Source organism: Carassius carassius, chromosome 26 (genome assembly GCF_963082965.1).
Source record: "Carassius carassius chromosome 26, fCarCar2.1, whole genome shotgun sequence".
Taxonomy (NCBI): domain Eukaryota; kingdom Metazoa; phylum Chordata; class Actinopteri; order Cypriniformes; family Cyprinidae; genus Carassius; species Carassius carassius.
The window spans coordinates 23,272,101-23,344,189 of NC_081780.1; the positions used below are offsets into that span (position 1 = coordinate 23,272,101).

Genomic DNA, 72,089 nt, shown 5'->3' on the forward strand with positions numbered 1-72,089 from the left:
GTAAAGATGAAACTATCAGCCACCACATTTTTTTCTATCAGCCAGTCCTGTAGTATTCTCCAAAAAGATATAGAAAAGTTACATGAGAAAAATATATGTTCGGTGTCTTCAGAGAGACATTTACATAAATGACAAGGCACATTTTCAAAATTAAATTTTACATTTAGAAACTGGTTGGAAGGATATATGGCATTTAGAATCTTAAAGTGTGTCTCTTTTGCTTTGGGGGGAAGAGGAAATCTTAAATGAGCTGTTCTAAAATATTTTACAGTATCTTTATCAAATGTATGCTCTAATTTGTTTGGTATGGATAACAAGTTGTTTGGTATGGATAATAAAATTTGATATGGATAACAAGATTGGATGATAACTGGTCTTAAGTATTTATTAGTACAAACTTGTTTATTTTCGAATTCAATATCACCAACAAATAGCGAAGGAAGGAATGTCGTAACTTTAGAGTATGATAAGGAACACTTAATTAACATTTTTATACCAGAGGGTATTGCACTAATTACTGTAAAAAACTGTTTTGGATGACAAGCAAATCCGTGTTTTAAAGTGAAGGCATTGTAATCCAATATGTTACCACTCTCGTCTATTACAGACCAGATATTCCTGCTAAACCAATCCTCGTAGAATAGAGACTTGCTTCTATGTAAAATATATCTGTTATTCCACAAAGGAGTATTGTGGGGTGTAAAATTATGCGTGTGTGCCAGTTTCCAAAATAATAAAACTTGTTGGTGGAAAGCTGACAGTTTCACTGGGAGCTTGAGTAAATCAAAGTCGCATTTGAGTAGAAAGTGAATTCCACCCAGTTTACTAAACAAAGCTGAGGGCACGACATACCAAAGGCTATTCATGTTACCTAAAAACATTTGAAGCCACTTAAGCTTTAACAAAGTATTCATACTCTCGAATTCAATTACATTCAGCCCACCCTTTTCATATGATTTGATAATGTCAGATTTTTTTATATAATGGGTTTTGTGCTTCCAAATGAAATCATACATTTTTTTAATACTTGTTTTTATAATAGCTGAAGAGGGAGCCAAAGCAGAGGCAGGATAAATTAATATAGATAAGTACTCAACTTTAGATAGAAAAAATCTTCCAAAAATTGAGAGATCTCTCTGTAACCAGCAATTCAAAATTTTGCTGGCTTTTTGTAATTTAGTTTCAAAATTTTCTTTCATACTAGCCTTCAGGTCTCTTGTAATTGAGATACCTAAATACTTCACAGATTCTTTAACCGGAATATTAAACAAAGAATCAACTTGACTGGGGTGTAGTGCCATAAGCTCACATTTGTTCAAATTCAATTGAAGGCCTGAAGCCTTAGAGAAAGAATTAATTAGAGAAAGAGCCAGGTATTTGGTCTTTGTTTTTTAAAAATAATGTTGTGTCATCTGCTAGCTGACTTATTGCTAAATGTTTTCCGAATACACATAATTTCTTCACTGATAAATCCTGACTTACCAAAGTGGACATCATATCCGTTGCCAAAATGAAAAGAAGAGGGGATAGTGGGCAGCCCTGTCTTATTCCACGACTAATCGGAAATCTTTGTGTAGTACCAAAGGGAAGAGACACTGAGCTATTCATGTCTTTATAAATCATTTTTATAACACTAATCAGCCATTCACCAAAACCAAAAATGCTGTAGGGAATTAAAGAGAAAACTATGTTCTATCATGTCAAAGGCCTTTTTAAAATCTAAAAATAAGATAAATCCATCATCTTCAATCAAGTGACTGTACTCCACCAAGTCCAACACTAATCTAATATTATTATGAATAGATCTTCCTTTAAGAAAGCCTGATTGAGACTCGTTAATTAAATTATTTAATCCCTCTTTTAATCTGTTAACAAATATATGTGAGAAAATTTTATAATCATTGTTTAGCAATGTAATAGGACGCAAGTTATCCACATATCTCATGTCTTTATCTGGTTTAGGGATTAAGGTAATCAAACCTTGATACATAGTGGGGGCTAAAGACTCTTCTTCTATAGATTCAACAAAAGCGTTAAATAATAATAGTTTAATATCATTCCAAAAAAATTTGTAAAAGTTAGCTGTGAGGCCATCAGGGCCCGGAGACTTATTTGTCTTAAGCTTTTGAACAGCTAGATCAAGTTCTTCAATACACAAGTTAGCATCACAGCTCTCTCTCCAATAATTGTCAATATGAGGAATGAAATTTTTTATTTTATCAAAGAAATTACTGCACTCTATTGGGGAGAAGTTGGAATAATACAAATCACTGTAAAATTGATGGATTTCCTTACTTATTAGAGTAGGGTCCGTACTTTCATTACCATTAATCATTAAAGATAGAATTGAGTTTCTTGATTGTCGTCTTTTTTCTAATCTACAAAAGTAAGAGGTACTTTTCTCCCCCTCTTCGATCTATTTTGCTTTGGAACGAATATATGCACCCTTGGCTTTATTAATGTAAAGATTATCTAGTTCTAGTTGTAGCGAGACTAATCTACCTTTTTCGGCATCACTTAGCATACTTTCACTACAGTATTTGTTAATCTTTTGAATAATCGCATACTCCTGCTGTCTCCTTACTTTGGCAAGTATTTTACTATAATTAATAGAAATGTCACATATTTTAAATTTGGGAAACTCACATCTGGCTTTATGAGAACTAAAATTACCATTTTTAATTTCTAAAATTAAGTCTTTTACTTTATCACAAAATCTCTTATTATTAAGTAAATCCGAATTGAATTTCCAATATCCCTTATTTCTTGAAGTGTTACTGTTGGGTTTAACTAGAAGAGAAATGGCACAGTGGTCAGTCAAAGGCGCTGCTGAAATAGCGCAGTCTTTAACAAATAAAAACAAGTTATCTGCAATAAGCCAATAATCAATTCTTGACATGCTGGAAGCATTTGGTCTTAACCAAGAGAACTGTCTGAGATTGGGATGGGTATCTCTCCACACATCTATCAGTTTATGATGGGTGCAAAAGTGGGAAATTAAAGGGTTTGGCCGTGAAGTACTGCTTTTGGGTGGATGTCTATCGTGCGTCTCATCTGGTACCTCATTAAAGTCCCCACCTACGATGATATTATCTGTTGGGTATAATCTCTTTAAATCAGAGATTACAGAAGATACCTCATGTAGTAAATTTTGATTCAGTTTAGAATTATTGTGGCCATATACATTAATTAAAATGAAAAAAATATTTAAAACTACCACTAGCCAGTGTCCACTGAGATCAGTTTTAGAAAACACTATTTTCCCTGGACAATTATTAAATAAAACTGCAACTCCTGCCGAGTGGGAGGATCCATGGCTAAATAAAATTTTATCTCCCCATTGACTAGACCAAAAGGCAACATCAGTTAAAACAGAGTGCGTTTCTTGTAGAAAAATACAGTGAGATCCACTACCTTTACAATATAAAAACATAGCCTTTCTCTTAATCTTGTTTTGAATGCCCCTAACATTTAGTGACATGAACGACAACGGTAACTTCACTGGAAACATTTAAAGCAAAAAAAAGAGAAAAAAAAAACAAAAAAAAAAACTACTTAATAATTACAAAGAGTAAAAGGAAAAAAGTGTGCAAACACTTAATATGTAAGTGAACAAAATTTTCCCCAGGTTGAATAGCCACGAACCACGAATAGTCTCTCCAAACAATCATCTCTTACACCATCCTACCCATAATCAGTTCAAGTACACGATTATGTTGAGTCAATGCGCCGTCCTTCAATGTAACCGAAAGGTCCACGGTAATACGCTTTCTTTCCAGCTTTACGCGCCTGATCGATCAAAGGCCACAGCTCCGCACGTGCCAGCCGGTCCTCTTTCGTAAAATCCTCCATGAATCTGACTCCGCGGTCCCGACTGACTGTCGAGTTCTTAGTTGTTTTCCACAGTTCATCCCTATACTTCCACATGGTGAACTGCACAATCATCTGCCTTGGCTTACCCAGTTCCTTCCTGCCAATTCGGTGTACTGTGTCAACAACCTCCTCTAATTTATGAACGAGATGCGGTGCGATTTCAGCAATAACACCAATCACTTCCCTACGGGGATCCTCCTCAGGTCTTTCTTTCAAGCCGTTGATCCGGAGGTTCCATCTTCTTTTATACCGCTCAAGTTCAGATGTTCTGCTCGCCAGATCTTTGTGTGTTGTTGTTAAACTCAGGAGCAATTTACTCGTCTCTAGGCACTTTTTTTTGTATTCTTTAATTTCAGCGGCATTAAACTCTACAGCCTTGGAAATCTCGGCGATCATGACACTGTTTCTCCGCATTTGCGTCGCCATTTCTTCTAGCTTTTCATCTTGTGCGTCAAACAGAGCGGTCAGTGAAGTGATGGCTTTTAGCAGCGTTGCATTAGAGATCTCTTCTTCGCAGGACCTTAATTTTTTCAAGGTGTTTGCTTTAGTAGGGGTTAAGTGAGACGAGTCACGACGTTTACCTTCAGGGTCGGCCTGTACCTCCATCTCTGAAACGACCGAGACTGGAGCTGGATTCGGGCCAAGAGCAGGAGGGATGATAATCTTCGGGTGAGTAGCTTGCTGAGAAGATTTCCGCATTTTGAGGACAGCAAGCACACGAGGAGTGATTAAATTATATTTTAGGAAGGTGTAAATGAGAATTGTGTACTTTTTTAAAACAGAATGGAGACTAACTAGGCAGCTCGGCAAAAACGCATGTGCTCAGCCCGCCATCTTAGCCGGAAGTCCAGGGTCTGCATCCTTCGGAGTACTCATTTGAAGAATGTTACGTCACAGCGCCGCGACGAAGGCTGTCCAAATTCGTAGGATCCTTCAAATGCAGCCCACAAATACGTCCTCCTTTTCCCCGAATAGGCTCTGTGCACAAACCATAGACTGTATGGCACAAACGTAGTGACAAACTTCCGCTGTCGCCAGAAGTCGGCATATCTGTTTCCGGTGTACTTGCCCGTCGCCGAAAATGTCATTTTTTACTCAATGTCTCCAGGATCTTTCAAGAATAAGCATCAGCGATGTTCATCGCATTGTTGATGCCTGGTCCCCTGCTCCGACAAGCAAAAGGGGACAAGGGCTTTAAACTCTACATATCGAGTTATCTGCACAACTACGAAGGTAAGTACGTTATTTTAGTAATGTGGTGTGCCGGCAGATAGCGCCTTAGCGGCAAAGCTAGTGTTTAATGTAACGTTAGTAGTATAGAAGTTTGTATTTCTTAGTTTTAAATGCAGACTGTTCGTAATTTTTTGTGATAATTGTAATATCAGTTGTATTAACTTGCTCTCCTCTCAGTTTCTAATAAAGTTCAGGGCACAGGTGAAGTCACTGTCAGGGCGTTGTGCTACAGGTCCATGAGGAAAGCAGAGAAACCTCACAGTTTGAGTGTATGGTGAAGTTAGAATTGATAAAACAGCAGTTATAGGCTTGTTACTTTAATAGCCCAGTGTTACTGATGTTCCTGGGGATTTAGCAAAGGTAATTCATGTTTATTAATTTATAACTCTTAAATGAGAAGGTAACGAAAAGAGAGGCTAAAATTGGCAGGTGAGTTGACTTTGCTGGTCCCCATTCGAGTTACTGTATGTTTGTTCATGTTATAAGCTTGTTACTTATTATAACCAAAATGCTGTGTTCCTGATGTTCCTTGGGACTTGGCTAAGGTTATTCATGTTTAATATAACTCGAATCTAATGAAAACAGTTATTGTAGGCGGGTAAGTTTGCCTAGCTGGTCCCCTCCGGGTAAAATGTGTGCTTATTCAAGTCTTCAGCTCATGTCATTCGTTTAAGATGAAATCTTGTGTTATAGGTATTAGGCTATCATGTTTTAAATAAACAATTTTGAGATTTTGATCTAACGCAGTTGGCATATTATACAACAATCTAATCCAATCTAATTTGGACTGTTTATATATATATATATATAACAAGATTATGTCCTAAACAAATGATTAAACAGTGAACAAGCTATGATAAGTAAGTATTTAATATGACATTTTACTTATGCAGGTGGTACTGAAAGATTCGATTCCTGTGGAGCTTATGCAACACAGCTGCACATGTGTTGCTGGAGCAGTATTATGCAACCACTGCGTTGCTTTGCTGTTCCAGTCAGCACATTACTCTGAACTGAATATGCCAGTTGTGCCTCCTGTGCTAGGTTGTACTGAAGGGGAACAGCAGTGGCACAAGCCCAGAACTTTGGTAAGTTTGCACTATAATTATAGACCTGTTGGCTATATTTTCTAACTGTATCCTGAATAACTTGATAGGGTATAAAGCCAGGCCCTGTGGAAAAGATGGCTGTGCTGTCTGCTAAACCAAAGTGTAGAGCAACAACTGAGGGTGTAAGGTAAAGGCTCAAAATTGTAGATTTATTACAATATGTTGCATGTTTGAATTAAAATACCTGTGGTTAAAACTTTCACAAGTTTTATGTTTTACACAGGAGCACACTCTACAAAGGCCTGACTGGAGATTTGCCTGATCTGTCTGTCCTTCAGGTCAGTAGGGATATAACAATAGCAAATTTCACTGTACAGTACGATGTATCAACCAAAATCTATATACCAATAATTCTTGAATTCTGTTCCTTTTAATTATTTATATTAATTAATAATTTATTATTTTTAATTAATTCTGCATCAATTATACAAACATAAATATTCAAAAATATTCTGCTTCAAAGAAAAAAAAACGAAATTGAATTGAAATCAGTGGGATAATGTTCTCATAAGGGTCCTTCATAATGAAATTGTATGCCATGCATAACATACTGTGGATAGAAATTACAGGGGAAGTTACTGGTATGCTAATTGTGGTTATATTATAATTATATTTAGTGTATTGCAAATCAATGTATTGTTACTTTCCAGGTGACAGAGGTTTATAAAGATTTCTCTAAAGCTGAGGCACCGATGATCTGCAGCATGGGCATCAGCTGTGAGATTCCCCTGGTCGATTCTACCCTGGGCAAGGTTCAAGCTGGTAGTCCCTTGTCCTACCAACAACCTGCAATAGCAAAGCGAAACCTGTCCTTCCATGCTACCCCACCACAGCCATCTGTGCCTCTTCAGAATTACCGCCTACAGCCATCCAGTTGCATGTTTGTCTGCACTGAACCACAACAGCTTCACCTTAGGAGTCTGGAGGTCACCTTGGACATGGCACACCAATATGAATGTGCTACTAGAGACCAAAGTTTGTGTACTGAATGGCATCAGCTAAGGAGGCATAGACTGACTGCCTCACAATTCAGAGAGATCTGCCAGGTTAAAGAGAAGACAGAAGAAGGTCTAGCTAACCGGATACTGCAAGGGACCCGTCAGACAGCGGCTATGAAGAGGGGGCTCGAATTAGAGGCAGACGCTATCTGTGATTATTGTCGAATAAAAAGGGTCAACCACTTCCCCTGTGGTTTGGTCATTCACCCTGACGCTCCTTGGCTGGGGGCATCTCCAGACGGGATAATCTTTGACCCTTCAGAGCCATGTCTGTTTGGGCTGATTGAGATGAAATGCCCGAATGTTAAAAGCTACGTTGACTGCCCATATCTGAAAATGGAGTCAGGCAAATTAGAGCTAAAAAAAACCATGCTTACTACTGGCAAATACAGGGGCAGATGCTAATTACGGGAATGGATTGGTGTGATTTTGTAGTTTCAGCCGAGGAAGACATGCTCATCCAAAGAGTTTACAGAGACAATGATGTTTTGGATACAATCAAAGAAAAAATAGACAGGTTTTATTTCTCTGTCTACATACAGAAATGTCTAATGCTTCAGAAGTAGGTGTTAATAGTGTTTCCAGTTAAATTTTGTATGTTCTTCTGTGTTACCATTAAATGTGAAAATTAAACAATTTTTATGATTAAGCACAATAAATGTATTTTGACACTGCACCCCAAGAAAAAGACCAGTCATTTATTACCATTGTACTCGAGAAGGTAGACGTCTCTGGCACTACAAATGTCTCTTTAACAACTGTAAAGTGCAAATTATTACATGACCATGCCTGTGATTTTTAGGTGGTTTTTTTTTTTTATTGTTGCCCCTTTTACAAATTATATCAGAGACAATTTACAAAGTGATAATGTTATTTTTATGAATGTTGTATATTGAACACAAAAATAGTTAATATCGATCTCTTTGGGAGAAGATAGGGCTACAGTTTACAGTATCTAATTTCATAATCTCCATTTCTTGACCAGAGGTCCATTCTGGTAGTTTGAGAGGAGACAGGCGACGGTGAAGATTTGGTTTATGCTCCCGGCAATGGAGAGAGGGATAGTGGTATCAAACAGTTTATTCTCTTTTACTCTTCTGATTAACCTTTCAATGTGCACCCTCAAACGGGCAATGGACTGCGTCTTCAGAACATCCACCTCTGACATTTGGGCCCTCTTGGAGAGGAAGGCAGGACGATGAACAGGCCCAGGTACAAGGTCATCCACCAAGAATCCCTTGTCCACCATTATGGCCATGTCAGGTGTTAAGAGTGATGTAATCCCTGACAGACGAAACACCTCCCTGTCGCTCATGGAACCCTCAAAGAGTGCTGACACAAAAGTCAGTGCTCCATGAGGGGACATGCCCACCATAGCCTTAAAGGTGCAGTGGGACTTGTAGTTTGAAAAAACTTCACTCTGAAGGAAAAGGGAAGAAGGTGTTTGACACCGTAGCTCTGTACAATCAAGCACTACTTGTGTGTCGCTGTAGCTGCCATTGAAGTCGGGTGGAAGACTGGCCTTCACAGCTGCAGGGGACATCCATATACAGACCGAGCCCAGTAAGCTGTAGAGGAAGTTGGCCCAGGTCACAATGATCCGGCTGACTGTTGCTCTGTGGATGTTGAATCTATGACCCAACTCTCTCTGAGTACAGCCAGTGGACAGGTATGTGAGGAAGAGGAAGAACTCATTGATCGGCAGCAGTTTCTGGGGGAAGATGAGTTTAAAGAGTAGGGGTGTACCAATATATCGCAATACAAAAATGCAACAACAATATCTAACATGGACCATGAATACCCGTTTTGTCTATAGTTCACCGAAAATGAAAATTACTGTGAAAAAAAAGTTTTAGTGTCAGTACATTAAACTTCTATCTATCTATCTATATATACATATATACACACACACACACACACACACACATATATATATATATATATATATATACATATATATATATAAATACACAAATATACAAATACTCTGCCATGTGACAGAGTGCAAGCATATTCGTATAAAATAAATCTATATGTATTGAATCATGAAATGAGTGTGTCTTTACACCCTTATTAATGAGTGTCAGTTCAAAACCATCCTTTTCATGCTTTGGTATATCTGTACGTGTGTGAGAGAGAGTAAAGAAAACTTACAGTTGGTCTTGTTGAAGGGCTTTCAATTGTTGTGGTAGTAGCATAGGTATTCTTTGCCCTGGTGACCCTAACGATTTTTGCTGTTGGTGCCTCGATCAGGTTCCAGAAAGCCATCAGATGCTCGTATGAGGGGAATCTAAAATACAGTATTACAATTAAAATTAGTTGACTTGCCATAAGTGCTCAAGAATGATTAAGACAGAGAAAAAATAATTACTTGGTCAGTCATTCAGTAAATATTTATGATTAGATGTTGAACTATCTCACCTGGTGTAAAATTTGATGTCTTCAGGCGACGAGGCAAACCGTTTAAGTCCAAAGGAGTGATGAAGATGAAATGTTTGGAGCTGCTCTCTCAGCGCCTCGATTTCCATCAACGCATTTTCATACCACTCCCGGTCCACACATACAGTACGACTGGCCCCGTAGTCATGGTCCACGACCATCGGGACTATGACGGGTTGCTCGATGTCTTCATCAGGCCCCGGCGAGTCAGGTTCTGGACTTGGTGGTCGAGATCGGCGCTCCCAAACACCGGCCCGTGAAGCCGTAGTGTAGTTATTCCACTCGAATAATGATGGAACTGAACCTACTGCTAAAACCCGTCTACCCTTAGCAGTAGTGTGAATTTCATTCTCGTGGAAATGTCGGCTGCATACCTTAGTATGGGTGGTCACCGAAAATCGCGCCCTCCTTATTTTCTGCAGCCACTGCGCCCGAAGGTTGGTGTCCTTCGGGAAGCAGTGGAAGCTCAAATGGGTGTTATATCGACTTGAAGCAGAGCAAAGTGGCACACAGCAGTGCTCCTTAGATCCACCCACAGTTTTTAGAAACTTAGATGTGTCACGCACATTATATCTCTTTTTTCGTAAAACAGCAGCAGCACTCATCTCGTTTATTTATAGCGGATGCGGGTGAAGTAAACCGGAAACCGATATGCCGACTTCTGACAATAGCGGAAGTTCGCCACTACGCTTGTGCACGTAGCCAATTGGAAGGATGGGTGTGGTGGATCCTTTCCCGTCCTACCTATCCCATAATTCTTTTCGGCAGAACGTAATGGCGGGCGAAGCGAGCGGTAGCGGAGTGGGAGAGGAGTATTATTTTCGATGTAAGTTTTTTAAAAACTGGCTTTCCAAAAAAATACATTTTTCAGTGGTTGTCTAGTTAGGCATTTTGTTTTAGCGTTAAGCATTTTTTTTTTTACATTTGTACGTTTATATGTAAAAAAAAAAAAACATTACTTTCGTAAACTAGCTTCTTCCTTACTGCCTGTGTGAATATCCTCTTACACACAGCTAATTTGTTAGTGATTGAAGCTGTTTTTAACGCTTCTAGGGACGAAAGAACAGACAGAAATGTTTATAAAGCTCCGGGGAGAGAACGATGAGCTCTTCACCGGAGCAAAGAACTCTGCCACTGTGGGATGGAGGTACAGGAATAAATCTGTTTAGAAATCCCATTGTAATATCAAGGCAGTTTTGTTTCTTTTTTTGTTTTGTGCAGTACAGATAACATTTCCTGCAGTCATTAAACAGCTGAAACATTTTCTTACTTCTCTTGTTTTGTCCTTTTGTAGTATAATTCTGTACAGTATTGTTCCACAATTGTCGTTTTGATATCTATGATTAACACAATTACAATATTTTCTCTTTTTCTCCTACATTAGGATAGTTTTGGAGAAGATGGGCCTGTCTGGTAAAGTGACACCAGCCCAAGCTAAGAAAAAGTGGGACAATTTAAAAAAGAAATATAAAGTATGTCCATATATAGAAAATAATATTTTTGTTAGTAACAGTTAAAAAAAATCCTATGTTTAAGCTTACATGTTTTGTGAACAGTTTAGATTTTTAATTGTCTTTATGAATGCAAGTATCCAGGGTCAGGAGAGGGAGTGAGTGGGAAGCCCACTGCTGCTTCTTGGCCCTGGTTTGTCCAAATGGATGAGGTTTTAGGACAAAGGCCTTCAATTTGCCCCCCTGTCCTTATTGCCTCCATCCCTATGGACACTCCAGGGCCAAGTGCAGCAGTGAGTGACCAAGAGGAGAGAGAGGAAGAAGAGAGGGAAGGAGATAGGCAGCCAGCAGCGAAGAAGAGGAGAAGGGACAGTGACCAGGAGCTGTTAGACCTCATCAGGGAGGACATGAGGCAGCAGAGAGAGGCTGAAGAGAGGAGGGCACAGGAGAGCAGGGAGAGGATGGACAGGCTCTTCTCCATTCTGGAGCGTTGGGTCCCCAAATAATTTTTTTTTTTTCTTGGGGTGGGAGGGATTTAATTTTTTCCATTGTTAGCTTCAGTTATTTGAAATAAATTGTTTGAAAGAAATACTTCTCATTCATTGTATTTCTTTTTTATTTTCAATACTTTTCAAAGTAAAATGAACATTTGTAAAGAAAATTAAGTGTATAATTATTTAATAACATTCAGAAAACAAAATTGAGGTAACAAAATTCAAGAACATACAGAAACTATTTACAGAACTATTGACAGGACAACAGATTTTAACAAATCACTGCAGGATTAATCTGATTGATCAGGTATTGGACCATTTTTATGTTTAATTACTACAGGAGTCCCTGGCAGTGTTGCTGGAGCCGCTGAAAGGATGAGAGACATGGATGGAGTGCAGCAGGGATCCGTGGCTGGTCCTCTGGTTGGCGAGTGAAACATCACAGGGTGGTCTGCAGAGAGCTTCAGGATGTCTCCTCCCATTGTCCACTACATCGTCCACCAGCAGGGTTTGCAGAGCGACTCAATCAACGGCTGTCACATCTGTAACATGCATTAATAAATATGTAAACAGGAGAAATTGAATCCAATCCTTTCATGACAAAGTACTTTTTAAATAAGATATTAAAGTTATTGTTTACTTGCTTGTTAAAGGTAGTCATGACCTGGTGGTACAACCTCCAGGGTAGACACCTCAGCACAGAGTTGGTCCCGCCACTGAGCACCGCTGACAGCCTCCATGTCAGCCTCCCCCTCATCTTCCTCCACATCGTCCTCAGGCTCATCCTCAGGTGCCAACACGTCTCCGGCACTGAAGCAGATGTTGTGGAGGATGGTGCATGCTGTAGCATATATAAATTTAGTATATTGTGATATTGAAAAAAAATAATTTAATATAACACTGGCTGGTAACTTACATGAGGAGCAAAGGTGTAGTGCTCCTCCAGCGCTTGCAGGAAGATGGACCGGAACCTTGTCTTCATCATTCCAAAAGCACGCTCTATAATGGAGCGTGCCCTGGAATGATGGCTGTTAAAGCGCTGGGCTCCCACACCTTGCACCTGCCTCTTGTAAGGAGTGATGAGGGGGAGAGGCCGTTGGAGGCATGGATATCCTCCATCGGCCAAGATGAAATGCCCTGGAGGAGGGTAGGATGACTGAGCGTACAGTGGGCTGTGGCGGAGCACCCTGGAGTCGTGCACCGATCCAGGCCAGCCCACGTATGTATCGATGAAGCGGCCCTGATGGTCACAAACAGCCTGAAGGATTATGGATGGAAACAGTTTCCTGTTTCTGTAGCACTGACCATCGGGCCGCTCGGAGGCTTGATGCGGATGTGACAGCCGTCGATGGCACCTGCAGCTTTGATAAAAGCTCTGTGGCGTGCCAGCCCTGCAAACCCGCGGGACACTTCTTCCAGGTGCTCCGGGGTCTTCGGGAGGAAGATGACCTTGTGGCGAATGGCCACCACCTCCTCAGTCACTCGGTGGACAATGTAGTGGATGGTGGACCGGGGCATCCCAAACACTCTTGAGACCACCCTGTAGGATGCACCACAGGCCAACCAGAAGAGAAACACCAAGGTCTCTATTGTAGCACCCCACCCATGTCTTCTAACCTGGTTCAGGAGGTTCTGCAACACTGCCAGAGACTCCCTGCTCAGCCGAAAGTCTGGTCGGGGATCTTCCTGGCTGAAGAAACGGTCCAAAACTGGGACACTCAGGTTAATCCTGCAGTAACGGGGTCTGGTCTGGTTAAGGAAAAGTAGAGAACAAATACATAATATAATTAGTACATTAGAATAAGTGTTTAACAGATAAAAGCATTATTCTACCTTAAGACAAATTTAAATATCAAAACTCAAATTATTTTTTAATACAATGCACATTATACACATGAATACATGAATAATTATATACATATTATTGATGTGTGTATATATATATATATATATATATATATATAATCTATATCTATATCATTATTTAGATAGATAGATAGATAGTTTCTCTGACAAAACAAGCTAAAGTTTATGCTTCGGCTCAATGAATTTGTAGGGGAAATTAGCAGAATACTTAAAAACATAAATAAAAATAGGCTATAATGGCTTACCTGGATATGACTGTCTTGTAGTCTGATATAAAAAACTCTCCGACTACGAGCAAAGAAAGTATTTAATTCATTTAATTGCTTTATTTCTTCCAAAATAATTAAAATGAGGAGAATAAATCTTTGTTTGTCCATTTTCCCGCTTCTTGCTTAGCGCTGTCACGGTTGCTAGGCGACAGGATATGAGCAACGGGTAAGGGAGGGAACTGAAGGGTAGGCTGTCCAAATTCACAAACACCGACTTCCGGGTTTTGCGGTCGTCGGAGGACCCCTCCTCCTTCAACCGGGTAGGAAGGATCCTAAGGAGGATGCAGACCCTGAATTTGGACACAGCCACACACTGCAGGAGAGTTTAGCGCTCCGTGATGCACGTAGACATGACTGTTTTGACTTTTAGGCAGCATTTCACATATTACTTTCATTGTTAGTTATTTTCTGTACATTGTACAACAAATATATGTGTGTGTGTATATAAATATATATTTAACCACTGAATACTATCTGATATGCAAGTATATCTTTGTTTTTTTTTCTGTATGTATATTTCCAGCCACTATACAGGGGGGTATTCCAGAAAGCAGGTTATGTGACATACCTGTGTATGTTTATGGGTAAGTTCGTGGATAACCTCAACGTTCGGTTCCAAAAACAGAGGTAACTTTCTGGGTATGTATGTAACCATAGCAACTGACTCTCTGAAGATAACCTGCTCGAGAGCAGGTTATGTTTCAGTGTAACTTCGTTTCAGAAGGTTGGTGAGCATGGCGTGCCCTTTTGACGAGGATCCTGTGGACGTAGAAGCACAAATTATACGAGGTTTTTTTCGTCGGGAGAGGGTTATAAGACCGCGTATTGATGTGTTTGCATACCCTAATGAAAATTTAAACGAGCGTTATCGTTTTAAAAAAGATTCATTAGTTTATTTAACACGTCTTTTAAAACCGCATATCGCAAATGTGACAAACCGCGGCTCTGCGCTTAGCACAGAAAACAATCTGTGCATAGCACTTAGGTTTTTTGCCTCTGGCCATTTTTTGTACAGTGTGGGCGATTCAAAGCATGTGGGAAAGGCAACTGTGTGTAGAGCCGTTCGTACAGTGTGTCTGGCACTTAAACTGGTGTTACCCACGTTTGTACAGTTCCCTGGCCATAAACCTCTGCTTGTTATTAAAGACGAATTCCACAGAGTGGCAGGTTTGTCCTTTGTAGTAAAATATATGACGCATATTTAATATTTAGTCATATTATTAATATCTATACATGTATTCATTATGCACACACTTCATACTTCCATAACTTTCTGTTTCAGGGTTTCCAAATGTAATTGGGTGCATTGATGGCACTCACATTCCTATTAAAGCTCCATCAATAAATGAGGGAGACTATGTTAATAGGAAATCTATTCATAGTATCAATGTGCAGGTAACTTAAAAACTTAAATTTTTCCCCTTCTTAAAATCAAAGTCATTACTTTTTCCACTAACTATAGGTAATATGTGAGGCAACCTAAATCATCACCAATGTCGAGGCAAAATGGCCAGGATCTGTGCATGATGCCAGAATTTTCCGCGAGTCATCATTATGCCAGACATTTCAGCAGGGTATGATTTGCTTTATACAATTTTTGTTTTTTCGTTTTTTCTATATTTGTGTTGTACACTTCAATCATTACAGTACAGTACAATGGTTACTTGCTGGGGGACAGAGGATACCCTTGTCTGCCCTATTTAATGACACCCTACCCTGAACCTGAGCCTGGACCACAGACACGGTTTAACCTGGCTCACAGCCGAACACGGGCCAAGGTGGAGATGACTGTAGGGATCCTCAAATCTCGGTTTCAGTGTCTGCGTGGGCTTCGGGTTAGTCCAGAGAGGGCATGCGACATTGTGGCTTGTGTTGTGCTTCACAATATAGCCACTATAAGAGGAGAGAGCCACCCTCCTTGTATTGAGGAAGATGGCCCAGAGGAACACCGACAGATTTTAGAGGCCAACAGAGACGGAAGACTTTTGAGAGACAGGATTTGTCAAAATTACTTTTATTAGTTTTTTTTTGCACTGGACTGCCAGGCAGTTTATTTCTTCATTTCCTGAAAAACAATAAAAGTACAATTCATTTAAATGTTTTTTTTTTTTTTATAATTGCTTTACACATACATACATACAGGCTCTCATATCTGTGAAAGACTGCGTAAAAAAATTGTGGAAAACTTTAAAAACAATGTTCCTCAACGTCAAATTGCAAAGGCTTTGCAAATCCCATCATCTACAGTACATAACATCATCAAAAGATTCAGAGAAACTGGAGAAATCTCTGTGCGTAAGGGACAAGGCCGGAGACCTTTATTGGATGCCCGTGGTCTTCGGGCTCTCAGACGACACTGCATCACTCATCTGCATGATTGTGTCAATGACATTACTAAATGGGCCCAGGAATACTTTCAGAAACCACTGTCGGTAAACACAATCCGCCGTGCCATCAGCAGATGCCAACTAAAGCTCTATCATGCAAAAAGGAAGCCATATGTGAACATGGTCCAGAAGCGCCGTCGTGTCCTGTGGGCCAAGGCTCATTTAAAATGGACTATTTCAAAGTGGAATAGTGTTTTATGGTCAGACGAGTCCAAATTTGACATTCTTGTTGGAAATCACGGACGCCGTGTCCTCCGGGCTAAAGAGGAGGGAGACCTTCCAGCATGTTATCAGCGTTCAGTTCAAAAGCCAGCATCTCTGATGGTATGGGGGTGCATAAGTGCATACGGTATGGGCAGCTTGCATGTTTTGGAAGGCTCTGTGAATGCTGAAAGGTATATAAAGGTTTTAGAGCAACATATGCTTCCCTCCAAACAACGTCTATTTCAGGGAAGGCCTTGTTTATTTCAGCAGGACAATGCAAAACCACATACTGCAGCTATAACAACAGCATGGCTTCGTCTTAGAAGAGTCCGGGTGCTAACCTGGCCTACCTGCAGTCCAGATCTTTCACCTATAAAAAAACATTTGGCGCATCATTAAACGAAAAATACGTCAAAGACGACCACGAACTCTTCAGCAGCTGGAAATCTATATAAGGCAAGAATGGGACCAAATTCCAACAGCAAAACTCCAGCAACTCATAGCCTCAATGCCCAGATGTCTTCAAACTGTTTTGAAAAGAAAAGGAGATGCTACACCATGGTAAACATGCCCCGTCCCAACTATTTTGAGACCTGTAGCAGAAATCAAAATAGAAATGAGCTCATGTTGTGCATAAAATTGTAAACTTTCTCAGTTTAAACATTTGCTACGTTATCTGTGTTCTATTGTGAATAAAATATTGGCTCATGTGATTTGAAAGTCTTTTAGTTTTCATTTTATTAAAATTTAAAAAACGTCCCAACTTTTCCGGAATTCGGGTTGTAGATAGATAGATAGATAGATAGATAGATAGATAGATAGATAGAGACAGACACAGACAGACAGACCACTTTTAACATGCAACAGATTAATATTCAGACAAGTTCTCACCTTAAGGCGATTCTCAAGTAATTCTATTTCAAGTGCTGCTTTTTTAATGAGGAGCCTTTTCTCTTCCATTTGAAGCTGTATAAGGTCCATCTCCATGTCACTTTTTCTTATTTGTTTTTGAAGATGGACCTTATACAGCTCCTTTGCTGGCAACTAAGGTGGAAAAATGTAATAAAAGAGATTGTTTGGTCAGACAATAAAATTCAAATATGGACACAAGTTCTTACCCTGCTTAGATTGTGTGCTGAGGCTGAAGGACCCTCATCAGTGGGCAAATCCCTAGGTATGTCCTATGAAAGGACAATGACAGTTTGTTACTCTAATGCAAAAAGGGGCCATACATCATAATGGTATGCATCATACCTCAGTGGATCTACCAGCATTGTCCACTTCTGTCACAGCAGATGTGGTCTCTTCATCGTCATCATCATCTTCATCCTACAAGACAAATATTCAAGTATACATTATTTGGCAAAAAAAAACAAAACCTAAAAGTACCTGACAACAAATCACTTACAACTGTGACAGACTGTGTTCTTTCTGGAGAGTCCAATAATACAATCCATCCATCAGTATCTAGAAGAACACACAACCCGTTAAATTCTCAATATTATCAAAGAAAATAATACATCATATGCAGTTAAATAAAATAAGCCTACATAAAAAATTAATCTTGTTCAAAAAGCCTTTAAGTGACAGAGATAGTAGGTAATTTATCAGGACAAAAAATGAAACCAAATCATAGAGGTAAACTTACATGTCACCCTTTTTTCACCATCACTTGTGGTGCATAGTATGTGTGATGAACTGCCCCCTGGAATACCAGCAACCACTGGTCGCCCTTTATTAAGGGACAGAGCCAGCTCCTCAGATGGGGTGAGGGGAGGTGGTGGTGCCCCCCCGCCAGTTAGACAGGCTTCAGTCTTCTTTCTGTTAGCTGCATGACAGAATGAATATACTAAATCCTGTTATAATAATAGTTCAGTAATTGTGTAATCAAATATAACCTTTTTGCAGAATGTTTTTGTGTTTCATTTTGACTTGGCTTTAAGTTCTTGTGGCTCCAGAAGGATTACACCTTATTAAATAAGAAATATACATTATTATTTCAAGCTAAATAAATAAATGGCAGGAAAAGTAAATGCTTTCATAGTGATTTAACATATTCAAAAGGTTGTATAAGTCATACTTTATTATTTTGCATTTCAATAAAATGGGAGCCAATACCAAATTTGTAATTTAATACACTCACGCATTTACTCTGTCCGTTATTTTTTGCCAAGCCAGCTCTCTTGCTTTAGCCGATGCAGCTGTATTGCTTCTTTTTAATATTATTGGCTTAAACTCCTCATAAGCATGCATTAAAACTTCCAACTCCCCCTCTGTGAAATACGCCGCTCTCTTTTTTTCGCTTTGAGTTTCCATGGTGACTCGTGAAATCGGCGATCCATTGAAAATGTCTTTATACAAGCACCGTGCACGCGCATTAACTCTGGGTAACCAGTCAGAGGTTGATTAAACTAACTCTTCTCAGGTGTTTTGGAACCGACATACTCATGGTATGCCTGTTTGGGGTAAATCAACCCAGAGGTTATAGTTTATCAAATGGTAAGTTAACCAAGCTTTCTGGAATACCCCCAGGACTTTTATTTTGCTCGGACGCGGTGACGTCATAAGGGTGCGTCGCGCTCCTGTGTCTGTGATTCGGCTGAAGCAAGGTTTGTTTTTTAAGCATTTATAGTTTAAATTGATACAAAGCGCTCCTTGCATCGTGTTTTCAAGCGAATTAAATATGATTCAATGTAACGTGGTTAACGCTTTGACATGCTTATCTTTGCAGACGTTATTTTTCTGTGTGTATTAAAGTGCAGCCGCGCATGAATAACAGAAAAAAAAAATCGCTTAAAAAAAATGAACCTTGGTCTTATTTTAGTAAAAGCGTTTTTTTTTGTGGCATGTTAATAGCCATTTGTATAAACAGTTTTACAACTAAAAACAATGTTAAACAATGGTTAGTGCAGCTAAACCGTGGTTGATTTGTGTTTACAACTGTTTAATTATTAGTAATAATATATATTTGTTTTATTTCTAGTAAAACCATGGTTCATTGTCGTAAGAGATGCGATCATTTCGCTCCCCATAACGTGATTCAGTTCACTATGAATGAATGAGTTCGATTAACTTCGTGATGGAAAAACGGAGTTTAAAGGGGTCATCGGATGCTACATGCACTTTTACGAGTGGTTTGAACTGAAATGTGTTTGTTGTTAATCTGGTGAAATGTTAACGGTGGTCTCGAGGGCTGTCGGTGTGTCGTCACACGGACGCAGGTCGCTCGTCGACGGTTGATTGACTCGTGTTTCACCAGACTCGCGTGAGCAGTCTTCAGTCCAGTGTCCTCGTGGGAGGAAGATGGCTCCTAAGCGACTGTGGTGTGCTGTCGTCGGCTGTCTTAATGAACAGAGCAGTCGTCATTTAGTCCCGACATCTGAGCCGCTGAAGACGCAGTGGCTGAATTTCATTTTTAAAGGGAAGGTGCCCCGCGATCTACCTAAAAGCGTCCATGTTTGCGCCAACCATTTCTCTCCGGACTGCTTTATAAACGAGGGTCAGTATAAAGCAGGATTTGCTAAGAAGCTACTCCTGAAAAACGGATCGGTACCAACTATTCGTGTTCCTGCTTCACCTCCACAAGAAGTGAGTGTCATTTATTTATCAATCTTTGCAAATCGCCTTTTCTAGTAACTTATTGTGCTAAAGTAAGCAGCTTTACACTTAGGTCATTTTTTTTCTATTTACAACCTTCTCAATATAATTTAATTCATATAATCATAATAAACAATACATTAAGGTGATTGTCTTATTACAAACTGTGTATGCTGTCAGTAAAGATGAAATGGTAACACTGCATTAAGCTTACTTTTGTAGATGGATTGTGTCTGTTAATGAACAATAACTCATGTAAAAAAACAAAAAAATATAAACTTATTTTAAATAGTTTGTAGGAGTTATAAGTGCATGTAGATGACTAGTAACTTTAACGCAATACCTGCAAGCAAGTGTTTACAGCTCGCAAATGATTATAATTCAAGAGCGTAACTACTCGCATTCATGTTTTTCAATATTACGATGGGGTAAGTTATCTGTTACCCGATCACTTATTTGCTCTCGTTTAGGCAAACGCATCTGAAGAAGTGGCCAAGGTGCAACATGTGGCCTGCCAGATGGACACACCACCGTTTGGCACCCAGCTGTCAATAAAAACTCTACGTCCGCACTACAGAAGCACAGGTTTGCTGATCTAGATCCTATTTAGTGTGGAGTCATTTGTTCAGTTATTTTTGGTGCTTGTAAGTTATGATTTTTACTCATTTTTTAAATTGTATGTTCTTCCACGGTGGTAAAATGTCTACTGTTATGTAACAGGCACACAGACAACTACGCTATGCCCGGATATTGGGGTTGGCTCCTCAAATCCACTGCTATCGTCAACCCCAATAAAGAGGCCAATTAAGAGATCTCACTCGGAGCTAGAGGAGGACCCTTCTGGGGCCAGCTCAAGTATGAAAGAGAAAGGTCAAATGGATTCTGCACATGATCCACATGTGACGTGAGTGATGTTGCATTCAGTTGGATAGCATTCATCAAGATATTTTTAATAAGCTATGTGGAATTAGATTAGTTTTTTGAATGAAATCTTTATTATTCTAATAGGACTGAATCATCAAAGCCCGCTCATAAGACAGCAACATACATCGTTTATGAAGACTGCCTGCTGCAGCTCTTTGAGCAGTGCCCCGTGTGTCAAGGTGTTACCAGTGTGCAGAGAAGAAGGGTTGGCACATTCCTGGCTGTGGAGCAACGGTGCCCACACTGTGACTTCTTCAGAAAATGGAGTAGTCAGCCAGTTGTAGGAAGCACTCCTGCAGGGAACCTCCAGCTTTCTGTTGCAGTGTATGCCACTGGAGTCTCTTTCTTCAAACTTGAAAAGGTAGGTTTGTAAGGAATTCACTTTCTTGCCTATAATTTAATGTTGCCAGTAATATCACTAAGAACCACCCTGGACCTAAAGAAATTAACATACTGTCCCTGTAGCCATGTTAAAAGAAAGACTCCTCTTTTTCTGAACTTAGGTATTCCGGGCAATGCAACTGAAAATGATCCACTACGACACCTTTCAAAGTCTTGCCTGGAGGTATATACAGCCTGCAATTGTACACAGCTGGAAGACGGCACAAGATGGCGTGCTGCAGCAGCTCAAACAGCAGCAGAACATTGTCCTAGGTGGTGATTTCAGGACAGAATCACCCGGTACTAAATGCTGAACGACTTGTGTAGGATTAGATATTGTCGTTAAAGCTAAACATACAGAATAATAATAATAAAAAAAGAAGTACTGAATGTAATACGAAGTAAAACAGTAATTTTCTCTGTAAAGGTTAATTATTAAAATAATGAAACTTGCTATCTGTATTGCATTAAGGCCTTTCCACTCTCGGCGCGATGCGAATTGTTGATGGACAGTGCTTTCACATCGAACACTAAATGATTGTTTGCCTTCTGCTAATTCAGGCCTTTACGCTAGGTGATCTATAATGCATCTTTACTCAGATATGTATCTTGTAAATGGATTTAACATCATCCGCTGATCAATATACAGCCTTAGATTAAGATAAACACCAGAAATAAGTTATCTATAATGCTTACAAGAATAGGCTACATCCTAAAATATAATAAGTACAATTAACAGCAAGCTACTCTTAAAAATGTAATAATGCTTGTATTTGCTTACCCACTTTAATTAAACCTTCGTAGTTGATTTTGATTAATAAGCATACACAAGCACTCTTTGTATGTTTAATAATGCTACACTGCTAATATTTGTCATAAACGTCCTTGTTATTAAAATTATCATGAGCTGCATAAAAAAAACACATACAGAAAATATATTGTCATAATCATGTCTATTTTGCATGTGTACAAAAAGTGAACACGCTCTGACTCCTAACACTCGCGCACGTGGAAGAAAACGGACGATAACAAAAACACTCTTTTCTTATTCGCGAAACTGAAAAGATTCATCGGGACTGGTTCGAAAGAAAAAAAACATTTCGTTGCACAAATGTTCGTTGCTTACTTGGAAGCATCCATAGAAATCTAAAGTTTTATTCCAGCGCATCATCTCGTACGATTTTCGTTCTGTTTTTTGCGCTCCGTGTGGAAAGGCCTTTAACCTAACTGAGACTTGTTCTATCACTTGCATATCATTGCTCTTTTGTTGAATTTGATTGCTTCCATTGTCCTTATTTGTGAGTCACTTTGGATAAAAGCATCTGCTAAATGTCTAAATGTAAATGTATTCAGCCAAGTTTGGCAGTTACTCTGTGATGGACCTAAGGACCAGCACTATTATTGACCTGCAGCTAGTTCAGGTGAGTCTAAAAATATGGACTGTTGCAAAATGCTGTGCATATGCAATATTACAATGGAAATATATGGAAATAAAAAAAGCACATGGAATCTTTTTTTTTTTTTTTTTTTTTTAAATAGACTGTGTAGCTCTGCGCTAACATAACAGGTTTTGTCAACCTTGCTCATATCTGCCCCTTCTTTTATAATCAGAGTAATGAAGTTGGAGGGAGCAACAACATGGAGAAAGAGGGTCTGAGGAGGAGCCTTGATCTCTTGAGTGCACACAGTGTGACTTTTGACAGTATTGTTACAGACCGGCACCCTCAAATACAAAAATACCTGCGGGAGGCTAACATCACGCAGTATTACGATGTATGGCACGTAGAAAAAGGTATTAGCTCCTGTTTGTGTAGGTGAGGTATATGTGCTTCGATGACGTTCATAGTCTCACAGACTGGTTATTTTTTTTAATCGGAAAATGTCATAACTAAACGTTATGCATGAAACTCATACCTTTGCCAAGAGCTGTCTTTTTAGATTATTATGTGTTCAGTACATACTTTATCTCTGTGCATGTCTGAAATTCAGTTTGTTTGTATTATTAGGAGTGTCCAAGAAACTGCTGAGGATGGCTCAGAGCAAACACAGTGAAAAATTGCAGAGGTGGCTTCACAGTATAAAAAACCACATATATTGGACAGCGACTTCTTCTTCATCAGGGCAAGAGAGAGTCGCAAAGTGGACTTCAATTCTTAACCATGTCCAGGACATGCACACACATGAAGATCCTGTTTTCCCACAGTGCTTGCATCCCCAACGCACTTCAAGGGACAAGAGCAAGTGGTTGAGAGCTGGTGTGTTCACCCTATTTCCAGTGTCAATGTAAATCATGTGTCTATGTGCATATGACAGACATGACCCCCCCCCCCCTTTTTTATATATAAAGTTGAATAAGTTCCACTTTCCCACCAGGGACACCTGCCTTCTGTCGATTAGAGAAGGTCCTCACAAACAAGAGGATTCTGAAGGATGTGGAGAAGCTGAGCCCTCACCATCAGACCTCATCACTGCAGGCTTTCCGAAGCATAATTCTGCGCTTTGTGCCCAAGAATGTTGTCTTTTCTTTTCTTGGAATGTTATGCAGGTAACTCAATATAATAATTCAAAAAGGTATAATGGATAAACATTTCCAAACACACAAATTAACAAACAAGTCTGAACTAACATACGTTTAATCATCACTTCTCTCAAGACTCTACCTGGCAGCCCTACATTTTAATGAGAATGCTGAGCTTCCCCAAGCCACAACAGCAGCTGGGGAGCCACTGTTTAAGGTGGTTTTTCCAAAATACAAGAAAGGACAATGCTCTGCAAAGCCAGTGAAAACAGATCATACCTTCCGTGAGTTTAACAAGCTTTTATTTATATACAAAATAAACTTTGTATGTACAGACATAATATCAGAAGCAGAAGATAAATAACTTTTGTATTAAAGCACAACTGTAAAGTGACAAGTGTGCAATACTGCTTCAGAGTCATTAAAAAATAAAAACTTTTTTTTTTTTTTTTGTGCAGACTATGTGGACAACCTGTTGGACCTTATCTTTGAGAAAGTTGTTGTGGACCCAACCTCATATATGGAGGATATCCTGAAGATCTCCATACCTGAGAATCTCGCATCCCAGTTTTAGAAACCAGACAAACTGGAAGTGATAGCCAGCTATGTGTCTAAGTTCAATCAAGGGCAGGTCTGAACCCCTGAGCATCAGGGAACTCATCAGGGCCACACCACCCTGATTCTCCATCCCACAAATCCCCAACACTGGCTGATGAAGCTTCTGTAGGCCAAAAACCTGTAACGGCTGAGACAAATAAGCAATTATTTTTTTATATTCATCCGATACTTGCTGTTTGTCTTTAGACAATCCGTTTTGCTTTTCCTGCGGTTCTGTGGAATAACTGATTAAAATCCTCTGTGGTATTCAGTAAAACCATCTTTGAGTCAATAAATGCTAGTACAAACAGTGTTGTCTATTCAGTATTTTGTATAGAATGGTATGTTGGAATGTGCTCTATAGATGTTTAATGTATTCTGAAGGGAAAGCATATTTAAACAAACATGTTCTAGGCCAAGATTATCCACCATACATTCTGGTGGATTTCCCAGCTGTTGTAATCCTCTTAAAACCTACAATATATGAAAAAGGTAAGTGACCTGAGATTTTTAAAAGATGAACGCATAATAGCAATTCAATTTAGGAAAAAAACTACCTGTGGTATCTCCCTGCAGCATATGTTCTTGGGCTCTGTAGGCCACAATTTCCACAAAGATACAGTAGTGACAACCTTGTAGATGTACTTGAATGTTTTGTAAATAAGTACTGCACTGGATGCCAAATTCAGACAAGTATTTATAAACATACATTACAACAAATTCTGAGATGTCCTTCAACCCCTGATAGACCCATTATTCCTGCCACGGCCTAATGTCAGTGTTACTGCTAAAGTCTTACCTAGCACTGCATAGGTAACATTATATCATATGACTTTTTTTCTTTCAGACAAATCCAGTCTGAGTTATTTAAAAAAATGTCTTTGATCTTTCAATCTGTTAAATAGCACTTGGTGGGTTTTGCAGTGCATGTGTCTAAAACAAGTTAAATTAAAAAGTGTCTCACATGGCTCCGGGGGGTGAACAAAGGCCTCCTGTAGAAAATCGTGAGAGTGGGTTTTTTTTTCACTACCAATGAGAGTTTTTAATCAAAGTATATTACAGACATTATATATTAAGACCCTAAAGAATCATATCAACTTATGGAAACCGTGCATCCGATGACCCCTTTAAACTAAGAAACTGTATGAAATCCCTTCCTTGGTTGTGTGAATTATTTTGTTACTTCATTCATAACTGGTGTCTTTGTATTTTAAAGTTTTTTATTTATTTTTTATTTTGGACTGATAATTTAATTCAAGTCCTTTAACTACCAAACTGACTGACTCCCTTACCAGTACTCTATTGAACTAGGGAGCTGATTAAGACACACCCAAAGATTTAGTTTACATTTATTTTTCTCTCTGATAATTATTCTCATCTTAAACAGGATAAAGTGTCCAAACAAACAGAAAAACTCCTGGCGAAGTGAAGGACATCTACGAGTAAAAAGATGCTGGTTATTAAAGTAGAGAGTGCAGAAATGAAGATTGAAGAAACATTCAGAGTGAAACAGGAAGATACAGAGGAACAAACAGGTTGGTTTTTATTCTCAAACCTAATCTTAGTCATTTGATACTTAATCAAATGTCCAGCTCTACAGAAATTAAGGATTTTTTTGAAGAATATCAATGGAGTGTCGTTATTAAAGTGGTTTTATATGACATGGAGCGGGTCGCTTCATGTGGACAGACATGTTGAGATCACATGATGAGATAAACTGCTGTCTTTATTTGCATTTTATTTAAAGGGCTTTGATGAGTAAGTAAAAGAACCAGCAGGCACTTATTTTATAACCGATGATTTTAGTTGAATGTCTGTGAGTCAAATGGTTCACAAAAAAATCACCAAAGAACATCTGCTGTGACTTTAACTTCTTTTCTAAGGCCCAGTTGTAAACGTAGCATCAGAAGTTGATCTAGTAGAAAACTAGAAACTCGTAGCTGCAACACGTACACGCTTCATCACAGATGCAATATTTGCCAGACGTTCCAGACAATTTCATAGAGCAAAACATTTGTATAATTTTAGTTTCCCTGCAGCACAGCATCTAATATAAATGAGTTTCCTGCTTGTGCAGAAGATACAATTCCCAAACCCTGATATATGATGAACCAATTATCTTTGTGGGGAAGTATAATTAAACTTGAATTTTTTAAATGTTTATTAATACATGTCTGTTATATGTTCAAGGACTTTGTATTGAATCTATTTTAATGCACTTTTCTAAACTTCCACTATGTAACCTTTTTTTGTGTTGAAAAATTTGGTAGTAACTATTATGAAAACATTACTACCAAGGGAGGCTTGGTATGAATTTATATCAGTTCAGTTTGTCTTGTTTTTCTTAGCACTTTTTAAAATTGTTAAATTCAGGCAATGCTTGCATTAATTTATACTTGATGGTGTGTGCTTCATTTAAGCATCATTTAAAAAACCCATTAGAATGGGAGTTACTAACTTTTTGTGAATTTAAAATGTAAACAAATCTAGTGATTGATCACGTCTAAATTAGTGCCATCAATCGATAAAAAAAAAGATCAAACAATTTGCTAATTTTTCTGAAATTAATCATGATTAATCCCACCAAATTTTTAAATTTGTAAATATATTACACATTTAATCTTCAGATTAATCTACAAACAACAAAGAAACAGTATATTTTTAATGTTTGTTAAATCTTTTTTTAATGACTGAAGGGCAGGATCACTGATACCAATACTACTGATGTCTCTATAAAATGGTTGTTCTCCTAATATTTAACCATTGACAATGGCAATTCAACATTACAGCATAATTGAGAGCTATCAATATGAACATTTATTAGACTTTAAAAATAACTTCAAATTAATCACTTTCCCCCATGCCATTCCAAACCCGTAAAAGCTGTGTTCGTCTTCGTAACACAATTTAAGATATTTTGGATGACAAAAATAAAGATTTTATTCAACAATGTCTCTGTAGACGGGTTGGATGCTGCTGTTTGGGAACACAGTCTTTTAACAATTCTGGGAGGCAATTAAACAAATACTTTAATGACAGACTTTCCTCTAGCACATACATGGGCAATATACGTTCCGGGGGCCGGATCCCCCCCCATCTCAACGTCGAACACAACCCCAGATTTTGGTGACTTAGTAAAGAAAGGCAATCGTCTCAATTGTTCACATTGAGTTACAGAACACCGACAAAAAGCTCTTCATCTCAGTTGCATAGGCCGAAATACATTTTTCTAAAGTAGGCCCAGCCAAAGTTCCATTAAGTTACCCTTGATTGATGATGTTATTTTTACAACATTGTTCAGTTTCATGTTGCCATTTCTTATGCATGTCCCGTAGATAGTGATGATACAGCTAAATCAAATTAAAATTTTGTGAGATACATAGGCCTATATAGGCCCTTTATATCTTTCAAGCAAACATACGTGTGATGAAGTTGATCTGCACTTAAATTGTGTTCTATTTTATAAAAGATTTTAACAAAATATGTGAAAGAAATTACAAAAATAATAATAATCACAACTGAAAACTGAATATGTTTTTCATTCAGTGATGAAGGTCTCCCTCTGATATATAGCCTCAATTAAATTTGATAATTCCAAGCTAGATTGCCTGAAGTCTGTATGTTAATGTAACTTGCACACATACATTTGCAGTTTTGTTAATAGTTTTCTATCTTGAAAAGCTACAGCTGGTATGAATGACAGTTGAACAATATGCAGGGTAGTGTAGGAAATGAATCCTTGAAAGTAAATCCAGTTATTGTAACCTTAGAGTAGCCTAGGTCAGACAGGCCTAGCAAAAACAAGTATCAGGCCTTGAAATAGGCTGTCAAAGTAACTGTAGAGTAGCCTTATACATATTTGCATTGCATTAATTTATACCATTTAATCATGTAACTGTTTAATTGCAATTGTCCAAAGTGTGGCCCTCCGTTTACTTTGCCAAAGTAACTGTGGCCCTCAGACTAAAACTGTTGCCCACCCCTGCTCTAGCATGTCCGAGTGACCATAACAACATTTCAGATGCTGTGAAATAAGATTTATGCTGGTTAGTCAGTTAGTTAGTTGTTTTTACCATCCATAGTGCTGAGTCATGACTTTTTCAATGCTTTGCAGAATTTATTCGCAAAATGCATTTCCATCCCCCATTATTCGCATTAACCCTTTTTCGCACAAGTCAAAACCACCTCAAGCGAGCTTAAAAACTTTTTTGCGAATGAAGGCAATTTTATTCAAAATTCAGCGTTTCCTTCACTCGATTCTGATGCAATACTTTGAAATGCGCATAAAAGCAGGGTGATCAGTGTAGCCCTATTTTGGTGAATCTGAGCTGTACACAGACAGCGTATGCTCCTCTGTGTCAGCCGCAGATGTATTGTTCTCTTTCCTTGAATTTGCCCAGAAGGGCGATAAATTACAACCTGGAGTTTTATAGAAGCTTTTACAGTGTTCACATGAAATTCAAATGAGTTATAATTGCATAGGCGAAAGTGGGTTAAGTATTTCCAATTGTTAGAAATGAGAAGACCAGTGCCCCCAGCAGGACAACCTGATGGGGGCTGTGAGAGAAAGAAAAATTGTTAGATAAAGCAGCTGGGGTTGCTGAGTCTTCTGGACGAGTCCCGCTCAGTCAAGCTCAAGATGCTAAATGTGGAATTTAAGGAAAAAGCAGAAATGAAGTCTGCTTTGTTAACAGTTGACTGACTATTCCAGAGACCAACAGAGAAAGAAAGAGGTGCAGTAGAGGATGTAAGGATAGGACGCAGGTTCGCAACATTGCGTTGCCATCTGCGTGTGACATTTGAGCATCTTCCAGAGACAATATGAAAGGTTTGGAAAGACATGATAGAGGTGAAAAAGAGAGGACAGAAAAGGAAATTGAGTAAAGGGAAGATAATAAGTAATACTTAAGTGCGTTGCCTGTTTCGTTGCTTGGTGAACTCGCGCAGGTAAAGTCACAGGTCTTTACACTCGTTACCTTACATCTCCTTTTGAAGTGGACTTTGAGCTTTGTAACTTTGCAGATCTTTTTTTGTGCTCAAACAGCAACATTACAAACTAACTAAAGTTGAAAAAGTGAAAAAGCATAATAGGAGCCCATTGTTTTGCCATGCAGTTGGGAAGTCATTTGAAATGTAGCTATAGTGTCACAGCTGATCTTGCCTTTCTGGAAGATTAGGCAAACAGAACCATGCACTGTGCAGAGAACATGTTTTCAAAGAGCACGATGATATTAGTGAGGGCACATAATTCAATTCAATTCAAGTTTATTTGTATAGCACTTTTTACAATACAAATAATTACAAAACAACTTTACAGAAAATTACATTTCTACAATATTTAGTAGTAGCTGTTAGGGGTGTATCGGTACGCAAAAATCACGGTTCGGTACGTACCTCGGTTTTAAAGTCACATTTCGGTTCATTTTCGGTACAGTAAGGGAAAGAAATGTAAACATTAAACTGCAGGTTGTTTATTACTATACACTTTTTTTTAAATACTTTTTAATAAAATATATATAAAATAAAAAAAAGAATAAGAAATAAAATACTGCTGCAAAGTTCTCCACTAAATAAAATACTCTCAGTCTCAAACCAATTTCATATGATAAAATATAATGAAAAATATAAATAAATAACTATGATTACACATGATAGCATTACCAATCCCATCTTGTAGGCCTGCTTCACCAGAACCGTGCCGTGCCTGCTGCTGTATGTGACAGGGAGACCGCCGACAGACCCGGCTCTTGTCTTCATGACAACAATATCTATACTTCATGTTGAGCATAAATATAAAGCCTACTGATAAACGACACCGTCAACAGTACTGACGGCAAAATAGACTATGTTTGACAGGTGCAATATTTGAAAATCGATAATTATTAATTTATTTTGTAAATTACATTTATATCTGAATATATGTCAACCTATAGACTTTCAAACATCAAAGTGTCATGAATTAATATGTATTTGTGTACAAAATGACATATAAACATATTTTCCTATCCTATTTTGCCTGGAAACGCTTCCAACACGCTTGCGTGTCGCGTGAAAAATAGGCGTCGGTTCTATTTCTAGCATGCATGCGTTTTCCGTGCGGCTCGAGCCGCACCTGAGACACGCATCTCACGCATGCAGTCTGCAAGCTCTAACCTGTTAACATGGGAGCCGAATTAAAAACGGACACGCCACACAGCTGAGACGCTTGCGCCATGCATCAAGTGTGTCGCAGGCCTTAGAATCAGCTGCAGGGCGAGATTTGCGCTGAACGCGGAGACTTCCGCCACTTAAATATTGCATTCCGTCATTCGGTACACACGTGCACCATTCTGAAAGTCCTGTACCGATACGGTCCGGTACGAATACACGTACCGTTACACCCCTCGTAGCTGTATATAAATCCCGTGACAAAACAGAGAAACAAATATACATAATTAGCGTAGCTGCTGTTCCAACAAAGTAAAATTAACTAGTTTAACCAAAGATAAAGAGTAAGAAAAGATGCAACTGCAGTCACAATGTATGAGATGCATTATTCGAATGCTTGGCGAAAGAGATGTGTTTTTTAATCTAGATTTAAACAAAGAGAGTGTGTCTGAATCCCCCGAACATTATCAGGAAGGCTATTCCAGAGTTTAGGAGCCAAATGCGAAAAAGCTCTACCTCCTTTAGTGGACTTTGCTATCCTAGGAACTACCTAAAGTCCAGAGTTTTGTGACCTGAGGAAGCGTGATGGATTGTAACGTAGTAGAAGACCAGTTAGGTACGCAGGAGCTAAACCATTTAGGGCCTTATAGGTTAGAAATAATAATTTGTAACTGATATGGAACTAAATAGGTAGCCAGTGCAGAGACTGTAAAATTGGGGTAATATGATCATATTTTCTTGACCTGGTAAGGACTCTAGCTGCTGCATTTTGGACTACCTGTAGCTTGTTTGTTGAAGATGCAGGACAGCCACCTAGAAGTGCATTACAATAATCCAGTCTAGAGGTCATGAATGCATGAACTAGCTTTTCTGTATCAGAAACGGGTAACATGTTTTGTAGCTTGGCAATGTTTCTAAGATGGAAGAATGCAGTTTTTGTTACATGGGAAATATGGTTTTCAAAAGACAAGTAACTGTAATATAACACCCAGATTTTTGATTGTAGAGGAAGTAACAGTACATCCGTCTAGTTGCAAACTGTAGTCTACTAGATTCTGTGTACTGTTTTTGGTCCAATAATTAATATATCTGTCTTATCCGAATCTAATAGGAAAAAATATTGGTCATCCAATCTTTTAAATTTTTAACACACTCTGTTATCTTAGATAATTTAGAAGTTTCATCTGGTCTCGTTGAGATATATCTGAGTATCATCAGCATATCAGTGGAAACTAATCCCGTATTTTCTAATAATATTACCAAGGGGCAACATATATATTGAAAATAGAAGGGGACCTGGGACGAATCCTTGTGGCACTCCATATTTTACTGGTGATAAATGAGATGACTCCCCATTTAAGTAAACAAAATGGTAGCGTTCGGACAGGTAGGATCTAAACCATCTTAGAGCCTGCCCTTGAATACCTTAATAGTTTTGTAATCGATCTATGAGTGTGTCATGATCTATGGTGTCGAACGCAGCACTAAGATCAAGTGAAACTAGCAATGAGATGCAGCCTTGATCTGATGCAAGAAGCAAGTCATTTGTAATTTTAACAAGTGCAGTTTCTATGCTATGGTGGGGCCTGAAACCTGAATGAAATTCTTCATACAGATGGAGCTCAATTGAGCAGACACAACTTTTTCTGAAATGTTAGACCCAAATGAAAGATTTGAAATAGGCCTATAATTTGCCAGATCACTAGGATCTAGTTGTGGTTTCTTAATAAGAGGCTTAATTACCGCAAGCTTGAATGGTTTTGGGACGTGACCTGAAGATAATGACGAGTTAATATTATTGAGAAGCGGTTCTTCGGCTACAGGTAACAACTTTTTCAGTAATTTAGTGGGTACAGGATCTAATAAACATGTTGTTGGTTTAGATACAGTGATAAGTTTATTTAGCTCTTCCTGTCCTATACTTGTAAAGCACTGCAGTTTATCTTTGGGTGCGATGGATGACGCTGAAGTATTAGACGCTGTAGAATCTACATTCGCTATTGTATTTCTAATGTTATCTATTTTATCAGTGAAGAAATTCATAAAGTCATTACTATTAAATGTTGATGTAATATTTGAATCAGGTGGCGTCTGGTAATTTGTTAATTTAGCCACTGTGCTAAATACAAACCTTGAATTATTTTGGTTGAATGGCTTCTCTGTCGGTACCGCTTTCTTTGGTATGATTTCGGTGAGGACATTATACATTCAAGTAATTTATAAAGGGAAGTGTTGTCGCCGTGTATGGTTTATGCATTTCTTAATGCAAATGACCATGAGCTTGAACAAGCATGGTGCTTAAAAACGTGGGATTTATCAACAGTGAATACTTACTGGTGTGCATAAGAACCACGTACGCACATTTTTTTATTTTTATTTTTTTTGTACTTGAACACATTTTACATTTTATTTGTAGGACAAAATATAGAACCTTTTCTATGCACTCTTGATAATCAATGGCCCCGAGAGTTGATTATAAGTGTGCCATTTGTATTTGGAAGCTGTTGCTGTGAACCCACATCATGCAGTCAAAGGATCTCTCCATATAAGTAAAACAGACAATTTTTAGGCTTCAAAAACAAAAGAAAAATTCATCAGATAGATAGCAGGAACATTCGGAGTGGCCAAATCAACAGTTTGGTACATTCTAAGAAAAAAACTACAAGATCTCTCAGCAACATAAAAAGGCCTTGACATCCACAGAGGACAACAGTGGTGGATGTTCTGAGAATCCTGTTCATGGTAAAGAAAAAAACCCTTTCACAGCATCCAGCCAAGAGAAGAACACTCTCCAGATGGCAGACTTCACTGACAAAGTCAATAATAAAGAGAGGACTTTACCAGAGAAAATACAGTGGGTTCACCACAAGGTGCAAACAAGGCCACATTAGACACATTAGAGCTTTCTTTGGAATTAAGATCTACCTGTACCAGAACAATGGGAAGAAAACAGTATGGAAAAGGCTTTGAACAGCTCATGATCCAAAGTATACAACATATCTGTGAAATATGGTGGAGCAGTGGGAGTCAATGGTGTTTAGTGATGTGACAGAGGACAGAAGAATTGGAAGGGTATAGGGATATACTCTCTTACCAGATTTCCAAATGCAGCAAAGTTGATAGGACAGCGCTTCATAGTACAAGTGGACAATGACTCAAATCATGCAGCAAAAGCCACTCAGGAGTTTTTGGAGGTAAAAGTGGAATATTCTGCACTGGCCAAGTCAGTCTCCTCCTCTCAACCCAAATTTCACATTTCACTTGCTGAGGACAAAACTAAAGGCAGAAACAAAGAAACAAACTACAACTGATGTCTGCTGTAGTAAAGGCCTGGCAAAGTATCGCAAGGAAGGAATGAAACTCAGTTTCAGTTTCCACTCTGAGCTGGATACGCAAAATGTCATGGATGTGCATTGGATGGTATCCAGTGGTAGCAGATACATTATTTTATTTAGTGCAGTGTGTATGTATAGTCCGGTATTGAACGCAGAACCATGTTTTTACCAAGTGAGACATGTTCCTGGGACAACATCTTTGTTGTGCCTGGAACAACATTGTGATTAACCAATCAGATTTGAAGAACCAATTTATAGATTTTGTGAAGTTTACGCTTAAAAAAAAACAAGTTATCCGTCAGTCGGCTAGTGCAGGATCGGATGCTGTGAAGTCTTCGTGAGAGGCGGCAATGTTCACAGTAGCTGGATTATTCCCTTTTAAATCTGTGATGTTATTGATTCCCTACCACATGCTTCTTGCATTGTTGGTGTTGAATTGTTCTTCAAATTTGTTTTTATATTGTTGTTTGGTGGCTTTGATTGATTTCCTGAGATCATAACTGGCTTGCTGGCGTTCAGGGTTTCCGGATTTCCGGTTCAAGCAGATTTCCGCGCTGACAAGGCTGCTCAGATTGTTTTTGCCGGCACCTACATAATCTACACACTTCCTGATGAAACACATTACAGTTTCTGAGTATGCCTCAATGACATCATCAGACATTGCTCGGAACATGTCCCGGTCCACGTGATCAAAACAGTCCTGTAGTATAGCGTCTGATTGGTCCGACCAGCATTGAATTGTCCTGAGGGAGGGTGCTTGCCGTTTCAGTTTCTGCCTATAAGCAGGCAGGAGCAGAATAGAGGAGTGGTCCAATTTGCCAAAAGGTGTGTATGGGAGAGATTTTTTAGGCGTCCTGGAAAGGAGAGTAGCAGTAATCCAGTACACGATCACTATGCGTGTTGATGGTGATGCGTTAAGAATATTTTTGAGCCATTGTTCTGAAGTTGGCTTTGTTAAAGTCCCCCGTAACAATAATTGTTGCATCTGGGTATGCGGTTTCCTGCTCACTTATATTCCCATACAGTTCCTTGAATGTCTGGTCTGTTTTGGCTTGAGGAGGAATGTAAACAGGTGTGATAATGATCGCTGTAAATTCCCTCGGTAGCCAGAATGGTCGACACAGTAGCACATGAAATTCCAGATCAGGGGAACAGAAGGATTTAATAGAGTCTAGGTTCCTTTCATCCCCCACCTCTGCATTTTCCTGTGAACTCTTTTGTTCTGTCCGAGTGGTGCACGGAGAAATACGTAAGCTCGATGGCTTCAAGTCTGGAACCTCTTCAGACAGCCAGGTTTCTGTGAGACAAATAATGCAGCAGTCCCTTGTTTCTCGTTGGTATAAGATGCGTGCCCGCAGTACACAGAGTTTGTTGTCCAGTGATTGAACATTAGACAGCAACTCTTCCCCCTCTTCTGGCAGTATTTCCATGGTCACAGCCATGCGGCCCAGATAAATGTCTCTGATGCGGTGTCTGTAAACAAAAGCTGGCGTTCAAGAACTCATTAAAGTCAGGTTTGCGTTGCACGACATAGGAACCAATGTTCTCTGACAAGCTACACAAAAAAATATTATTAATTATAGCCATTCAACATTACAGTATAATTGAAAGCCATTATTTTTTTTACCTTTTAATAGGCTCTGAAATATATATAATCTTTTAATTTAAGTGATTTTAAAACATTCATATATTATATATCCATAAACTATACATATTAATCTTTATTCAAGCTAAAATAAAATTAATCAGTGACTAGAGCAGTCCATGAATTTCTTTTTTTTATTTATTTTTTTACATCATTGATAGACTTCAGCAAATTTTACTTTAAAATCAGCGCTGTCTGTTTAAAACTTGATGCATATGATGTGGATCTGACACACATCTGATTTTCTCCCAACTCTTTACAGTCATTTAAGACTTTATAACTCATTTAAGACTACGTTTACAAGGTAACTCGCCAAAGCCGAATTGATGTCATTTCCAACATGAATTGTCTGTCATAAGTTTAATCTTGTAATGTCTTACCAGGATGTGGTAGTATCTGTGTAGAATCTTATACTGAGTGAACTTCCCCCTTGCTACGTTTATAGAGTCATGGCCAAAAGTATTGGCACAGTCATAGATTTTGTGTTTTGCAAAGTTTGCTGCTTCAGTATGGTACACTGAAAAACAATGATAAGCATATCATACATTTTAAAGGCTTTTATTGGCAAATAAATATAATGAGTGAATATTTACAGTGTTGACCCTTGTGAAGCCTCTGCAATTCACTCTGGCATGCTGGATATTAGCTTCTGGGTCAAATCTTGACTGATGGTGAACCATTCTTGCCTTATTAGTTCTCGGTGTTGATCGCAATTTGTGGGATTTTGTTTGTCCACTCGCCTCTTGAGTACTGACCACAGGTCCTCTGTGGGACTGAGATCCGGGGAGATGCCTGGTCACGGATCCAAAATTTCAATGTAATATCTTCGAGCAACTTTTTTATCACTCTTGCTCCATCATGCTGGAAAATGCACGGATAATCACCAAATTGCTCATGGATTGTTGGAAGAAGCCAGTCTTGCAGGATGTTTTGATAACATTCTTTATTCCTGGCAGTATTTTGGCATAATTATGAGAGAGATCACTCCCTTGGTTGAAAACCAACCCCACACATGTAAAGTCTCAGTATGCTTCACTTTTGGCACAACACCGGACTCATGGTAGTGTTTACCTTTTCATCCAGATGTCCCAAACAGTTGGAAGGGAGTTTCATCAGAGAAAATAACTTTGCACCAGTTTTCTGCTGTCCAATCCTTGTACTTCATGTAGGATTTCAATCTGTTCTTGACGTGTTTCTTATGGAGAAGTGGCTTCTTTGCTGGCCTTCTTGACACCAGGCCATTTTCCAAAAAAAATGCTCTTACACCAACCTGCTGTTATTCCTGAGCAAGCTCTACACAGGTGGAGACACTATTTAGGATGCTTTCACACTTGGTTCACTTCCCTGGTCCGAACCCTATATAGCTCTCTCCTTGCAGCATGTCAGTCACGCTCATCAGGAAAGTGAGTGAAACACACACACACACACACAAAAACACATTTTCATCAAATAATTGGTCATTAATAGCAATTCAATTCCGCGGTTTGGTACGATTGCATTCACATCAGCAGCGAACCATACCAGAGTTCACATGAAGCGTACCCCAGAGCACCGTTTTTAAACGCTCTCTCTTTGAAGTTCTTCATGATCCAGTAAACTTCTTTCAGGTGCAATATTCTTTGCAGCAATTTCCTTGCATGGGAGGCCATTTTGATGCAAAGAAATGATGGCTGCACATCTATTTTTGGAGGTAACCATTGCTAACAAGAACACAATGATTGGAAGCACTTCTTCCTTCCTTTTTATAGCAATCAGTCTGCTCTTACGATCTAATTAGTATAATATTGATTTTACCTGACTAGTACTCATTCACACTTTTATATGTGCTGCTGATATAATTAGTCGATTAATGTTAGCTGGTCATTTTGTGTCAGGATCAAAAACCAGTGACACTTATTTTTTTGTGAAAAGTTAGTTTTTTTGGCCAATGAAGCTTTTAGCAATTATTGAAAATGCATCTGATCACTCTGCACAATAATCTAGAAACAATGTGAATGAACACCGCATCAGCTTAAGCAGCAAACTTTTCAAAACACAAAATGTCACTGCCAAAACGTTTAGCCACAACTATACATTTACCACACCCCTACAAATATTTTTCTGAGTTTTTCCAACAGTATCCCTCTGCCATATGGCCTTGATGCATTACTTATCTAAATGTTTTTATATCTGTTGTCTTGTGCCTTAAAACTTTTATTTGTGTTTTCACCTTAGACCTTATGGCACCAAAAGAGGAGAAAGTAGTACTTCATGAAAATGAAGAGGAAGATAAATGTGACAATCTTCATGATTTCAAAACTGGAGAAAAATCTTGCTCTGCAACTGAAAAGACTTCCATACGAAATAGAGCTAAAGAGACTAGAAGTTTTACTTGTTTTCATTTTGAAAAGAGTTTCAATCAACAAGGAAACTCTGGAGACCACATGAGAATTCACTCTGAAAAGAAGACTATATCCTGCGAACAGTGTGGAAAAAGTTTCAATCAAAAAGGAAATTTTAACAAGCACATGAGAGTTCACACTGGAGAAAAGCCTTACACATGCCCTCAGTGTGGACACCGTTTTGCTCAAAAGGTACACCTTACCGCTCACATGAGACTTCACACTGGAGAGAACCTTTACATATGCCCTCAGTGTGGAAAGCGATATGCTCAACAAGGAAACCTTAAAGTTCACATGAGGATTCACACTGGGGAGAGCCCTTTTTCCTGCCAACACTGTGAAAAAAGTTTCACTCGTAAAGAAAGTCTTGACAAGCACATAAGAATTCACACTGGAGAAAAGCCTTTCATATGCACTCAGTGTGGAAAATGTTTCACCCTAAAAGAAAACTTTACCAGGCATGTGAGGACTCACACTGGAGAGAAGCCTTACACATGCCAACACTGTGGAGAGAGTTTTTCTCAACAAGGAAACCTTAATATTCACATGAGAATTCACAACGGAGAGAATCCTTACATATGTTCTCAGTGTGGAAAAAGTTTCTGTCAACAAGGAAACCTTAAAATCCACATGAGAATACACAATGGAGAGAAGCCTTTTTCCTGCCAGCTGTGTGGAAAACGTTTCACGCGTAAAATAGGTTTTAAAAGGCACATGAGCATTCACACTGGCGAAAAGCCTTACACATGCTCTCAATGTGGAAAAAGTTTCATTCAACATGGAAACCTTACAGTCCACATGAGAATACACAATGGAGAGAGTCCCTTCATGTGCCAGGAGTGTGGACAAAGATTCAATCATAAATTAAGCCTTAATAGGCACATGAGAACTCACACTGTAGATAAGCCTTAGACATGCCATAAATGTGGAGCGAGTTTTGCTCACTAAGGAAACCTTAAAATTCACATGAGAATTTACACTGAATTGTTTTGACTGAAAAGGAAACCTTAAGTAACACGTGGCAATTCCCTCAAGTGGGAGCAATTTTAAATGTTATCAATGTGTATTTGTTTCTCAGCTCTTTAAAAATATAGGTGACATGCCTGACCTGACTTGTCATGAAAATTCTAAATAATAATCTGATATCAACACTGACAATTCAAACGAACTCCTGTTGTCAATATAAAGTTACATGGCGGTCTATGGTACTGAAATTCTTTTGGAGCCAGCCTCTAGCTGCCAGTCGATGAATTGCAATTTAAAGGGGTCATATAATGCTGCATGCACATTTACAAGTTGTTTGAACTGAAATGTGTGTTGGCAGTGTGTACACAACCACCCTTTAATGATAAAAATCCACCAAGTGTTTTTTTTTTTAATCTCATTAAATTTTTTTACCCTTTTTCAAATCGAGCCATCTGACCGTGTGACATCACACGGTTGGAGGCCCCTCCCACGATTGTTTGATTGACATCAGCGTTTCAGCACATACTAGACTTGTGTCTTACCTCAGACCCGCCCTGAGTGAGCAGTCATCTGAAAAGAGCTGTTTTTTACAGGGTAAAAAATTAGTTTTTTACACTACAATTGAGGATTTTAAACACACTGTTACAGACTTTTCATTAAGAGCCTAAATAATCGTATCAACTTTTGAAAAAAGGGCATTATGTGACCCCTTTAAGTCACTTCCCTGTTTGTTTCATGAGAGAGACTGGAAGGTTGTTGCTCGATAAATACACATCTTTCACACTCTTTACTGATGCACATAGAAGTGTTTGAAAGCAGGCATCTATCAGCGGATCTGTCTATGAGCAGATATATGTTATTCAGCCTAACATGTATTTAAACTTTGATTAACCTGTCTTGTAAAAGAAATAAAGAACTATGCCCATGATAAACAACAGAAAACAGTCCTCTTCGTGTAACGCTAGTCTGTTTGTGTAATGATGCAGTATAGCACTCCTGACAGACAGCACTCGTTCTTAAAGAGCCCCCAGCACCATTTTTATATCGCTATGCATTACTTTCATCTAGTTCAAATGGTGACAGCATGAACTAAAACTACAAGTTTAGAACACAAAACTACAAGTTACATCCCCAAACTGTGTCTAGTTTTGGATTAAGTCCAGCAATAAGAGTAGAACAGGAGAAGAATTGGAGATAGCCTGCACGCTGTAATCTGTGATGTTTAATGAAGATATATATATATACACACTTAAAGTTCAAATCTTTGGAAGTGTTCTGTGTTCCTTGGGGTCATTATGTGTTTTTTACATCATGTACAGTGACTAAAATAAGTATTTTAATATAGTAAAGTGACTTTTACTTGTGATACTTGACAATTGTGTTTCTATTTTCACTGCCTCACTCTAAACCTGTTTTTCTCAATATTTAATTCCTGAAAATCATAGCTATCTGCCAACTTCAGGTAGCCATAACTTTTGTGATGTTTAAAATAAGAACAGTTGGAAAGGACTTGAACCCAGCTTTCATATGGTATGAAAACCTAAAAGGGTAAAGTTTCCTATATAGCAATGTGTATATATTGTGACGGGAGGAGCACAAGACAGACACAGTGGACGTGGCGTCAGGCCTCGGAGAGGCTTTTATTAAAAGAAAATCAAATAAAACGGGATAAAGGTGGCCAAAGGGGAAGAGTGTCCAAAATAAACTGGGAATCTGGTGTCCTCGTCGTGCTGCGGGGTTCGTGTGGGTCGGGCAGTGTTCATGGAGGAAGGGTCCAGGTAAGGGACGGAGTCCGGCGGCCGCACTCGCTCCCCTCTTTGGTCCGGGCGCGAGGGGCGGCGGCTTCCTCTAGCGGCCGCATCACTCTCGTTGGCCACGGCGCTGGCAGGGGATGGACGGCCCGGCAGGGGATGGACGGCCCGGCATCCTGGCCCGACGGCCGTGTAAACGGGTGCAGTTCCCATCCGGATCGTGGGTCCCTCAACACCCCTCAACACACCCTTCCTGGACCCACGAGGACACCAGTGTGCATGCACGGGGAAGAGACCGGTCTCCAGAGGAGAGGCGCGTTGGGCTTTTAAACAGCGGCAGCGGAAAAAAATTGGTATATCCAGCAAAGGGAACTGTCAATCTCAATTCAATTTAAATCTCAGACGTTTTCAGAATACATTTAATATCGCAAACTCTGCCTAGACACCAAATTCAGAATCAAAACTATTCCTGAGCAATGACAGAAACCTTTGAGCAAAGCAAGTTACTACTGTTTATTTCATGGATGTAGATGTTTCTAATGCATCTAGCCAGTCATTTTCCCCTCTTGTTTAAAGATTTCTCTGTGCATGACAGGACTGGCAAGTTTATCAAACTCTGCAGATGTTAGAAGGGATAGCTTGTGGTTTGGATGAGCCAATGCTGCCATCAGGGGCTCTTTGTTGCGTAGTATTTAGCTGCCCATCTCGAGGGTGGAATATGCCACCTTGTGAGAACGTCTTGCACTACAGACTCTTCACCCAGGCCATGAGCAATTTGCTGTGCTTTCAGATTAGACAGGCTATGTTTGAAATGTCTGTCTATCTTATGACATTTCACTAAAATGCCATCAAAGACACATTCTCGAAGAGCCCTGCTGTTGGCTTGTGTATAATGTGTGTTATAAAAAGCATATGCTCGAAAGGAAACAATCTAGATGCAGTGATCATGCCTACCAACAGTAGTGATTATACTCTCTATCTCCCATGCCTTTGCCACTTTTATAAACTGTTGGGCACAGGCCTCAGCAAAATGCCTTTTTTCCCTTTTATACACAGTTAATGCAAATGAGTGCATGTGCCAGTCTTTATCGATGACGTACAGTTGTACCCAAGTAATTATGCGAGTTTACGGAGGTCCCCAGTCAAAGCTGTAATACTCTTTGGTTGTGGTAGCAGCTCCACTTTGCTTTTCTTTTTGTTAATCCTGGTTGATCTTGACGGTAGCTTGAACGATGGGTCGGAAGTGGCTATCCTGATCACTTCTTTAAAGGGTACATAACATACACAGTTTCACCTAATCTCATGTTAATCTTGAATACCTATATAGTAGTACTGCATCCTTCATATCTCCAAAAAAGTCTTTAGTTTATCATAAATATAAAAGAAAATGCCACTTTCCGATTCTCTCCGGAAAAAAAACGAGCTCCTGGAGGCATGCCGTCACTGAAATGACCAGAACACACAAACACACTTGCTACACTCAGACGATGTAAACATTCGGGGCTTAGCCCAAACTTAGGGGGGTCCAGGGACAGATTTTTTCACATTTTTGTCAGCTAAATGCACTATTTTTCAGGCTGTATGAGATAATAGAATGCCTAAAAGTCTATACACTATCTGTGAAAATGATGATAGTTACACGGTAAAAAAAAAGTTACTGGTGCTAGTGCATTTATGTTATTATTATTAACAATAATAAGCATTAGTCATTCATAATGTTATGTTAAAAGTGATAAATTCCTGGCTCCCAATATCAACAACATGATATAAATTGTTAATGATGCACCTATGTGTTTCAGTAATTTGTTTGCGCTAAATTATTTTAACGTGATAAAAGGTTTTGTATTAATCCCATGCGTTAAAGGGGTAGTTCACCCAAAAATGGAATTTAGCCTGTTTTACTCACTCTCAAAGCATCCTAGGTGTATGGCTGCGTTTACACTGCAAGTCTGAATGCACAGATCTGATCTTTTCACCATATCCGATATTTTTGGCCAGCCTGTTTAAAGGCGCTATGACTGACCTGGAATGGGTACAAAATTTTAGCGTAAACAAGACTTTCTTTGCGAGCGCTTACAGGCTTGTCTCTATGATAAAGATACCCCATTAAGAAAAGTGATCCCAGTGCGTAAATGTCTCTCCCTCCGGTGGATGATGCAAGAAGTATGTGCAGTGTTCTCGTCTCTTGAGATATGCTGGTCTCGCAATTTTGTTTACTGGAGCAAAGGAAGCAAAGTTTCATTACTTTGGCAAAGGAAAACCAGTCTGCTCTTGGTTTATATTGAAATCCTCCGACATTTTTCTGTACAAATCCTCAGTTCTGTACATCTTATTCGTGACTGGTGTTTTGTTTTGTTTTGTTTTGTTCTCTCTCCGCATTTGTCACTAATCATGTAACATACACCTAGGAGACCTTGAGGGTAAGTAAAACAGGCTAGTTTTCATTTTTGGGTGAACTAACGCTTTAAGATTCTTATATAGAGTATATTTCATGGAACAACAAACCGATATTTAAAATGTCACAAAAAAACATAAGGGAATTTTAATTTTAATTTAAGGGAAGTCGTGGCCTAATGGTTAGAGAGTCGGACTCCCAATCGAAAGGTTGTGAGTTCGAGTCCCGGGCCGGCAGGAATTGTGGGTGGGGGAGTGCATGTACAGTTCTCTCTCCACCCTCAATACCACGACTTAGGTGCCCTTGAGCAAGGCATCGAACCCCCAACTGCTCCCCGGGCGCCGGAGCATAAATGGCTGCCCACTGCTCTGGGTGTGTGCTCACAGTGTGTGTGTGTGTGTGTGTGTGTTCACTGCTCTGTGTGTGTGCATTTCGGATGGGTTAAATGCAGAGCACAAATTCTGAGTATGGGTCACCATACTTGGCTGAATGTCACTTCACTTTCTTTTTCACTTTCTTTTCTTAAACAAAATGTCATACAGAGACAATGTCATGCAGCAACACATCTGATGATTATGACATGAAGAAACAGCACTGACATAAATAGAAGATTTCATGGTACAACAGTATTTTCTGTATATGCTGTCTTTGTGCTAAAGCATTTTTTAGTATTAGTTTGTTAGTAAAGTTTTATCTGCTTTGTGAGAACATGAAAGCCTCAAAACCGGTTGTCATTATTGTAGGCCTAATATTTTGCCTAAAAGGTGTGATGAAAAAGAGATGAAGGAAAGATTATTTTGAAGCGAGTGAGTGAGTGAGTGAGTGAGTGAGTGAGTGAGAGAGACATCAGATTGATGAAATGATATCGGATGCAGTTCAGGGTAATATGAAATCGAAAACTTGTAATATTCCCAATAGTCTGTATACCTGTGTGTGTGTGTGTGTTATGCATGTGGGGAAGTCATGGCCTAGTGGTTAGAGAGTTTGACTCCTAACCCTAGGGTTGTGGGTTCGAATCTTGGGCCGGCAATACCACGACTTAGGTGCCCCTTGAGCAAGACATCAAACCCCCAACTGCTCCCCGGGCGCCGCATCATAAATCGCGGCCCACTGCTCCGGGTGTGTGTTCACAGTGTGTGTGTGTGTGTGTTCACTGCTCTGTGTGTCTGCACTTTGGATGGGTTAAATGCAGAGCACGAATTCTGAGTATGGGTCACCATACTTGGCTGAATGTCACGTCACTTTCTTTCACACATGAAAAGATCCAAGGCCTTTATGTTTGCAAGCAAACATGTACATATGTGAACGTGAATATGATCAACATGCTCCTGAACACTAATAGTTACTATTACTTTCATTCTTTTCCATTCACTTTGAATGGCTGGACATTTCTGACCGGGAACACCACAAGTGTGACTTTGTGCCATTTAGTACAAAATAAAAGCATTTAAAATCAAACTCCCTGATTAAACATTAAAGTACACTAGTGTGATAATGCACATTTTCATCAGTTATAATAATGTGAAAATTATTCATAAATAATGGTTTTCTCAAATACAATAAAACAATAGAGATACAAATTAATCTCATTTTTCAGATACAGTAGGTTTTACTTAACAGTATACATTTATTTAAAATCTTTTGTTGGTTAACATTAATGACAGATACATATTTAAATGGGAATGCTGTCCTTTTAAGACGGAAGGCATGCATGAAATACAGTTTTCACACACCTGTTCACGTTCACTTAATCCATAACCGACTGTATACTTAAGATACTCTACACAATAAACATTTGGACTGTTGTGTGTGCATTTAAGCGCTGAGAAGTGATCCAAGAGGGAGAACACTTAGACAACGAATTGAAACTCCCATGGAAAAACGGGACGTCTGGTTACCTTATCCCTACCCCTTTGGGTGCTGAGGCCATTGTTTCAGATCGCTAGCCTATCCATCCACTGCGGCTGCTATACTGACTAGATATGCAAACGGCCCTTATCAGTATATATAATTATCAGCTGATAACAATGGAAAGCTGGGAAATACTCGGACAAACAATGTAGAAGGTGCACTTAAAACTGAATTCTAAATATCAGCTTAATGAAATCCACCGAGAGTGTGATGTTTTTCCAGTTTAGCAGAATGTCATCTGGCCAGCAGTGTAAGAAAAACAATCAAATCAGCAAGATAGCGGAGAAGAAAATAATTATCAGGCAGGACACCAAACAGACCAATGTGTTGTGAGGGTTGAATATTTGAAGAAGAAATGACTGAGAGATTGAAGACCAAAATTAGGAGAGGGCTGGGCAGGACCAGAGCCGGATTATCCATAAGGGCACGTGGGCCAGTGCCCAGGGGCACCAACCATTCACAACAACTAGGGGGGCACCACATGACACAAGCTTTAAAAATATTTTTCGTAAATTGTTTTATTATTAACTTGAAATTCTTGAAAGACCATACATAAATCGTTTATGAACACTAACTTAACAACAACAATAATAATAATAAATTATAAATAAATAAAGATTACATGACCACTATCAGTCCACCCCTTCTGTCCCCAATCTGTCAGTTGAGTTGGTCCACAACAAGTACGCGCAAATGTGTAATTTTTTAAACGGCTACAGAAAATGAATCAAAATGGACAGACGTCAATTGAGTGGTTTTGCAAAAAGAAAGTTAAAGAAAGACAAGGACGCTAGACGTTTAGCTACAATTCAAAATGTTCCATGGAATCGAAAGTTTTTTTTTAAACGAGTGAAGAATGAGCTCAGGACGACAATGACAGAAGCGATTGACTGCACTCTCCCTGTTTACCATTGAAGTTAAAGTTAAACCATTACCATCTCCAGCCACGAGAGGGCACTCTATGCTGCTCAGTGCTCCTGTAGCCTACAATGAAAACATAGAGCACCCTCTCGCGGCTGTAGACGGTAATTGTTTCTCTTGGTTCTAAATAAATGCGACTTATAGTCAAGTGCGGCTTATATGTGTTTTTTCCTTGTCATGAAGTATTTTGGGGGGGGGGGGGGGGGGGTATAGTGTCTGTCTTAATACGGCCCTGGGCAGGGCCAAAACGTGCATTAGAGTGGCAGGAACAGAATGGTATCTATCGCATTCGGGGTCAATGGCAGGATTAATGCGAATAAGTGGTCTGGCTCGTATTTTCTTGATGATTGCGAGAATAACTAAAAATACTCATTTTTGATCATACAGATAAGATCATCCGGTACCCTACCCTAAGGTAAGGTACCCTCCCATAGACCGCAACGCAACTGTAATGTTCCCAGGTCCTGAACCGTAGAAAGGTCATTGGTAAAACCAAGTCCATGAACAGGCAAACTGGCATATCTTGGAATTTAGATATTTTTTAAGTCGACCGTAAGTCTTCTCTGAGTTACATAAGAGATTATTTTCACCCTAAGAAAGGATTTACATTACTCCCATGTTGTTGATGCTGGGACATTAGTAGTTTTATTGATAGAAAGGTCAATATGGCTATTTATATTTCCAACAAACTCAGGATCATTGAGTAATAGAAACTGAAAATGCCTAGGTCACTGAGTCATGTAGCTACCAGGTAATGAGATTACATCCAACTCCAGAGCACGAGCAGGATTTGACTGAAGAAAGTTATTTTTATGGAAAAGAAATCAATCAATCCATGAAAATGATTGCTTTACTGGTGAGAAAACATCAGAAACTTAGTACTGCTCCATAAAAATATCAATGATTTAAGAGGTATCGTAAAAGCATTGTAAGCCAAGTTGATCATAGATCCATTCTGGAATGACATGAAGAAACAGAACAAACTTTAGGTGTCTTGAAGCATTTTGGAGAATTTGCTGCAGTTCTTCTGGACTTGTTCTGTTTCTTCTGCTACTCCAACACATTAGAATGGTTTATTTAAATACTTAACTCCTTAACTAAAAATTGTATTAGTTAATTATTAATGGTAGGACTAAAATAATTAAATAATAATGCATTACATTTTATCTTTAAATGTAGAAGCTGCTAAATATATTCAGCCAACACAGACTTGTTTCTGCTGATGTTCAGCCCTTTTAAACAACCAAAACTTTTCTTCAAACTTGCTGACTGAATTCACTCAGGGGAAAATTCTTGATATAATCAATGAATAACTACTCAATGAATCTCTTATTAACATCATGTGTATGCTTTTTTATTTTCTAGTTATATTAGAAAGATCTGCGAGATTAAGTTTGGATTTGTTTTACTTTGATCTTAAGCAGGACAAATTCTGCAAATACCCAGAATGGTGTTTATTAAAGAGGAGAGTGAAGACATGAGGATTGAAGAAGCATCCAAAGTCAAACATGAAGATACTATGGAACAAGCAGGTTGGTTTTCATTCTTAAATCGGAAAATAAATTTTGTTCTGTATATTTTCTTAATCCATTTGCCACTGGCAGATGTTTTCCTACCCTGTCTGCCCTGTACTTTTACTTGTAGATCCTTGACAGACATCCTTGACATGATGTCTTGTTGTCTCAGTCTCTGTAAACTCAAGGTAGTTAGTTGCCGTGCCGTGCCGTCATCAGTTCTTCTGCAGTATCATGCAGCAGAATAATAGTCTACAGATTCGTAATGCATTTATTGAAACTACATTGGTAACACTTTAGAATAATGGTCCATTAGTTAATGTTAGGTAATTCACTAATTAACATGAACAAGCAATGAACAATACATTTATTACTGTATTTATTCATCTTTGTTAATGTTAATACAGTTATTCATTGTTAGTTAATGTTAATTCACAGTGTGTTAACTAATGTTAACAAGCACAACTTTTGATTTGAATAAGGCATCAGTACATGTTGAAATTAACATCAACTAGATTAATAAATGCTGTAGAATGATTGTTCCTGCTTAGATCATGTTAATTAAAACAAGTTACCTAACATTAACTAATGGTCCATTATTCTAAAATGTTACCACTACATCTTTTTTCATCAAACAGACTAATGAATAGCTTGACACAACTCATACCGGGACAGAGTCTAGACAGGGCTTCCTTCTGTGTAGACCAGCAGTTCTTAAAGTGATTAGGCTATAGCAAATTATTTTGCGGACCCCTTAAGTATTTCTAGACTGTAAAGTCGCATTTTTAAATCATGACACATGGGCCTACTGGGATTTATTCTTATATGATGTATTTATATGGAGCTAATAATATGACAAAAATAATTTAATTTGTATTCTGTAAATTTGAATTATTGGCAAGTGTCATTTAACAAAACTGAATATTATGTGGCATTTAATAAAAGTGAATAAAAGTGCCCAAAGGGGAAGAGTGTCCAAAACAAACAGGGAATCCAGTGTCCTCGTCGTGCTGCGGGGTTCTTCCTCGTTCCCCGGCATCCTGGCCTGCGGCCGTGTAAACGGGTGCGGTTCTCGTCCGGACCGCTGGTCCGGCAGCTCACGTCTGTAGTGGCACGGGAGTCCCTCAATCCTCCCTTCCTGGACCCACGAGGACACCAGTGTGCATGCTCGGGGAAGAGACTGGTCTCACGAGGAGAGGGGATTTCAAACGGCGGCGGTGATGAGGCTCCATTTCCATCAGGTGTGCCCCATCACACGCCGCCAGCCCTGACTTATCCAACACCCCTCCACTCTCACACACTCACTCCTTTCGGGAGCCTGGTGAAGGGCGGATTTAACCAGGGAGGAGGCAGCTTACTCGTCACAGTCACTTAGAATTTGTTGAAGCATCGAAAATACATTTTGGTCCAAAAATAACAAAAATTATGACTTTATTCAGCATTGTCAGATAAAAAGTCGTAATTGATGTAAAGGTTGGTCAATGTCATCAGTATATAGTTCCTCCTTCAGAATAGGTACAGGTGCACCTCAATAAATTAGAATGTTGTGGAAAAGTTCATTTATTTCAGTAATTCAACTCAAATTGTGAAACTTGTGTATTAAATTCAATGCACACAGACTGAAGTAGTTTAAGTCTTTGGTTCTTTTAATTGTGATGATTTTGGCTCACATTTAACAAAAATCCACCAATTCTCTATCTCAACAAATTAGAATATGGTGACATGCCAATCAGCTAATCAACTCAAAACACCTGCAAAGGTTTCCGGAGCCTTCAAAATGGTCTCTCAGTTTGGTTCAGTAGGCTACACTATCATGGGGAAGACTGCTGATCTGACAGTCGTCCAGAAAACAATTATTGACACTAGGGGTGGAACGGTACGCAAAAATCATGGTTCGGTACGTACCTCGGTTTTAAAGTCACGGTTCGGTTCATTTTCGGTACAGTAAGGGAAAGAAATGCAAACATTAAACTGCAGGTTGTTTATTACTATAAACTTTTTTTTTACAATTTTTTTACACTCTTTTTTTTTAATTACTTTTTAATAAAATATATATAAAATAAAAAAAGAATAAGAAATAAAATACTGCTGCAAAGTTCTTCACTAAATAAAATACTCTCAGTCTCAAACCAATATCATATAATACAATATAATGAAAAATATAAATAAATAACTATGATTACAGTGCAGCATTACTAATCCCAGCTTGTAGGCCTGCTCATATTTAAAAAATATATAATATAACTTTTCCAAAGTGTAAAATGCAGCATCAACAGTTTCAGTTTTTAGACCTGCTCAGATTTCGTTATTGCGTTGGACCGATCGGAATTAAGAGCAAAGGTCTGTTTAAATGCCGACGGGAGCTGCGTTTGAATTACAGTCGTTTTTTTCCTAGTTGTAGTGATGTTCATACTCTTTTTTTTATTTTTTTTTTATTTGTTCTGCACGGATCACATGGATACAGTACAAGGAGGGGAACGAAACCCAATTGGGTTTATACAGAGTTCCACTCCACTTGCATGAATAAACAGAAAAAGGCACGCAGACAAATAAGTTGAATAATAAAAATAAAAAAAAAGAGGGGAAAAACATTTTCAGAAGCATGATTATCCTAATGAAAGTAACTTAAAGTTACAGATGTTAAAGGGTAATAGTAAAGGAGAATCAAAAGTAAAGAGCAGCATATGAGAGTCAGCAAGGCTATAGTATACTGCAGAGTACTATAACAAAAGCTGTCATTGTAAAATCAAAAGATCTTTCAACTGTTTTTTAAAGACAAGTAAAGAAGACATGGATCTTAGGGACAAACTTAATTTACTCCATAGTTGAGGACCCCTAAAGCTAAGGTCAGTTTTATGACCTGAAGTTCTAGAGAACGGTAAGACAAGATTTATTTCTCTATGCCTTGTTTGATGGATATGATGATCTGAAATAAAAATAAAAAAGTGTTGTAATGATGGTGGGAAATCTTCTCTCTTATAAATAAACCTATGAATAAATATGCATGATAAATAAACATTGACTTTCTCAATTGATAAAATCTTATATCTGAGAAATAGAGGTGCAGAAGGAGCATATTTAGAAGAGTAGGGAATCATACGCAAGAACTTCTTCTGAATTTTAGCAATTTTTGCGAGATAAGTGGGAAAAGTAGCACCCCAGACAATATTACAATAATTCATAAAAGGAAATAAAAAGCTGTAGTAAAGCGTTAGATGAGCAGAAGAGTGAATTGAAGGTAAAACAATTCTTAGAATATTTAACATTTTAGAGGATCTTGTACAGACTAGATCAACATGTTTGGACCAAGTTAAACCTTCGTCAATCAGGACACCGAGAAATTTTGTTGAAGCTACTTGGGTAACTGGAGCTCCATCAATTTCTATACAAGCATGTTCTTTGGGGTAGAATTTATTAATATTGTGAAATATCATAAAATTACATTTTTTGACATTGAGCGTTAGCTTGTTAGTGCGAAACCAATTTGATAATATTTTTAACTCGTCATTAACATGTTGGATCAAGGTGACAAAATCCTTGTGTACTGCAATGAGATTGGTGTCATCTGCAAATAATATGGGTAGAAAATGATCACAACAAAGGAATAAATCATTAATATAAATTAGAAACAATAAAGGACCCAGAATAGAACCCTGAGGAACCCCAAATGAAATTTTTGAAGTTTTAGGAAAGAAACCATTGAGAGAAACAAATTGTTCTCTGTTAATAAAGTAATTGCGAAACCAAACTAAGGCAGTACCCTCCACTCCATATCTATTAAGCTTAGAAATCAAAATATCATGTGAAACAGTGTCAAAAGCCTTACTTAGTTCAAGAAAAACACAGAGAGCAAATTTTTTATTATCGAGGGCATTTGATATATAATTTACAAGCTGTATTAATGCATGTTCTGTTGAATATTTTTTTCGAAACCCATATTGATGTTTGTATATAATGTTATTAACAATTAAATGTTTATTTAATCGTTCATAGACGAGTTTCTCAAATATTTTAGAGATACAGGGCAGAATGGATATGGGACGATAATTGCTAAACACCTTTGTATCACCTGATTTAAAAATGGGAATAACTTTTGCAATTTTAAGAGCTTGGGGAATAATTCCAGATTGAAATTACATAAGTAAGAGGTTGAATAATATGATCAATGGTCTCCTTAAGGAGGATACTCTTAATGCCATCGTGGCCAGGGGCTGAGTTCTTTAAAGAAAAAATAATATCTCGGACCTCCTGCGTAGTTGGGTGATCAAGATTAGGGAGGGGAGAGTACCGCCCATTTATTTGGCTACATGGATCATTATCAGTTTTCTGGATATTGTGTGCTAAATCAGAACCAATTTTGGTGAAGAAATTATTGAAGCCATCAGCTATATCAATAGGATCAGATAGACACCTATCATAGTCCCTTATCTCTGTGGGTGCAGATGCAGCCTTCCTATTACGACTCAGTAACCTGATTTATAATGTTCCAAGTTGATTTAATGTCATTAGAGACTCGATTAAACTGGTCGGCATAAAACTTTTTTTTTGTCGCCTTAATTAAGCTTGTGAATTGGTTCCTATATTTTTTGTATGTTTCTAGGTTATGAGGAGTAGGCTTAGTGACAGACTTGCGATACAACCGATTTTTCTTTCTAGATAATTTCCTCAATTCACCGGTAAACCAGGGTTTGTCTCTAGCTACTTTGGATTTCACAGCTGTCAGAGGAAAACTGGATTCCAGAGCAGAATTAAAGAGAGTCAAAAATAAATCATAGGCTTTAATAGCATCCTGCAACAACATGACCTCATCCCATATAATAGAGCTGATGGCTAATTTGAATATTCCAATATTTTTAAGGGTGAAATTTCGATATTTTACATGCACATTATTAGTAATACCAGCTCCAAAGACAGAATGTATCATTTGAAAGACTGGTAAATGGTCAGACACGTCACACCATAACAGCCCTGATGACACTTTATAGTCGCATGAATTAAACAAAATATTATCTATAAGAGAGGCTGAGTGTGTGGTAACCCTGGTAGGTTTTGTAATTAAAGGGTAGAAATTTACAGAGTACAGGGTATTAAGAAAATCATGTGTAGCAGTGTGATCAGCATGTGAGATATTCAAATTGAAGTCACCGTGTAACAAACAGAGCTTATGTTCCTTTGAAATAATATCTAAGGTTGAATCAAGTGCATCAATGAAGGTATTTATATCTGAAGCAGGTGGTCTGTAAATGCATCTAATCACAATGCTTTTCCCTTTAAATAAATAACATGAGGGAATTTCAACAAATAGAGATTCTACTAATGTTAGGTTGAAGTCATTACTTAAATCCTTTCTGAGAATATAATTAAATGAATCAGACACGTACAGAGAGACTCCTCCTCCTCTTTTCATTTCTCTACAAGAGTGGATAGCATTATAGTGTGATAGATTATAGAGGTGTGATGTGTCATTATGGAGCCATGTTTCCGTAAATGCTAGAGCTGAGAAGGAGTGTGACAAGGTAGATAAGAAGGTTTTAAAGTGATCGAAGTTTTCTCTGAAGCTACGTGCATTCACATGAATCGTGGAGAACGAGGTTTGATCAGAATGTGTAGGAGACAAGCAAGACAAGAAATTAAACTGCTCTTCGGTATAATATTCACACGACAAATTAACAGAGTTCAGATAATTGTTATTGGAGTCAGGATTAAAAAAGGTTTCATAAATTCCAGAGTTGTTGTCAATGTTCAGCTCAAATGGGTTCAGAGTCCGTGAATCTATTACAGGTGCTGCGTGTTTCCAGTCACTTGTTATGAGACTAGAGTCAATTGATGTCATAATAAAGAAATGTTAAGGTACCTTGTAAGAACGACATCACACCAAAAAGACTCACGTTCCACCAACATATCAGGGTTAATCCTTTCACTCACGAAACCCGAACAATCCATCGGCAGCAGTGGAAACAGGAGTTCTTGAGACTGAAATGATTCATTTATATTCATCCAGCTGATTTAATTCCCGTATCGCCAAAACCTTAACATCCTCTGGTCGTAATCCATTCGTCTTAATCCACACTTTGCAGTTCCGAGTCCATGTCGACTGAATCTTTCCATTTTTACGTAGTAATCTAGCGTCCTTAGCAATATCGGCATTCTTCTTAGTGAGATGTTCGTTGAGGTAAACTTTCGTGCCCTTCAATTTCCCCCCTTGTCTCAACAGCGCGACTTTGTGTTTGTGGTTCACAAAGCGCACAATGATGGCAGGAGGCCCAAGGATCGTTGAATGACGCTTCTTAGGTAGCAGGTGACAGGCAGAAAAGTTTTCACTCTGAACTTCAATATCTTTGCTCATCAAGAATGAAACAACCTGCTGTTCCAGAGATTGGGTCTCCATCTCCGGTGCATCAGCACCGAGGACTCCCGCCACTGGATCCGCCACCCTCGCATAGGTACGGTGTTTCGTTTCCAAGCCAGTTATAATGAGATCGTTCATTCTCGTGTGCTGTTCAAGATCATCGATTAGTTTCTCCAACATAGCTATTTTTCATCTTTCTTCATCAGTAACATCTTAAGCGACTGAATATCAGCTGACAGTTTCTCATTCAATGTCGTCAAGTTTTCCTGTTTAGTTACGTTTCTCAGCGTTAAGCTGATCAGTTCCAGTTGTTCCTCCACTCTTTTCATCTGTGCAATCGTGGCCCCCCCCCATACTTGCTTAGATTGTTTTCAAAAGTGTAATTAGTATGATAGATTAATGTGGTGAAATACCAAAAAAGCCAGAGCTCCATTCAACAGCTGAGCTGCGTGCCGCCATCTTGGATGCTCTTTCACTCGCGTGATGCCTTTTGAAAATCTTAGGCCAGTGACACACTGGCATATTGCACCTGTCAAACATAGTCTATTTTGCCGTCAATACTGTTGACGGTGTCCTTTATCAGTAGGCTTTATATTTATGCTCAACATGAAGTATAGATATCGTTGTCGTGAAGACCAGAGCCTGGTCTGTCGGTGGTCTCCCTCTATGTCACCTACAGTAGCAGCAGCGCGCCAGCGCCGCGTCAGGCACGATTCTGGTCACACGCAGCAGAAACGCCACGCTCACGCCACGCAGCCAGTGTGTCACCTGCCTTAGAATCAGCTGCAGGGCGGGATTTGCGCTGAACGCGGAGACTTCCGCCACTTAATATGTTCGTTTGGAAACAAGAAAATGTAATTATGTTGCACACACAAAATATTGCATTCGGTACACACGTGCACCGTACCGAAAGCCGTGTACCGAAACGGTCCGGTATGAATACACGTACCATTACACCCCTAATTGACACCCTTCACAAGGTAAGCTACAAACATTAATTGCCAAAGAAGCTGGCTGATCACAGAGTGATGTATCCAAGCATGTTAACAGAAAGTTGAGTGGAAGGAAAAATAGTGGAAGAAAAAGATGCACAACCAACTGAGAGAACCGCAACCTTATGAGGATTGTCAAGCAAAATTGATTCAAGAAATTGAGTGAATTTCACAAGGAATGGACTCAGGCTGGGGTCAAGGCATACAGACGTGTCAAGGAATTTGGCTACAGTTGTTGTATTACTCTTGTTAAGCCACTCCTGAACCACAGATAATGTTTGAGGTGTCTTACCTGGGTTAAAGAGAAGAAGAACTGGACTGTTGACAAGTGGTCCAGAGTCCTCTTTTCAGATGAGAGCAAATTTTGTATTTTATTTAGAATTCAAGGTCCTAGAGTCTGGAGGAAGGGTGGAGAAGCTCATAGCCCAAGTTGCTTGAAGTCCAGTGTTAAGTTTCCACAGTCAGTGATGATTTGGGGTGTGTTTTTTGAAAACCAAACTCACTGCACCCGTTTACCAAGAAATTTTGCAGCACTTAATGCTTCCTTCTGCTGACCAACTTTTTGAAGATGCCGATTTCATTTTCCCAGCAGGATTTGGCACCTGACCACATTGCCAAAAACTCCAAAAGTTGGTTAAATGAACATTGTGTTGGTGTGCTTGACTTGCCAGTAAGACATTCAAATTCTTTGAGATGCACCTGTATTTTTTAAGCGTTTAATGCCCTTATATACAAAATTGATCCCCAGAAACTACTCCAAAACATGCTTCTTTAGCGAGCATCTGTTATAAACCACTTGCTGTACATGAATTTGTACACCTACATGAATTTTCAGAACTGTTCAAGCAGAGATAAGATGTTATAGTGATTCATGCACCATAAGTGACCATAGGTCTGTTTGCGCATCAATAATAAGACACATGCAAGTATAGTGTATGTCACTGTAATAGTCTTTACTGAGCGGCGCTATATATATATATATATATATATATATATATATATATATATTCACAGTGTATAATATTACGCAGAAATGAATGGTTATACTATAATACTTCTTTACAATCCTTTCACCTCAAAACACAGTTTACAAACATCTGCATGGATTCCAGTCATGGAATGAATGAAGTACCTTGTCTAGAACGGACATGAGAAGTGAGACGTGTTGCGACAAAAAAAAAACAGATCATATTTATTATAATCAATACTGTCTTCACTGAATCCCGTTATTCCTGACGTAGTCTCTTTGCAATGGGCGCTTAAACAGTCACGTTGTTGTACTGCGCCGCATCCAGTGTAGGAAATATCAATGATCATAATCAATGGGCTCTACTGTGTTTTTTGCTTTCACTCACGTCCTGTGTAGACACTGTGGCATGCTAATTCTTTTCCACTAAATATACTTTAAAACAAGCACAAGAGACCACTTAGACAAAGGCTTCACAAGCTGAGAGTGCTAGCCTAACATATACTCAGGACAGAAAACTACTACTTGGCCAAAATGCTTTGTTCGACATTTCGGAGATCAGCTACTATTCCTTGTAGATTACATCTGACCTACTTTCTGTACGATCTTAATTTCTGCATATTGAATTTTAGAATATTGAATTTGATGTTCCGCTTCTGCTTCATCTTGAAAACTTGAAGCTGTATTTTTAAAAACTGGATAATTGTTGTACAAGATAAAATATTGCTGTTTGAAAATACGTCTAGAAAACGTTAACATTGAGTTCTTAATTTCAAATGTTTAGTTAAAAAAAATTAAATGCAGAACTATCTTAAATGCCAAGTAATATTTATTTGTGTTAAATTACACTTGTCAATAATTAAAATTTACACAATACAAATTCAAATAGTTTTGTCATATTATAAGACCCATACATTAAACGTCAAATAATTTAAATTAAACCTTTTAAAAGACAAGTTTTTCATGTGGTTCATGTTTATGGCATGCGCCAGAAAGATATGTGAGAGGATACAGTTTTGCAACTTATTCATTTGCAATGTTTACTAACGTTAAAAGATGCAAGACCTAATTGTTTTTACATGGAATTAAATGAAAATAGCTTAATTTAAAAGAAAAAAGAATGACATATGGGTTTAAAAAAAGTTTTTTTTTTTTTTTTTTTTTTTTTTTAAAGCTAGGAAATTGCGACCTGGTACTGTTACTTTTTCGTGTAATGCAAGCTACGTTGTCGCGGCATTTGAGTCCACACAGTTATAATTAAGGTAGAAGAGTGCAGCGCCAGACTGACAAACTTGAGTCATTAATCTGCATTATAAAAAGAGCAAGAAAAAATATTACAGATTATTTATGATTACTTATTGTTTGCAAGTTATCTAGTCTCTGCTTGTTTACAGTGCTTTTTTATATAGTCTTTGTTTGTCTAATGAAGTGCTGACAGATATATGAATGTACACAAGTTATACCGTAATTTAAACATGGCAGACTTTAATGGACTGTAAAACAAATGCAGAATACCGTAGTATAATAACTCCAGGTCGGCACAGTAATTTTTTTATTGAAATGAGTATAAAAGGCAGAGCACTGTAACTCAATTTGAGTGTTATATGGCTGCTTTTGTTTTCTCCTTAGCTCTTCGAAGTTACTGTTAGACAACCCATTATTTTCTAAAAAATAAAATAAAAAAATTGACTCAAGATGGTGATGAAATGCCATGGGGAATTATTGAACCAGGGACACCACTGTACACTCCGTATCACCAACCCAGAACAGCCCTCTGAGGTGAAATGGCTTTGTGAATTGCACATTTATGTGTGTATGGGGGAGTGGCTCAGCATGCAAAATCTACTCGCCAATAATTATTAGTATTTTCTCTTAAACTCACAAATGATTTTGGGCTCCCAAGTTAGACCCCTAATGTCATCGACGTAACTCGTAGTGACCAACAGATGGGGAATGTATGTTTTATGAAGCTAAGGTTTTTCATAATGGGTTTGATAAGTGTTTGATAATTGCTAGCTTGAAAGGTTTTTGTGACATTTCCTAAAGAAAGCAAAGAGTTAACACAATTGAGAAGTGGTTAGTGTTAGTTTGATTGGTTTGTTTTGATGCTATATATGTCTGAATATGTTGATGTCTGTTAATTTGTGCCATTTAAATGAGGTTAACTTTTTTTTTGCTTTAGATCTGCTGAAAGAGGAGAGTCAACAACTAAATGAAATTGAAGACAAAGTTCAATTGGAGAAATATGATGATTTCTTAACTAGAGAAAATGTTTTAACCTGCCACCACTGTGGAAAGTGTTTCGCTAAAAAAGGAAATCTTGAAGTCCATATGAAAATTCACACGGGGGAAAAGCCTTACACCTGCCGCCACTGTGGAAAGTGTTTCACTAAAAAAGGACATCTTGACATCCATATGAGAATTCACACTGGAGAAAAGCCTTACACCTGCCAACAATGTGGTAAGACTTTCATTCACAAAGAAAGCCTTAAAAGGCACACTAGAGTTCACACTGGAGAGAAACCTTACATCTGCAGACTGTGTGGAGACAGTTTCAGTCAAAATGGAAGCCTTAAAAGCCACATGACAATTCATACTGGAAAGAAACCTTACACTTGCCCTCAGTGTGGAAAGAGTTTTACACAAAAATATAGTCTTATTGGCCACATGAGAATGCACACAGGAGAGAAGCCTTTCACTTGCCAACACTGTGGGAAAAGTTTCAACAAAAATGGAACTCTTAAAATGCACATTGAAATTCATATCGGAAAGAAATCTTACACCTGCGAACTGTGTGGAAATAGTTTCCTTCAAAAAGGAGCACTTAAAAACCACATGAGAATTCATACTGGAGAGAAACCTTACACATGCACTCAGTGCGGAAGGAGTTTTACACATAAACAAACTCTTAAAAGGCACATTGAAATTCATATTGGAAAGAAACCTTAAACCTGCAAAATGTGTGGAAATAGTTTAATTCAAAAAGGAGGACTTAAAAGCCACATGAGAATTCATTCTGGAGAGAAGCCGTACACATGTCCTCGGTATGGAAAGAGTTTAACAAGTAAACAAACTCTTAATGTCCACATGAGAATTCACACCAGAAAGAAAATTTTAGCCTGCTATAACAGTGTGAAAATAGTTTCACTTGTAAAATATCACTTGATAACCACACAAGGATTCACCTGGGAGAACAGTTTTATATGATTTCTCATCTGAAGACTGGTGTCCTTTAAAATTCTCCACAAGCAACTGGAAAGTGTTGAGGTGGCGTAGTTGAAATAGTGAATCTGTGTGTAGTAGAAAAAGTTAGCGAATTGTTACATTCTTGTGTAGAGCGATTAATTTTTTTTCCTCTAGATTTTGTATGTTTATCACCTTTTTTTTAATCAGTCTTTTTATTTGACCTATTGTTTTCTTCATTTATTTGTAGGTGTGTTGCCCTTTTATTTCACTATAAATAGTGTAAATATTACTGTTCTCAATCAAACACTTCTAAGTTTAAAAAGGCAAGTAAATATGCTTTATCATCTTCTTTAATTGTTCTTAAAATATCGAGAGTTTTTTGCTATTGCAGCAATTAGAGATCCATCCATGCTGTATATATACGTCCGGGTCGCTAAAGACCCAAAAATGTAATAAGGATTGTCGAAACGGTCAAGGTGCTGTATGTAAGTTTTTGACTCTGCTAAAACATAAAAATACCATAATATGTTTACAGATATTTAAAAAACATGCCAAGTTAACATATTTGTTTATCTGAAAAACAATGCTACAGTCATTCTCCTTGGAAAATGTGTGTTCCGGGCTGGAATATTATTATTATTATTATTTTTTTTTTTGGTGAAACCTGCCCACTGCCAGTTTACTAAATTGTATTTCGGCATCCTTGGTAACCATCTGTTGGAAAACACAGCATATTTAATTTCACCAATCTGGAAACCTACGTGTGTGTCAAGTCTGACGAGGAGGGACCAGGTGAAAAAAAAACCCTCTCCAGTATTTTGAATTTGGACTGCAATACTTAGTTCAACCACTCGGTGTCAATCCTACACACAACTAGTGAAAGGTAATTCTTGAACAATTCGTTCATTTTGAATGAATCTTTAATGTGACTCGGAACGAACAAGTCATCTCGGGGAGTGATTTGTTCAGTCGCAACATCCTATGGATTCTGTACTAAAGTAGTTCACCTCTTTTGAGTCTTCGGGTTTTTCGAAGTTCATTCATCACGTGACAGCCCCATAGCTTAACAAATGCAATCTTGATCCGGAAAGAGAATCGATTAGTTCATTTATCAAGACTTTGGGTTTTTCGAGTCGTTCGTTCATCATCTGACAACCCCATAAGCCCATAAGTCTGAGCTGGAAAGAGTCTTCATAATAATAACCAACTCTTTATTACCTTTGTCACCACATTCAGTGTTATGGAAAAGAACCATCATGACAGAAATTCACACGTTTATCTACTGTAAAAAATAAAAAGCTTACATTTGAGACCAAAAATGCATCATGTAACTGTAAGAGTAAATAATAATTATAATAATGATAATAATAACTATGCACCCATTTGTAAGAAAATTAATTTCTCTATCCAATGTGGTCACATCACGTGACAAAAGAACGACTCGAAAGATGAACTAATCAATTCTCTTTCCGGCACAGACAGCATAGGTTTAGTTTATGGAGCTGTGATGTGATGAACGAACTACTCAAACATCGAAGACATGTCAGATAAGAGGTGAGGTGAGCTCATCACAGACTGAAGACCCAGGTAAAGAATGAATTCAACTTTTATTTGTAGTGTGATCAACGTTTTCGTCAGTACTAGATGTGTTTGGGAAGTAACATATTACATTTTAATTACATTTGCTAAAATGGAACGAAATGACTCAAAAAAAGATTTGTTCATTTTGCTGAACCCAAAGGACCAAGTCAGTAAAATGATCCAAACTTGCCATAACTACATACAACACAGTTTGTGCATTTAAGGGTTAATAATCTGAACCTGTGACTGGTAACATATCTGCTAGATGTTCAAGGTCATCAAATCAGAAACTGTTAAAGGTTCCCAGATCACAGTTAAAGAAGAAAGTGAGACTGGGCTTATAGCATAGTCATCCCCAAATTATGGAATAGCCTACTTTTGCTTATTAGGATAATATCTAAAGAATCTTAGTTTAAAGCTAGACCTAAAACCCATCTTCTAGAGAAGACTTAAAATATGTGAGTTGGCTTGAGCTTGGTCTTCCTCCGTATGTACCATGTCTTGTAGTTTGTTTTATTGTTTAGATTGGTCACAATGGTCGATGATGTTTTATTGTGCTATATAAATAAACTTACCCGACCCATCTATTTATGTTACCTCCTTGACCCTATACTGGGGTCATAACAAATGTTTAGACACCATCTCTCATTGCCCCATCAAGTGTAATATTGGGTTGAGGTCTGTTGACGTGCTTGGCCACTTTTACCATTTTTTCCTCAGAAATAAACCAATGGCCTTAGGTGAATGTTTTCGGTCATTATCATGTTGAAAGAGTTGCAGTGAAGGTAGTATTTTCTCTTTTAGTATTTCACAGTCCATCTGTGTATTCATGATGCCATCTATGAAATTCAAATCTCTGAAACCTGCTGCACTCACGCAGCCCAAGAACACACTCAACACACTCAAGAGCACACTCAACACAAGAACACTGCCACTACCATGTTTTACTGTTGTTTACCGGTTTACTGTCACGTTCTTTAACATTCCACCTGAAAACAAAGATGCCGTGGCGCCAAACCCTCACGAAAGAACAAAGTCGTAGTGTTTACAACTGTGATGACAAGCGCTTATCAGGATCAACTAAACAATGGGTTTTCAAAAGTATGTGAAATATACCTATATGCGTCCGAGAGTTTTACACACTGGTCTGTTATTGTGACAACATTTCCATGCACCAAAACATGACGCTAAACTAACTGGGATTGTTTTTTTTGGCATGTTGATTAACAGCTTCATGGCTGGGCTTGGCCAAAGAAGGTCTGGCTACGCAAGACTAGGCCGATTGTAACTCTGAAAAATAAGTAGTATAAACCCACTGTATCTTAAATGAAAGGCTACCTTGAAGTAATCACTTTGCTGTAGTTTCTAATAACATTACCTACATTTTTTTGGTATATGGTTCAAATTCTTTTAGATGTCAGGCATCATATGCATTCAAAAAGCAAAGTCTATTTCTGTTTTTGTAGAAGACAAGACAACTACTGTATTCTAGTGGGAACTAGATTTTAATTATTTAAATATATTTTACTCAAATATATTAAGTCTTCAACCAGACTTTAATGAAATAGTACAAGATAAACATTTTAACATATTAAACTCCATGAGATCATGAGGAGATCATATTTGTTGTATTTTTTAAAAAGATTAAAAGCAACACATTGTTTAAAGAGTAACTACACCCTAAACCAACTTTTTTTAGTTAATGATCTATAAGAATGGGGCTTTATTAGTGCTGTTCATTGAATCGAGTAACTTTTTTGACATTTGAGTATAAAGTGTTTTAATTCTACAATATATGGTGTAAAAACGCCACAGTGCTGCCCTCTTCAGGTTGAACGGTGGCTACTGTAGTTGATTTTTCCTATTGGATGTTGCGGTGGCAGGTGATGTAAGCAGTTTCCAGCTCACCACGCCCCTGGTACGAGCTACCACGCCATTGGCAGTATAAAACCATCTTGTTCCGTCAAAATCACTGTAGTGAGTCGGGATTTGGAATTGCGAGTATTGAAAACGACCAGGATAGACTATTATAGCATCTATTTAGCATATCAATTCTATAGTTATTTAGATCTTCAAGTTGGCGTAGATTTATCTGTATTTAGTACAGTGGTCAGGATGGTACGTAGGTGTAGTGTTGCTGGTTGAGACAGCACTGCTGGACTGCATCGTTTTCCAGCAGACTTTAAAATTAGGCGCCAGTGGTTGCATGCACTTGTCCTGGAAGACCTCGAGTTCCCACCTAGAGCTGGAGTGTGCAAACTGCAACGCAATGGAGGTGGAAATGGGCTTCTCCACACAGCTCGCGCTGAAAAGCGACGCGGTGCGGGAGTTAAGACCGCAGTTTAAGCCAGTTGCTCGAATTGTTATGAACACCTCGACATCCTCCACTTCAGATGAAAGTGGGGAAGAAAAGTCCTCTACTTCAAATGAAATGTTGCAAAGGTACTTGCGTCACTACAGTCACTCTCCATTTTAGCGTCTCTGACAGCCGCTGTCAATCAATCCGTCACTGCGGGTCTCAGGTTCACGCCGCACTCGCTCAGCCCCGCCCTCAGTTCGTCCCCTCTATCTCAGCTGTGATCCGCCCACTTTTCAGCATTTTTCAAAGATTGTCAGTGGGTGGAGTCAGGCTCTGACCAGGGGTTTAGTTACCCTTTAATGTGTAACACTAATAATTTCCATAAACAATGACATAATGATTTACCATTCTTAATTAAAATGTTAAACTCATGTCTGGTTCTCAGTTGTGGCACATGTAAATGTCACTGCCATCCGTGCAGACTAAGTATTCCCAGGACTGACAAGACACACAAGACAGCCATCTCCAGGCAGGCAATGCAGTATTCTTCCTCTTCCTCACTTTCCTCAACATTTTCGTTTGTACACTTGTTTTTTTTTAATTATTTTTCCTTTTCTGCAGAGACCTTTTACATTACATTTGAAGAAGATGTTTTGTTCTGCTCCTCCACAGTCTCATCCTCATTTTCTTTTGTGTACTCTTCCTTTCTTTGTCATTTTTCTCCTTTTTTTTTTACCAAAGATCTTTCATTTTACTTTGGACAAGGATGTCTTCCCCCTGCTCACCCTTAAGGGAATACCTGACGTGTGTCTGTAAAAATTTCTGTCATTCTCCTTTTTCTGGTTTTAGTTGTCTTTTGAGGCCCTGCTTTTTGGAATGGCCTCACCAAGATAAGCAAAAAGTCCTCAATAATTTCTAGTTTTACAAATGCGAAGATTTAAACTCCCCATGAAATAAATATTATTAAAGTTTTTTGGTTGTTAGCATCAAACTGTTAGTCTTAAGGTTATCTATAAGGCAGTGTGCTCCAAAATAGTGACAAAAATTTGCATTAAGAAGATATAAGCATTCAAAGCTTGCAGTTCATCTCTTCCGCCAAAATGGCCCAACAAATTTTGACGTCACATTATACTACATTTCATCAAATCTTCTTACCAATCAAATGCTCTCTAGAATCTGATGCAAAGAGCCAGCTGAGATCAGTCACTTGTTCACAGTGTAGTAGTGGTGGAAATTATGATTCTTTCAAGGGATTTGTTAATTTTAATTTCGTTCACCAAAATGATTTGTTCAGAATTGTTCACTGATTCGTTCAGTGATCATTTCTTGTATTACACAAAATATGTATTATGTGTTATGCCTTAAATCAACAAACATATTCACTTGTTACAAAACTGATCTGGCTTTATAAAAATGTATATAATATGTATATAATGTATATATGTGTATAATCGCATTCAATATATAAAGTCTAATTAAGTTGTTCAGATGAACAAAGCACAAGGCTTTCTTGCCTAATTAGAATTTTAATTGTTTGGTCAGACAGTTTGTATATTAGTATATATTCACATTCATAAATCGTGGATTAAACGTGGAGTTCTTTATGCTAAATATTAAAACAAGCGTATGTGCACAGTGCCTATAACTGTGCTTTGCATTTTGCGAGATTGACATGCTAAATTACAGAATAACCCAGTTTACTCTCATTCATTTCCTTCACGAACGAGATAAGTTCCAGTTCATTTCATTCATGAACGACGTATCTGTTCATTCAACTCATTCACGAACGACATGTGTGCCAGTTCAGTCATTTCATTTACGAACGAGATATACTAAATCATTCAACTCGTGCACGAACGACATGGGTACCAGTTCAGTCATTTCATTCACGAACGACGTATCTGTTCATTCAACTCATTCACGAACGACATGGGTACCAGTTCAGTCATTTCGTTCACGGATGATAAGATCTCTAGATCTAGTTCAGACTCGTATGAAACTCGTTAATTGAAGGGCGTATTCGTTCACTAAATTCACCAAATCACATGCTCTGTCACATCTCATACTCTAAGGCTATTGGCTCGAGGTTGAGTAATTCTTTGACAGGATGAAACAGTTCACAGAGCTACCCGGTTCATCGAGCTGCGCATGCGCTGCTAATAGCGCTGCGCTGTTGTGGAGGGAGGAAGTTCAGTGAACGAGAAATATGAGTCAGTGGATTGTGTGAACGAGAACGATTCGTTCAAAAAAACGATTCGTTCACGAACGACACATCACTACAGTGTAGTATTTCCTGTACAGTGAATGGCCACTAGTGCACAGTGTAGGTGATGGGGAACGATTCAGACAGTGTAAATATGCTTTTGATTGGTGCAAATGAGGTCTGGTTTCACAGTGTTTCATGCGAACCGTGGCAGTGCAGTCCATGAACACGAATCAATAGATCAGTGATCCTCACTATTGTTTTCACAAGAGCCACATTGGCAGAGCAAAATCAAAAGGCGAGCCACTTTTACGACAACATACTAAGTCACCTTTGCAAATGTGCATTTCTACATATAAATTGGACATCCCACAAAAAAGAAATAACACAGCCAATACATTTTCGTTTAAGAACAGATTTACTTTAATAGTGGGATGAGCGAAAGCTGGCATGCATGTCAAACAAAATGCCCCCAAAAGAAAAAAAAATCTCTATGTTTTCAGTGCTGATGCATTCATTTAATTTTTTATGTCTGTCAGCTAGAAAGATGCTGACTTGTGCATTTCTCTCAGGCGCGTTCACTACTGCGAAGATCACATTTCATACGGGAGGGAGAGCAGTCTGTTTTCTTTCGTTTTGAATTGTTTTGTTTAAAAGTAGACATTTCAAGCTTTATATATAGCCTATTTGTCGGGTCTGTGAGGCAAGTAGGCTATACGCTGAGTTTCGGTTCATTCATGAGACAAACTCCAGGTTCACACCGGCTCCTTCGTATCGTGGTTATCTATTTTATATTTACTTCTTATTAAATCCAGACAATTGGTTGATGAAACCTTGATTAAAATTAAGATACAATTAATACAAAACGAAATCAAATTTAAAGACAGGCTTTGTGCTTTCTGTTTGAGGTCTCAGTGAAAGTTTTATAGGCTACACCTGTATGAATTCTCATTTTACTTTTTGAACTCCATTATTGAGCCGAGTTTTGCTTGAAAATAGTCTACTGTTGATGACTGTGCAAGACTAATGGATTCAGGGTCAGGCTTGAATGAGCATGCTTCAGACTCGTGGTGTGAGCAGAGCGAAATTGGAGCGGGAAATGCGACGCTCCGTCCACCGTCCTTTTGAAATTGCCGCTCTGCGCTCTGTCCAAGATCCGCCCGCTCGCTTCCCGCTCGCTCCCGCCTCACATGCTCTGAAGGCAAGTGGCAGTGTGATACTGTAAGCTACTATGCGAGCCGCCAGTTATAGCTTGACGAGCCGCATGCGGCTCGCGAGCCGCGCAATGAGTAACTGTGCAATTGATTAAAATTTTGTGAGGTCACGAAATGCTGTGAAACTGGGTTGGATTCATAAAATTTAAACTGCTGAAAGTGTTTCTTTGTTTCTGATTGCACACCGATGAGAGAGGCAATCAAAATGCAGCACACATAAATCTAGCATGAGAACAGAAAAGGGCAAGGCTTACTGTTTCAACACAGAAGAAAGCACAGAAATAGGGAAGGTGTGATAAAAACTTGGTCTGGCAGAGGGGAGTTTGAAGCTGCATTATTTGAATGTGTTTTTGCACTTGAATTGTTTAAGTGTTTAAGTGAGTGTTTAAACTGGCAAGACTTAAAAGACATGAAAGGGAACTCAATTCTGTACTGCTGAAATTTGAATTTAAATTAAAATAATCATATATATTAATTGATTATTAAAATAAAATTTTTTGCAGTCCTATGTAATAAATAGTACATGGAAATATTGTTTTTCATGCATTATCAAGCACCTTGACTTTCTCCACATTTAATAAGGCTAGCTTACAATAATGCATTATTGATTGGACATTTTTTTATATAAATGTCACACATGATTTTGAATGTGTAATTTACACAAATCACCACAGTTGAGTTCACAATAAAGGGCACAATTAAAAGGGTTACTCCACCCTAAAATTCTGTCATTAATCACTTTCCCCCATGTCATTCCAAACCTGTAAAAACTTTGTTCATCTTCGGAACACAATTTCAGATATTTTGGATGAAAACTAGTAATGAACACTATCAAGGTCCAGAAAAGTATGAAAGTCATCGTCAGAATGTGGATTTGTGTTAAATATGAGCCAAAATCATCACAATTTAAAGAAACAAAAACCTAAACTACTTCAGTCTGTGTGCATTGAATTTATTTAATACAAGAGTTTCTCTATTTGAGTTGAATTGCTGAAATAACAGCAACAGCAGGTCAAAACATACCATGGTTGTAGCCACTTTTATTGAAATCGGAATATAAGTCTAAAATGGAATGAGATCATTTCACCAAACTCAGTAGAACTACATTACTCACAAAAAGTCAGGAATGAAGTCTATCCCAATGTGAAGTGTGAACAATTGAAGTGCAGTTGTGGCACATCATAAGTTGTCCCAATTCAGGATGCACCCTCCAAAGACCCCATTCCAAGGCCGATTGTGTCACTGCGGCACAAAAAAGGCTGTCGTAATTCTAAAGCAACTATAATGCACCCTCTGTTTCCCACCCTACCATATCCCATAATTACAGAGCCGTGAAGTCACCTGTAGGAGAAAAAAACAATCCGTCCCCAAGGGCACCTCAGTCACGGTGTTGCCAGCACAAGACTTGAACCCACTACCATAGGGTTAAGAGTCAAACCCTCTAACCACTAGGCCACAACTTCCCAACACTGTATTTAGTGTTTATTTTACATTAATCGCCAGTAGGACAAGACCTCGCCACCTGTGTTTTATAGCCTAAAATAAACGCTCAAAATAAGAATAGAAAATTACCTGAATTGTCTAAGAAAAAAAAGGATAGAGTTTCGAGAGAAGCAAAACAAATAATGTGCCAGCTATTCCATTTTGTCATTCCTTTGCTCTCTAACTGAATGCAATGTTATAATAGGCCTAATTATTTAATATTAACAGTGAAGCATGCATCTAACTCTGGGGGGAAAGCTTAGTGTAATAAAATCATCAAAATAGGTCTTCAGGTTAAGAAAGAATAGTACACAAACACATTTCCAAAACTGTAAAAGGTTATTTAAAAATAAATCATTGCACTCATTTATTTAGCCTATAAATTAAAATAATAATAAAAATAACTATTATTATTATATCTTATTATACCGGTTATGCATAAGAAGCTTTTATCCAAAACGACTTACAAAAGAGGAACAAATTACTCCAGAGTCAGTCACAATGCCAGGTTTATTATTAAATAATAATAAAGTGCTAAGATTATCACAAATTAAACACGATTTTGATGCAAATCTTTCTTATTAAATCGTTGTATTCCACCTCTTACTACAATTGATAGAGAATCACTTAAGACACTTTGCTGTAGACCCATTCCACATAATAATATTCAATAAAACTGTAAGTTAACACGCAGGCTCCCTAGGAGCTTGCTGCACAAATCCGAGAGAATGGACTGCGAATCCGTGCGCACGGATTACGAATTTGTGGGTATGGATTCAAAAACTGAAGTTACAGTTTACAAAATCTGAGAGCACATATTGGAAATTCATGGGGACAGTTTATTAATCCGTGGGCATGATTTATTAAACAGTAAAAGTTTAAGAATTAGTGAGTATGGTTTACAAACTGAGGGGACGGATTGCATTTATTTCTCCTAAAAGTGACACCCCGGGCTCCGTACATAATCAACTGCAAGCAGACGACAATGGAATTTATATTCAAAGAACATAAGAGTATGAGAGATCTGTGGGGGAATTCACATTGAAATCTAAGTATTGTGTTTTCATTTACTCAAATACTTAGCAAAAGTGTTAAAAACCAGGGTTGTTGTTTTTTTTTAAACAAAGCCCACAAACGATAAGATATCCATTATACAAGTCAATAGTCTTATTCTTTGTTGTGTTTTTGTAGTGCTGTCATTCAAGATGTATGTCTAACGTTTTAACCAAAATTTAGTACTTCAGTATTTTCTATGCATGTCCTGCGGTCATATTTTCTCAAGTTAAGACTGCAAACCTGTCTTTATATTTTCCATAAGTGTTTCCAGTTTCTCTTGTTTTAGGACTGTTCTGGAGAAAATGAGCCTGCCGGGGAAATACAAAAATAAAATACAAAGCAAATTAATAGACACATTTTTACTGAAAATCATTGTGCTGTTGTTAACTGGCATGGTTTGTTTTCTCTGCCTTAAGATTGAAGTGTCCTGGGACAGGTGAGGGAGTGAGTGGAAGCTGGTGGAACGGCTCAGAGAGGACATCAAACTCCAGCGAAACAGAGGAGAGAAAAGCACAGGAGAGCAAGGAGAGAAAGAAGGGAATGTTTTCTCTTCTTGAGAGAACGCTTAACAAATACACTCTTCATTGGCCAAGGGAGAACAGTGGTAAAAATGGGCACGTTACAAATTTTCAGTATATATTTTTTTAAATGTCACATTGCCAATGAAACAATTTAATTTTTAACTTGTATCACATAAACTACAGAAATTAAGTTGTATATGTTATTCATTAGTGTAATTTGTTTTGCATGTGTAATTAAAAGATGCATTAAAAGAGAATTATGTACATTATTAATTTTTTAATGCAGCTTATAATTTTTTATACAAAACATTTTTCTATGTTTATTATTTTGTCCTACACATTAAAACAAATTGTTCTATACATTACTGAAAGTACTTTTTACAACTATTTACAACATAACTTAGGTTTCCCTTCAGAAAAACATCATACAATATTAAAATAACAGAATATTTTTTGGTGCACACACAAGCTGTCATTCAGCTGAGCAGGAAGGCCCTGGTGGAGCTGCTGGGCCTGGAAGGGCTGCCACAATACAGTCCCTGGGTAAGGCCTGGTGGGACATCATCTGGGATTGTCTCCTGTGTTTGGGTGCACTGTCTTCCAACAGGTTTGCAGGGCTGACACAATCGACAGCTGTCATGTCACAGATGTTTTCAGAAAGGGAAGCAAAAAAATTTAATTGACTTGCACACTCAAATCAAACCATAAAATACATCTATGCAAAACAATTTTATTGTCCGTTCAATTTTTATCTTAGACATTATAGTTTTACAATTCTCTTACTTGGCTGTAATAAATAGATACCCATTTTCTTCAAATAGGTACCTCCTCCAGAGCAGACAGCTGGTCACACCAGGGAGCACCACTGATTGATGCTCCCCTTCATCCTCCTCCTCGTGCTCATCCTCCGGGGCCATGATGTCACCAACCCCAAGGCAGTTGTTATGGAGAATTTCACTGGCTGTTAGGACCTGAAATGGTAAAAAAGGAAACCTAAGTACATCTTCAAAAAAAAAATCTGTTTATTCTTTTACAGCATTTTAAAAATGTCTTGGCAAACTTACGTAAATTGCTTAATTACTTACGTAGGTGTGGTGCACCTCCAGTGTTTGGAGGAAGATGGCCCTGAACCTGGTCCTCATCATCCCAAAAGAACGCTCTATAATGGAGCGTGCCTTGGAATGATAGAAGTTAAATCGCTGGTTAGGTAACCTTTTACTGGACTCTTATAGGGAGTGATAAGGGGGAGTCGCTGGCGGAGGCAACCAGCCCTGGAGGAGAGTACACTGACCTCTTGTACAGAGGGCTATGGAAGAGCACTTGTGCATCATGCATTGACCCGGGCCAGCCCACGTAGGGGCCAATGAAAAACCCCTGATGGTAACAAACAGCTTCAGGATAATAGATGGAAAAGGTTTCCGGTTCCTCTTGCACGGACCATCAGGATTGCTTCTGCAGCTTTCAAGAAAGCTCAATGTCTTACAAGCCAGCACCTCTTCAGCATGGCACCTCTCCTCTCGCAATGTTGCTATGCAACAAGAGTGGCAATCGGGAACAACTGGTGGTGGAATTAGGAAATCCTGCAGAGGCAAAGTGTCTCATGCACTTTGAAGGGTCCTTTGTGCACTTCGGAATCGTGGCCTTCAATGTCAATGCACTTCACTTTGGGAGACAGCTGCAGTGTCTTTGTCCAAGGTGCCACGATTGCATTATGAGGACATTTGTGCATCTAAAAAAATACAGCTTTGAAGCGAATTTTGAGCACCTATTAGACAAGGTAAACAGAGGCTGAACAATAGAAGGTTGAAGAAGACTGATCTTTGTCTTCCATTTCAGTTACTTCTTTACATGTCTCTCCAGTGTGAACACTTATGTGGCCTTTGAGCTTTCTGTGTTGACTAAAACTCATCCCACACTGTTGGCAGGTGTACGGTTTCTCAGCATTGTGAATTGTCATGTGTCTCTTTAGGCTTCCTTTTTGAATGAAACTCTTTCCACACAGTTTGCAGGAGTAAGGCTTCTCTCCGGTGTGAATTCTCATGTGAGAATTAAAGTTTCCACTATCAGTAAAACTCTTTCCACACAGTTTGCAGGTGTAAGGCTTCTCTCCAGTGTGAATTCTAATGTGCCTGTTAAGGGTTCCTTTCTCAACAAAACTTTTTCCACACTGTTGGCAGGTGAAATGACTTCTATCTCCTGTCTTTTGAGCTTTCTTTTGTGTTGTCAGTTTAGTTTGTGAGCAACTAAAACTTTCTCCAGTAAAATGTTTTTCAGACTGATCTTTGTCTTTAATTTCATTTAGTTCTTCACATTTCTCACCAGTGTGAACACTCATGTGGCATTTGAGGTTTCCTTTTTCACAGAAACGCTTTCCACACTTAGGGCATATGAACGGCTTTTCTCCATTGTGAATTCTCATGTGGACTTCAAGGTTTCCCTTTATAGTGAAACTTTTACCACATTGTTGGCAGTTGAAAAGGGTCTCTCTCCAATGTGAACACTCATGTGGCCTTTGAGGTTTCCGTTTTGTCTAAAACTCTTTCCACACTGTTGGCAGGTGTACGGTTTCTCTCCAGTGTGAATTCTCATGTGGCTATCAAGGGTTCCTTTTCGAACAAAACTCTTTCCACACAGTTTGCAGGTATAAGGCCTCTCTCCGGTGTGAATTCTCATGTGAACATTATGGTTTGCTCTTTCAGTAAAACTCATTCCACAGAATTGACAGATGTAAGGTTTCTCTCCAGTGTGAACTCTATTGTGCCTTTGAAGGGTTCCACTTCTAGTGAAACTTTTTCCACACTGCTGGCAGGAGTAAGGCTTCTCTCCGGTGTGAATTCTCATGTGGTCTTTAAGGCTTCCTTTTTTAGTGAAACTCTTTCCACACTGTTGGCAGGTTAAATCTCCTGTCTTTTGAGCTTTGTTTTGTACATTCT

General features: G+C 38.4%; 4 protein-coding genes, 1 long non-coding RNA gene and 1 pseudogene across 5 annotated transcripts; 3 read left to right on the forward strand and 3 right to left on the reverse strand.

The window, feature by feature from the left end:
• The first annotated feature begins 5,841 nt into the window (after window positions 1–5,841).
• LOC132105411 (uncharacterized) lies at window positions 5,842–7,618 on the forward strand. Its single transcript, XM_059510492.1, has 3 exons — window positions 5,842–6,342; window positions 6,439–6,493; window positions 6,866–7,618. Exons 1-3 carry the CDS (start codon window positions 6,290–6,292, stop codon window positions 7,616–7,618), a joined length of 861 nt encoding a protein of 286 aa, XP_059366475.1. The 5' UTR covers window positions 5,842–6,289.
• Window positions 7,619–8,116: 498 nt separating this feature from the next.
• Window positions 8,117–10,355, reverse strand: LOC132106331 (uncharacterized). Its single transcript, XM_059511954.1, has 3 exons — window positions 9,635–10,355; window positions 9,368–9,503; window positions 8,117–8,924 (listed from the first exon to the last, which is right to left on the reverse strand). The coding sequence occupies exons 1-3, from the start codon at window positions 10,255–10,257 to the stop codon at window positions 8,175–8,177; spliced, it is 1,509 nt and encodes a 502-aa protein (XP_059367937.1). The 5' UTR covers window positions 10,258–10,355; the 3' UTR covers window positions 8,117–8,174.
• Window positions 10,356–17,110: 6,755 nt separating this feature from the next.
• On the reverse strand, window positions 17,111–17,502 carry LOC132106332 (uncharacterized). Its single transcript, XR_009424122.1, has 2 exons — window positions 17,442–17,502; window positions 17,111–17,367 (listed from the first exon to the last, which is right to left on the reverse strand). It is a non-coding gene; the product is annotated as an uncharacterized LOC132106332 (long non-coding RNA).
• A 1,383-nt stretch (window positions 17,503–18,885) lies between these two features.
• On the forward strand, window positions 18,886–24,690 carry LOC132106030 (uncharacterized). The gene is made up of 12 exons (XM_059511633.1): window positions 18,886–18,932; window positions 19,583–19,911; window positions 20,391–20,505; window positions 20,641–20,824; window positions 20,929–21,205; window positions 21,348–21,525; window positions 22,579–22,646; window positions 22,837–23,017; window positions 23,232–23,480; window positions 23,599–23,770; window positions 23,879–24,027; window positions 24,202–24,690. The coding sequence occupies exons 2-12, from the start codon at window positions 19,627–19,629 to the stop codon at window positions 24,315–24,317; spliced, it is 1,974 nt and encodes a 657-aa protein (XP_059367616.1). The 5' UTR covers window positions 18,886–18,932; window positions 19,583–19,626; the 3' UTR covers window positions 24,318–24,690.
• Window positions 24,691–37,875: 13,185 nt separating this feature from the next.
• LOC132106125 (gastrula zinc finger protein XlCGF57.1-like) lies at window positions 37,876–38,826 on the forward strand. Its single transcript, XM_059511769.1, has one exon. It carries the CDS (start codon window positions 37,891–37,893, stop codon window positions 38,758–38,760), a length of 870 nt encoding a protein of 289 aa, XP_059367752.1. The 5' UTR covers window positions 37,876–37,890; the 3' UTR covers window positions 38,761–38,826.
• Window positions 38,827–70,924: 32,098 nt separating this feature from the next.
• Window positions 70,925–72,089, reverse strand: part of LOC132105413 (gastrula zinc finger protein XlCGF57.1-like) — a 9,832-nt pseudogene continuing 8,667 nt past the window's right edge.

Coding starts and splice junctions, on each gene's coding strand:
- LOC132105411 (XM_059510492.1), top strand. CDS start 6,290: ATGGCTGTGCTGTCTGCTAAACCAAAGTGTAGAGCAACAACTGAGGGT. Junction 6,343..6,438: donor GCAACAACTGAGGGTGTAAG/GTAAAGGCTCAA, acceptor TGTTTTACACAG/GAGCACACTCTACAAAGGCC. Junction 6,494..6,865: donor CTGATCTGTCTGTCCTTCAG/GTCAGTAGGGAT, acceptor GTTACTTTCCAG/GTGACAGAGGTTTATAAAGA.
- LOC132106331 (XM_059511954.1), bottom strand. CDS start 10,257: ATGAGTGCTGCTGCTGTTTTACGAAAAAAGAGATATAATGTGCGTGAC. Junction 9,504..9,634: donor GACATCAAATTTTACACCAG/GTGAGATAGTTC, acceptor ACTGTATTTTAG/ATTCCCCTCATACGAGCATC. Junction 8,925..9,367: donor GCCCTTCAACAAGACCAACT/GTAAGTTTTCTT, acceptor ATCTTCCCCCAG/AAACTGCTGCCGATCAATGA.
- LOC132106030 (XM_059511633.1), top strand. CDS start 19,627: ATGGCTCCTAAGCGACTGTGGTGTGCTGTCGTCGGCTGTCTTAATGAA. Junction 22,647..22,836: donor TTGACCTGCAGCTAGTTCAG/GTGAGTCTAAAA, acceptor TTTTATAATCAG/AGTAATGAAGTTGGAGGGAG. Junction 23,771..23,878: donor TTTCTTGGAATGTTATGCAG/GTAACTCAATAT, acceptor ACTTCTCTCAAG/ACTCTACCTGGCAGCCCTAC.
- LOC132106125 (XM_059511769.1), top strand. CDS start 37,891: ATGAGAATTCACTCTGAAAAGAAGACTATATCCTGCGAACAGTGTGGA.